This window comes from Pantherophis guttatus, chromosome 1 (genome assembly GCF_059756535.1).
Source record: "Pantherophis guttatus breed Tessera chromosome 1, ASM5975653v1, whole genome shotgun sequence".
Taxonomy (NCBI): Eukaryota; Metazoa; Chordata; class Lepidosauria; order Squamata; family Colubridae; genus Pantherophis; species Pantherophis guttatus.
Genome location: NC_142063.1, coordinates 118,886,816 through 118,947,763, shown reverse-complemented (window position 1 = coordinate 118,947,763; position 60,948 = coordinate 118,886,816). Strand labels below are relative to the sequence as shown.

General features: G+C 42.9%; 1 protein-coding gene across 3 annotated transcripts; it reads right to left on the bottom strand.

Annotated features, from left to right (window-relative positions):
- Positions 1-723: 723 nt before the first annotated feature.
- WNT6 (Wnt family member 6) lies at positions 724-52,050 on the bottom strand. 3 transcript variants are annotated; one of them, XM_034433739.3, is made up of 4 exons: positions 51,296-52,050; positions 12,058-12,278; positions 3,651-3,952; positions 724-1,756 (listed from the first exon to the last, which is right to left on the bottom strand). In XM_034433739.3, exons 1-4 carry the CDS (start codon positions 51,346-51,348, stop codon positions 1,295-1,297), a joined length of 1,038 nt encoding a protein of 345 aa, XP_034289630.1. In that variant the 5' UTR covers positions 51,349-52,050; the 3' UTR covers positions 724-1,294. The 3 variants fall into 3 exon arrangements, with proteins under 3 accessions (XP_034289630.1, XP_034289629.2, XP_034289631.1); XM_034433738.3 differs by lacking the exon at positions 51,296-52,050 and adding an exon at positions 50,722-51,281; XM_034433740.3 differs by lacking the exon at positions 51,296-52,050 and adding an exon at positions 50,722-51,063 and having other exon boundaries at positions 12,058-12,273.
- Between the last annotated feature and the right edge of the window lie 8,898 nt (positions 52,051-60,948).

Here is a 60,948-nt window from a genome sequence, read left to right as displayed (position 1 = left end):
TATTGGTGAGCTACACAGGACCGCATAGATGGCTCTGGATGGCTCATATTGTAATGTGAGGATTGGTAAAACTTGTAAAACTATAGAATAAGGGTACTATAAGCCCTATAGGGTAGACTAAACTGAGAAACCAATGCTATGTAATAAAAAAATACTTTTATTAGAACAACTGTAGTGACCAAATCTTGCAAATCTGAATATGCTTCCTGTATTTTGTCTCTGTGTGAATTAGGCAGGGGGTCTGTCTGAGGTGTTTTCTCAAATCAGTTTCTTAGAATGGGCTTAAGCTGCACTTGTCTGATCATTGACTTGGTAAAAAATCTTTCTACTGTCCAACAGGGCCATCCTCTACTGATATTAATTCAGTCCAGATCTTATCCATGCATCATTAACTATAAATATAATACAATTCAGCTCTAGCATTTCTAATTCTCCAAGAACTATTATTAGAGATCAATCTGCAATAAACTATTTCCCCATTTATTAACACAAGTAAGGATAATTTCTCTATTTTTCAGTCCTGATGATTTCCCATCTCTGCTCAGGATGTATTATTGTATTCTCAAGATAATTCAATGGACATAATTTTGGAGAGGGGGAAAACCCCCACTTTTATGTCATTTAACCATTCTACTTGGACGAACAATAAAACAAAACAAGTAATTACTTACTGATCAATATTAATTGCACTTGTAATCACTTCTTGAATCACACTTGAAAAAATGAGTTAAATAACTTTATTATTGTAAAAAGAAATGGCAGCCCAAAGGGGAGTAAGGGAATTTGGGGGATTGGATAGTCAAGAAATCTCTGCTGTCCTCTTAAAACACAGTAAAGATCCATTAATAAGTGAAGCACAGCACCTCTCTCTAGAGAATCAGTTCATAATCCATAGTGAGAGGCCTAGATAGGACCAAGCAGCTGGAAATGATCATGGGAGTATCAGATAAGACAGGATTCCTCATTTTCAGGAGTACATGTCGAGTGTAGCAAGGAATGGTAGGACCTTCTGAAACCATAGCCTGGTGCTAGATGCCAAGGACCTGCTACAAAGAAGTTGTAGTCAAGTGCTAGGAACAATATTGGCCACCAACAAGAACCTGCTCTGAGAATCCAAAGTGGATTCAGCACATTCTCTAGTACATTATTCTGATTCCAACTAGATTACCTTGATGCCCCCATGCCCTAATCAGCTTGGCGACGCTTGCTCTTTCGGGATTCTGTGGCAGGCGGTGGGTACCTTCCTGTCCTTCTGCTTTGGGTCATCCTTATTCAATGTTCTTCCCATATCCACTCAAATACATAAACTGAGCTCTTTGCGCACTGTGCACTTCCGGCACTGAACTACACAGCACCAATGAAAGCGGCAAAGGCAGTTCTCTTCCAAGAGCAGTGTCTCCTCTCGATGACCCCGTCCACAGCAGAGCAGGTCACAACCACTCATGTCCATGGCAGTGTTATTGCACACTCGCCCACGTGTGCCCAACGAACCCGTCTTGCGGTTAGCAATGCAGAAGTCAGGCGAGTCGGCAGAATAGATGAGGTCCTGCCTGTCAGGGGGTTTCATGTTCCGACCGACAGGGATGAGTGTTTTGCCATCGTTGCCACCCATCACTTTAAAAGCCCCATTAAAACGTTCAAGCAGGCGGTCACCCACTTCTCGGAAAGGTGGCATCTTCTTCCAACAGGTGCGTAAGGCACAGGAACCTGAAAGGCCATGACACTTGCACTCCGTCCGCATATGGTTCTTCACTGCCTGGAAAGCCACAATAAATAGGAAACAAAATGGCAATTGCAAGATTAGTAAGATCAGAGTGAAGCAGTGGTGAAATCTAAAATTTGTTACTACCGGTTCTGTGGGCGTGGCTTGGGGGGGTTAATGTGACTGGGTGGGCGTGGCCTTTTTTTTTTTTTTTACTTTTAAAAGCAATTTTTCTACAACTTCTTCGGCCAAAAAATGCTTTTAAAAGTTTTTTTTTAAAAAGCCTCTGCCAATCAGGCAACTCAGCTAGGATCATCAGAGGCATTTAAAAGAAAAAAAGGTTTTTTTTCTTTTAAAAGCCTTTGATGATCCCAGCTGAGCCGTGTGATCATCAGTAAAAAAAAAATAAATAAACAAAAAAGTAAAAAAAAGCCTCTGATGATTGTGCGGCTCAGCTGGGCATGGGGGGGGGCAAGAATTTTTGCTACCGGTTCTCCGAACCACCCACCTCCATCGCTACCGGATCAGGCGATCCGGTCCGAACCGGGAGCATTTCACCCCTGGAGTGAAGTCTCCTAGCTGATTATTTTAGATAAGAAGTGAGAACAAGCAGGGAAACGGAAAGTTTCTTCTAAGGTTAGATGGGTGCGTTCTTTTCCGGAAACAGATATTGTATCTCTACCTATTGCCACCACAACAGCTTGTAAAAATATGCGACAGCTAACGCTTTAAACGTGGACATCCCACAGACAACTTAGCAGGTCAACGTCAATACCCAAAGCCATTTTATATGGATCCTAGCAAATTTTAATTACACTTTTGAATTTCTTTTATGTTCAGTTTTATTTGCAAAGAAGTATGTTCGATCAGTTGTTATTTCATATAACCATGAGTGTATCACTATCTAAGCTATGTTTTATAGAGGCTGTTTCTTAATATCTTACAAGAAACACAATTGTTTTCCTAACATCTGAGCTGACAAGCTTCATATACTTAAACTCAGTGTTGAAAGTATTACATCAATGATGCCAGTCAGCTAAACTGTGAAAATCAGATTGTAGTCCTCAAGATTGTTTCAAGAATATAATATGCCTGAAAATAATAAATTAGCACTTCCTCTCTTACATTAAAAAAAAAGAAAAGAAAAATAAGAGATAAGATATATTATAGCATCATGCTTCTGAAATCTAGATAATAAAAAATTGTATTTTGGAGGAATCATTCATCATCATCTGATACAGACTAATTTTAGACGGAATACACTATCCAAACATCTCCTAAATATGGGAGCTGAAGCAGATATTTTAACAGTCCAATATTCCTATCATCACATCAGAGTCTGTTGTGATAAGGTTTTGCCAAAATCCATCTAGAGATCTTTTTCAGGATGGGGTTTGATCCAAGTTCTTAAATCACACTTTCGAACCTTAGCTATTATGTTCCAGAAGCATCCTTTAATGCTTTATATTTGTTCCTGTACTTTCTCCTTCCTCTCCATTCATTTAGTCAACTGCAATATCATCCATTTTTGAAACACAAGTGATAGTTCTGTAGCAAACAATAGTGTTTTCTTGTTCTGGCAGGGAATATGTTTTCACTGGTGATCTAAGGCTGCTCTGCTCATTTATAAAATGGAATTTAAAAATGACACACACACACACACACACACACACACACACACACACACACACACACACATAAAATTACTTCTCAAATTATGTAGAGGATCAGAAACCCAGCAGTGTAAAAGAACATTAGGTTAAGAGGTCTAGAACATATAAAATTGTCTACATATAAGACAAGATGGAACAGAAGAGAGAAGGACCTCTGAGAAGGACATGACCCAACAAATAAGTACATCTTGGTTTATGCACAGAGAAGGAAGCAGAGCAGCCCATCAGCAGAGGTTCCTGCATAAAATAGATTGAAGAAGCAATACGGCCCTTACCAGTCTCCCTGCTTCATTGTTGTGCAGGTCAATAAGAGTCCGAATATCACTTTTGCCACGCTTGCGCTTAGCATCCATGAACTGCCGGGATTTCTCATAGCCAAAGTCAACATCATCCCCGCAGCCACCCCATTCCCAAGCAGAGCTCTCCGATCCCATGATGGCAGGTGGCAGGGGAGGTGCCCTGCTCCGAGTTGCCTCGCAGCCACACTGCAACAGATCACCCATGCTGCAGGCCTGGGTGACCGCATGGCTAACACCAGCTGCCGTGATGGCATAGACAAAGGCCGTCTCCCGGATATCTGTTTTGTAAATTGAGAGAGGGAAAAAGGGATGGAAAACACATTAGGCAAAGTCATCTTTCAAAATAACCTTAATGGCCAAGCAAAGCAAGTGGTACTGGAAGGCCATGTCATCATAGGCAACAATTCAAGCCACTGAAGTTTTCTCATACACTATTACCTGTAGTTGCTTTATCTTGGCTGTTACTTATAGAAAACTTACTTATTTAAGGACAGTTTTTGGCAAACATAAAAAGGCATAGCTCTAGTTCAATAATGTATGTTGGCATTTACTCATCCTCTTAGAATAACTTTCTAACAGTAACAGAGTTGGAAGGGACCTTGAAGGTCATCTAGTCCAACCCCCTGCTCGTGCAGACCACCTATATAAGGGATTCGAACCGCCAAACTGCCAAGCTTTCTGATCAATAAGCTCAGCATCTTTGCCACTGAGCCACCTAGCATTCATTCTTTGAATGTACACTAATCGGCATACATTAAAATGAAATTTTGTTGCATACAGCCCTCAAAGGGTCACCACCTCCACAGTACACTACATAAACAATGATGATTTTCCTTCATCCTTTGTAAAATAATAGTTTCCCACTTAAAATGCAACATAGATATGGTTTGTACATTTTATTGCGTTCCCTGCCCTGTTTGGAATGGTGTGGTTATGTGATCAGACGAGTAGGAAGTGTCTGTATCCTGGGGAGATTGGGCAATAAATATCATTGGCTCTTCTTTAGCCAAATGATATCTTTAGGGCAAGCTCTCCAAACTTGGCAGCCTTAAGACTTGTGGACTTCAACTCCCAGAATTCCCCAGTCAGCATGGGAAAATCCATAAATTTTAAAGCTGCCAAGTTTGGGACCCCTGCCTTAGAGTGAGGAAAGGCTCATAGAACAATTCCCAACCATTGATTTAAAGTATTATTCAATGTTGTTGATGTGGACAGAAAGCAATGCTATTGACATTGCCAAGTCCTATCTCCATGGCATCTGTTACATTGGCTGCTGGTTGGTTTCATCGCTGGTTCTCAGTGAGCCCTTTTCAGCACTTCATCAGACGATGAGAAAACCAATCAGCAAGTCTACATTGCTTGGTGAAGCTGCCAATTTAGACAGCATTTTGGCAGCCAGGGGTGATAACAAGCAATGGAGAAGCAAGATAGAGGTTGGTGATGCAAACCCATCAATCTTACAACAGGCAGTTTTCTGGGTCCACCCAAGAAAGGATGGATGGTACTTTAGCTCAATTGTGGGGAAATGGCTAAAGTGACAATAAAAGACGGGCTAGAAATGAGGTGAAACCAGGGGTGAAATCCAAAATTTTTCCCTACCGGTTCTGTGGGTGTGGCTTGGTTAGGATAGTATAAAATCTCCATTCCCACCCCACTCCAAGGGAAGGATACTGCAAAATCTCCATTCCCACCCCACTCTGGGGCCAGCCAGAGGTGATATTTGCCAGTTTTCTGAACTACTCAAAATTTCCGCTACGGGTTCTCCAGAACCTGTTAGAACCTGCTGGATTTCACCACTGGGTGAAACCAACACTGTATAACCAAGGAGGAAAATTGATGTTGTCAGGGCATGATTTTTGTCGTTCTGGGTATGTGTCTGCCAACCAAAAAGATCTACCATTCAACGCTAACTTCCAATCATCAGAAATCTGGGATGTACCCACAAGTACCCTTATTTGTTAATAAGGCCTCCTGAAATCAGTAAAACGGACTTCTTTTCCAAATAAATATACATCGGATTGGACTCTACAAAGATAGTTATGGAAAAGGGCGGGGATAAGGAGACCCGGCGAATGAGTTAACCCTGCTCTTTGTAGAGATCCTAGTTTTAAACCAGCTGGGAATGGCGCTTGGTGCCATTCAAAAGGCATCGCAGAGAAAGGCGCCCCCTTCCCACCCAAAAGGACCCCGTCTGAAAAGCGCAGAACAGCCTTTAACAGAGGTTGCCGTCTCAACAGATCGCTTTCGTTAGCAACGCAGGAACAAATGAGGGGTGGGATTCCAAGATGCAGTAGCCCCCTTCCCATCTCAACAAACTGGATTTTTTTTTTAAATTTAAATTTATGACGGGGGGCGCCAGTCACCCCTCCGCCGCGGGACATGAGTTCCAGGCATCCCTCGCCATGCTGGGACCTGCCACGGCCACGGGGGGGGTGGGGGTGGGGGTGAGGATTTCTCCTTTGCTCTGCTCTATTCCAGCATGAGGCGCCGCACCGCCGAGGGCTCCGTCTCCTCTCTTCCTCTCCCCCACTTCTGTGTCCCAATGAAGGGCTGCTTGCGGGGGATTTTTTCCCCCTGTAAGGCGATGCAGTGGCATCGCTTTCGTATGGGGCTCTTTGTCCACATCTCTGCGGCGGTCCAATGGTTCCGCCTTCCATCCGTCTTGCCAGAACGGGCGCTATTTTCTCCCCGGGTATCTCCCACTGGCTTGCTCGTCTTGTGAGTTCAATTCAAGCACCAATTCAAGCACCAATCGCCTGGAATCGCCCGTGCCAAGCGCCGTGGCTTTCTGGTTCTCATTCCTGCCTTCTCCTGGGCTCTCCCAGGGGTGAAATCCAGCAGGTTCTGACGAACCGGTAGCGGAAATTTTGAGCAGTTCGGAGAACGGCAAATATCACCTCTGGCTGGCTCCAGAGTGGGGTGGGAATGGAGATTTTGCAATATATTTCCCCCAGGAGTGGGGAGGGAATGGGGATTTTGCAGTATCCTTCCCCCAGGAGTAGGGAGGGAATGGGGATTTTGCAGTATCCTTCCCCTGGAGTGGGGTGGGAATGGAGATTTTGCAATATCCTTCCCCCAGGAGTGGGGAGGGAATGGGGATTTTGCAGTATCCTTCCCCTGGAGTGGGGAGGGAATGGAGATTTTGCAATATCCTTCCCCCAGGAGTGGGGAAGGGAATGGGGATTTTGCAGTATCCATCCCCTGGAGTGGGGTGGGAATGGAGATTTTGTAGTATCCTTCCCCTGCCACACCCACCAAGCCACATAGAACCAGTAGTAAAAAAAAATGGATTTCACCACTGCCTCGACCCTGTTGTTATCAGGGAACTGACAAACGAAAAGTGAGCATTTGCCACTCTTCCTGCACCTGTTGCAGAAGGGCAGTATAGAAGATAAGCTTCTGGTATATGCTGCCCTGTTCTGATTGCTGTTAACTTTATTCCATTAGGGAATATATACACCCTTTCAGTTCAACGTCGCATTTGGGTAGACGCTACCTATCACTCTGGTTTCCTCCCGCCTAGCAACTTTGGTTTTGGCCTTTGGAGGAGCGATCACCTGCAGAAGGACAAAGGAAGGGGGGGGTTTCTTTGCCCTTAGAGTGGGGGGAAAGGAGGGGCTTTTACTGTGAAGGTGCCAGAGAGGCTCCCTGGCCATATTTATGGCCCAGCTCTGCTCTCTCAGTTGCTGGGAAGTCTGAGGAAGCTCTACGGACATGTAGGAGCAGAGTCTTTGAGAAGGGGGGAGGGGCAGTAAATCTCTCCCAGACGTGGATACATTCTTGGGCTTTATTAAAAGCTGCTGTGCTGTCTGGGAGCATCCATAATTGCTTCATTACAAGGACAGGGAGACATGTCACAGCAGTAAACCTTCGGCCTGTAGCAATAATCTGCTGCCTCCCTCCCCAAAGCCCCGGAGATGCCTGTACCGCTCACGCTCTCACACGGCGAGAAAGAACAAAGCACAACCCCTTAGAAGCCTGTGTATCGCTTGTCTCCACTCAGAGAAAAGGTGGTTATAAGCAAGCCAGGATTCTTGGCGTTCCTTGGTCATCATCAGTAGCTTATCCTTCTATTCTCAGTCTTCACCTAACAGCAAAGGTTTATCCTGTGCTAAATTCCCCCTCTTCCTCACGATCAAGGGGACCCCACACAGCTTGATCAGATACTCAGTTCTACAGTCCCAGCTGCATTATTTCATTTGTTCCTACCCTTTCCTCCATAGATTTCAAGGTGTTGTATATGGGCCTCTGCTTTCACACACACACACACACACACACACACACACACACAAACTTCATCTTCTCCAATTCCAGGAGAGGTAATAAGAGAAGGAGGTTCGTCCAAGAACACCCTAATAATTTAATATGTGAATGGGGATTGTACCAAAGGAGTTCCAATTCTAATCCAACTCTAACCAAGAATAACTTATCTAGTGGCCTTTGTGTTTTCATAAAACTTTCATATATCTTAGTAACCTGATTAATAATTCAAGGTTATGATAACTGTTCCAAACTTGTCAGGCACTCCTGATTTCCACCAAAAGGGCTGTTATAGTCAACCACTGTTCTAAGATGATTTGAGGTGGACAACGCATATTTTTTTTTTTGCAATGGGCAATGCAGAAGCCAATACTATTTTTAAAACAATACAATGGTGGCCTAATTTCAAAAGTCTTTATCAAATAATTGTATAAACATTAAATGATTTATAGAATTCACCTTGTATCTGCATATTAATAAACTGTACAGGGAAATGTATGCTTGCTTTGTTTTTGCATTATGTATGTATGTATGTATGTATGTATGTATGTATGTATGTATGTATGTATCAGGGGTGAAATGCTCCCGGTTTCGACCGGATCACCCGATCTGGTAGCGATGGAGGCGGGTGGTTCGGAGAACCGGTAGCAAAAATCCCTGCCCCCCCCCCCATGCTTAGCTGAGCCACGCAATCATCAGAGCCTTTTTTTTTTTACTTTTAAAAGCATTTTTTCTACAACCTCTTCGGCCGAAAAAATGCTTTTAAAAGTTAAAAAAAAAAAGCCTCTGATGATCCCGCAGCTCAGCTGGGATCGTCAGAGGTTTTTAAAAGCATTTTTTTCTACAACCTGTTAGGCTGAAGAGGTTGTAGGGAAAAAAATGCTTTTAAAAGCCTCTGACGATCCCAGCTGAGTTGCCTGATCGTCAGAGGCTTTTAAAAGCATTTTTTCCTGCAACCTCTTAAGGTTGTAGAAAAAATGCTTTTAAAAGTAAAAAAAAAAAAAGTTGGCCACGCCCAACCAATCACATTACCACCACCACCACCAAGCCACACCCACAAAACAGTTAGTAACAAATTTTACATTTCACCACTGGTATGTATGTATGTATGTATGTATGTATGTGTGTGTGCGCGCGCGTGTACACACACACACACACACACACACACACACACACACACACATTGCAACAGGCATCATCTTAAAAGAGCCATTCCTTCCTTTATGTGAGCAAAGGGACACAATAACTGCAGGGTTTTTTAAATTTAAAAAAGTCTGAAAAAAACCTTGTAATTAATTAAATGTTGTCAATCAATTAATCACATTGTGCAAGGTTTAGAGAATTGTTTTCAGATTAGGGAAATAAAACATCTAATACTCTAATTGAATACACTAAAACAGGTTAAAGAGATCATATGATACTATGTCCTGGGTATATCTTATATGGATATATATATAAGATCTAGAAGTGTTATCCTACACTGCTTATCAGTAATGCCTAGGTCTCTAGGTGATGCATGGCTGTGTTTTGTTTGGTTGCTTCTGTTTTTATAGGTCTCAAGTACCCACCCCCCCCCCAGCTTTTCCTGACTATCCAATTGATCAGCCTACACCTGAATAAGGGGGACAGATTACTGCTTCCTCTCAGTTAATAATAAAAAAGAGTCGTTTTCTAAAAAGGAAGAAGATAAATCTTCTATCGACACTAGTGACCATGTACAAGGTTAGTGGCTTCTCTCATCTGGAAAAGGATCAACGGCAGGGGAAGAAAAATTAAAGCTTCTGTCCTTCCTATCACTGCAATACCCAATGTGTGTGGGTATTGGAAGAGGCACACAAGGATCAAAATGTTACCTATAAACTTAACATACCAAACAGCTGCCCAAGCCTACATTCTACTTCTCAACTAGGAGTAATGCTTTCTAAATTAATCTAAATGCGTTCACATTTTTTTTTTTAATTTGATTTATATGCCGCCCTTCTCCGGAGACTCAGGGCGGCTTACAATGTGCTAAGCAATAGCCTTCATCCTTTTGCATATTTATACAAAGTCAGCTTATTGCCCCCACAAACTGGGTCCTCAATTTACCTACCTTAGAAAGGATGGAAGGCTGAGTCAACCTTGAGCCTGGCGAGATTCGAACCTGCAGTAATTGCAGGCAGCTGGTCTTAATAACAGGGTGCTTTAAACCACTGTACTACCAAGGCTCCTTAAACTAGACCTCAGTTTAACTCTTGTCTTTAAAGCACTGTAGACACAGTCCCTCAATATTTTAATTGAATAATTTAAATAATATAAGAAAAATTGCTTGTCACTCTGGATGCAGGTCCATACAGAGGCCTAAACATTTTGTATTTCTGCTAATCTTGAAATCCAATACTTAAGATGAAATGGGTTTATAGATAGGTTCAGTTAGAATCACTACATTGCCTCTTTGTCTTTTAGTGGTACTTGAAGAGGAGACCAACATGGAATTTCAGTGCCGTAGAGTAAATTGGGAAAATGAAGAAAAAAAACCATGGAAGAAAGCAATGGCAGAAAAGTAGATGTTCTGCTATAAACACAAAGAGAGATTTTTCACTTTTAACTATGTGTCTTAATAAAATGAGCACTTGTAAGAAGTTCATTGGCTTCATTTCAGACAAATAATTTTTATCATCTGGTAGGATGTGAGATGATATTATGGTCTTAACATTCAAATGGGTTTTTTCCTATGTGCCAAAACCAGGCACAATCTCACACAGACACGAAGAAGCTTTATGCCTAATTAAGACCCTTGATGCAAGTGAAAATATATGAAAGGACAGAAGTGTTAAGCAATGGAGGGGGCACCATTGGCCATAGCTGAAATTGTATATTTATATGGCATGTACTGGAGATACAAGGAACAGGTGAATCTGCAAGTGAAAGCCCAGCAGGATCCAAAGAAAGATCTGCTGAGCAGACTGGCTGGGGGATATTATTGCAGCATGGAGTGGGGTGGGGAGTACAAATTAGAGATTGGAGAGGAGAGCTTGACAAAGGTGCTCAGGAAAGAATATTTTTTCCTGTTTCTGTTCACCTCCCTGAGCTAAAAGAACTGAAAACAGCTGTGTGAGTCAAGGAGAGAAGTAGATAAAATACTGCTTTTTTTATTTAAAAAAAGGCTCCTTTTGGAAGTGTGACTGCACAGTTTGTTAAGCTAAGGCCTCTGTACTGGAAATAGTACACAAAATAATAAACATCACTGTAATTTAGAGAAGAACAGTGCTTGTTATGACTGCAGAGTTCCTGTTTCCCACCCTCCAACAGAAGCACTAAATTAATCCCAAACCCTAGAACAGTGTTTCCCAAAGTGTGGTACGCGTACCCCCAGGGGTACGGGAAGAGTTTGGTGGGGGTACGCGTTGCACCGGAGTTTGGTGGGGATCACGTGGGAATATCCACTGCACCGTGCTTAGCTGCGCTCACAGAACAAGGAAAGAAATAGGCGCGTATCGCAGTTTTTACACGGGAACTGGGGCCATCGTACATCGTATCGCAACTCATTATGGCGGGAACTTCTGTGCATCCTTCGCGCAGCTCAGGTTCAGCCATTTTTAAACTGCGGGAACATTAACAGTTGACGTTGAGTCGCGGAGCTGTTTAAACGCCGGAGAATTGCAGTGTTATCTAAGCGTTTCCCAAAGTGTGGTACGCGTACCCCCAGGGGTACCATATGTTTTTTATGAGGGGTACTCAGCGTTACGAAAATTATAGAAGGGGTACACATATGTCAAAAGTTTGGGAAACACTGCCCTAGAACTATCTGAATAGCCCAGCTCAACGCATGCAGCAAGGATTCAGTGAACAAATGTCTTCATCCCACCTATTGCCCAATTTAATTTCAAAACAAGCAGAGAAGAGTTTCAAATTTATTCTGTGTCCCCCCCCCCCAACTTCTGAATGAATGAATCATCTCCACATAAGAATTTATATCCCACGGGCAATTTCGGTCCTCTTTTTTTCTCTCTCTTTAATTGTGAAGACTATTTGGATGAGGAATTTCTTTAATGAACAAAATAAATGCTTTTTTTCCCCTTCTGCTCTGGAAGAATCCCAAAGGGCAACGGTCTACTTAAGCAACAAAGCCTACCCCACTCACCCTGCTGTAGGATCTTCCCAAAATATTTGCTGTGGCTGGTGCAGTTCCAGCGACGAAAACGGAATTGGTACTGGCACTCACGCACACCCAGTCTGGCTCCTTTGGCGACTTCTTGTACAATCTCAGGTTCCGTCTGGCACAATTCAGCCTGTTTCCCTGCCAGGCGCTTAGTCTTCCGACAGATGCTGTTGGGATCCATGACCAATGGGCTGCCCACTGCCCTGGAAAGATTGGAGGAAAGACAAGGGAACACTCTAGCTGCATCGAAATTAGTAGGTTTAAACCTTTTTAATAGCTCTTTAGGGCTCTCATAGAAGTTAATTATGAAATTAATCACTGAACTTATGCAAGGATATTCCCAAAGGTATTCCCAATTTTCTGCTGTATGTCCCAGGACTTTCCAGTTTAACATTCTCTCTGACCAGAACCAGTTTTAGGTATTTTGGCACTCTACACAAGGTCATATTCTACCTTCTTCCATTGGCTCCTCTTTCAATTTTTTAAGGAATTTCAAAACACACACTCTAGGTTTTTTTCTTTGAGATTTTGAGCATTATACTTATGATTTTCAGGTCTAGGCAATTTTTTTTTCTTTTTCTCAGAATTTTCACCTTATTTACAATGCACTATTGTAATTTTTTTTAATAATTTACCTGTGGGACCATCTTTTTCCAAGAGTTTCTACCTGTCCAATCTCATCCAACGGATTGGGCATGCTGCAGATCCCATCAGCCAAAGAACTGACTGGTGGGAACTAGAAGACAGACTTTTTCTGCTGTAGCCCCTGCTTTATGGACTAGCCTCCCCTCAGAGATCAGAATGGTCCAACTCTGTTGGCTTTTCACAAAGTTTTTTAAAAATTGGCTATATACCTGGGTCTGGGGCTTGGAGTGTATTAAGGGCCCTGTTGCTTGGCTTTACTATTAGCTGATTAATCATCACAGCTGCTGTTTGTACTTATTTATTTTATGAATGTTTTCAATATTTTAATGTTTTTATAATTGTTTTAATTATATTATAATTCTATAGCCACCCAGAGTCACTTGGTGGAGTTAGGTAGCCATAGAAATTGAAGAAATAATATGAAACTAAATGAAATAATAATAAAATAAAAAAATAAAATAAAATAAAATAAAATAAAATAAAATAAAATAAAATAAAATAATAAAATAAAATAAAATAAAATAATAAAATAAAATAAAATAAAATAAAATAAAATAAAATAAAATAAAATAAAATAAAATAATAAAACAAAATAAAATAAATAAAATAAAATAAAATAAAATAATAAAATAAAATAAAATAATAAAATATAACCCTGAAGCAAGTGCACTGTCTCATAAAGTTAGCTGTTATTGCTTTTCACTTTTTATTGTGGATTTTTTTAAAGTCTTGCCAATTTGGGCATACCCCCTAAAATTTGGCACCCAAGGCTGGTGCCTTCTCAGCCTTAGCCCAGAGCCAGATCTGTCTCAAATAGGATGGCCTCTGAAACAAATGGAAGGAACACCCAACACAGTTACATCTTTTTCTAGCTATCACCCTTCTCTACCTAACAGCTAGGTCACATTAAATTTCTGAAATGACACAAAGTGACTTTTAGGTAGACCTTTAATACAAGAAACAAATCAGTTTGGGCTATACTTCATTTTAGATTTGGTAGAGTCGTATTTTTGAATGTTCGTGCATGTTTTAAAAAATTATTCCCTATTACAGTAATTGTAAGAACAAGATTCTCCTCCATATGTCAGATTACATTCACTCCTCATTGCCTACACTTGCTGCAGTTATCAGCATTGAAACCCTGTGACATCTAAAGGGCCAAAGTTTCTTCATCCTGCATTAACCCACCCACCCCCAAGTTAAGGTTAGCTGAGCTCCAACCCTATTGCTTTTCCAAAACACCATAAAGCTATGGCTTTGCCAGCAGGCCTGGGGACCACAAATGGAGACAGAGATGATAAAGTGGCTGTTTGGATTGTGTTTTTGCTGACATGAGGGTGGGATGGGGTTATTTTAGGGCTTTTATTATATATAGTGGATCAGGGGTGAAATTCAGCAGGTTCTAACAGGTTCTGGAGAACCGGTAGCGGAAATTTTGAGTAATTCGGAGAACCGGCAAATACCACCTCTGGCTGGCCCTAGAGTGGGGTGGGAATGGAGATTTTGCAGTATCCTTCCCCTGGAGTGGGGAGGGAATAGAGATTTGCAGTATCCTTCCCCTGCCACGCCCACCAAGCCACACCACACCCACCAAGCCACGCCCACAGAGCCGGTAGTAAAAAAAAATTGGATTTCACCACTGTAGTGGATCCTTTAAATTTTGTAAGCCGCCCAGAGTCACCTATGTGTGAGTTGGGGGACTATAAAATTTATTAAACAAACAAACCCAATCCCTCTCCATGTACATGTCAAGCAAAGCCACAATACTGATTTAGCAGAGGATAATCTACTTGCATTGGTTCCATCTAAAAGCAGATATGGCTAATGAACTGTGTAAATGCTGGACTATGGTTTTATCTGCCCACAAGGAACAAGAGATAGGGGCCATGGTCAATTTTAATTTGTAGTGTCTTGCTTCTTTGGCCTCTTCCAGACAAAGTTAGATGCCCATCCGTGTATATCATGCTCCTTAAAGCAATGACAACACTCAGATGCACTTGCTCATAGGCAAAACCTATGAGGGTTTAGGTGGGCATACTTCCTACTCAGCCAACCAAATAGTATATAATATATCAATTGTCCAATATATATTACCTACTACTGTTGCTGCAGCTGTTGGTATAATGTAAGAGAGCATTAAAAAATGACCCTTGCTACCTGAAATATATAATCCAATTTCATTCATTTCACTATTATTTTCCATGTAGAGTGGTAATAGGGCATAAGCCCTTCCTTAAATTCAATACATTGTAGGGTTATTATAATTCTATTGTATGACCAGAGCAGGTAAACAAGGAAAGCACGAGTTACTTTTTGAAAGAATGTCTAACCTTGAAAAAACGATAAAGGTTTATAAACAAAACTCTAATGTTGTGCCAGCTTTTCTCCCTAGCTGCTAGATTACTCTCAGTACAGGAGTTTCCCTTAACTATTTTCTTTCAAAAAGCTCACCAAAAAAACAGTTGAAGACTGTAAAACATAAAGATCCAGAGTAGAAATTATAAAGCTATTTTATACTACACAATGAACAAACTTCCCTGCCGATGCCATAGAACACAGGACTGCATGCAAAATCCAGAGAAGCTCAGCTCCAAAAAAAAAACCCCCAAAAGCCCCACCTTCCTCCCTCCTTTGCAATCACAGGAGGGAAAAAAAACTTGAAAACATGCCAGGTGTATCTGTTAAATTTCAAACGCAAGGTTTTTTTTTTTAAACTAACGCTTCCTATGCTCAGCAAAAGAGAGGACACTAATATACTCTGCATATTTTCTTATCCATTGCAAGATTTTCATCCGCTTAAATTCTGCTTCCATTGTATTTCTTCCCCATCAGTGGGCCCAGAAACTGTCATTTTATCATTCCAACAGCTATCAATACCCTTCATGTTTTGTAAATTGACATATTTTAATCATGATTGGATTCATTATCCAAAGCCATAACATTTTGTTAATATTTTGGTGTGGAATGTTGTGCGAGCTGAGCCAATCTCTTTTATAAATAATGTTTTTAAGACCTAGCATGTTGTGCAAATCCAGCCAATTATAGTTGATTCAATAAATCATTCTTAGGCTGGCTGTTGCTATCTGTAATGAGAAAACACAAAGAGGGGTATGGATTGTGAACTGATGCAATCAATATCTATGGATAAAAACATATTTTCAAGAGAGGTAAACTCTTTATGCCTATTCGCGGATGAAATAATGTGATATTCAGTATTATGGGTCAATATATTTTTACAAATAACCCTCACAGCTTTTAAAATACCAATGGCCACCTACTCTTCACAAAAGGCTGGAGTCATGATCAGTTTAGATCAGGGGTGAAATCCAGCAGGTTCTGACAGGTTTTGGAGAACCGGTAGCGGAAATTTTGAGCAGTTCGGAGACCCAGCAAATACCACCTCTGGCTAGTGTGGGAATGGAGATTTTGCAATATCCTTCCCCTAGGAGTGGGGAGGGAATGGAGATTTTGCAGTATCCTTCCCCTGCCACGCCCACCAAGCCACACCCACAGAACTGGTAGTAAAAAAAATTGGATTTCACCACTGGTTTAGATGTTCTCACTTTGATCCCCATTACATTGATTGACAGGATACAGAATAGCCCTTACTGCTTGACTATGAAGCCTACAGTCTGCGAGTCCATCACGCCCCAGGAAGTTTTGAAAAAATCCAAACTAATGAAATGGATCACTAGAGAACCAGAGCCAGGAAATTCTAGCAACTCAAAAGATTAAATCTCTCAATGCAGTAATACGGAGAGGGAATGCAAGAGCTTCGAATTAAAAAAATCCATGTGTATCCAGGGATATGTCTGCACCTGTGTGCTTCTATCTGCCCAAACAAATATTTTCTACCTAGGCTATCTGTGGGTCATCTTTTATGATCTAGGTATGAACTCCTTCTTGTCTGCTTCCGCCTGGCAATGGATGTATTTTAAGGCAATCCTTCATGAGTAGATTGTGGCACAAAACATGCCACACTTAAGAGTACAAGACTCCTCTTGAGGAGATCAAAGCTCCCTCTTATCTAATTTCCTGTTTCTTACCAGAGGCCAAAGCGGGGCATGACAGCAGAAGATACTCATAGGCATAGTGAGGGTTGTAAAAGGGCATACAACTAAAACCAAACAAAGTAGGACTACGCTAATCGGTTCTATGACACTTCACACTGACTAGACATGTCTCACTTCAGGCCTCCCTGTCCTCTACCATCTCCTGAAGACCATTTAAACTCACGCCGATTGCTTCAGTGACTCCATCCAGCCACCTCATTCTCTGCCGTCCCCTTCTTCTTTTGCCCTCAATCGTTCCCAGTATTAGGCTCTTCTCCAGTTGAGCCCTTCCTTTATATTAAATTACACTGAATATAAGTCCTATGCTCATGACAGAATATGGAATATAAATACTGCATAGCAAGAGAGAAAAGGGGCCAGGTGGCATTAGGAAGATAAATATAAAAGAGAAGATAAAGAGAAGATAAAGAGAAGATAAAGAGCCTTGATAGTACAGTGGTTTAGTGCACCCTATCATTAACACAGCTGCCTGCAATTTCTGCTGGTTCGAATCTCTCCAAGGCTCAAGGTTGACTCAGCCTTCCATCCTTTCTAAGGTAGGTGAAATGAGGACCCAGTTTGTGGGGGCAATAAGCTGACTTTGTATAAAAAATATACAAAAGAATGAAGGCTATTGCTTAACGCATTGTAAGCCGCCCTGAGTCTTCGGAGAAGGGCGGCATATAAATCAAATTATATATATATATATATATGGTGCTCAAATTTCAAGAAGAATGCTATTGTGTAGTTCATCTGTGGACATGGAGGTGCTCTGCAGTCCCACTCTAGAAGCACAGTGTGTAGCAAAGTGGGGACTCTGAATGTCCACTGTTGTATAACTGTGGGTGTTCCTTTGTGATGCAAGTCTTGGTTTTCTATCAGTATTTGGTGACACGTGTCTTCAAAGCCAATGGAGGCTTCATAGCATAGGGCTGATCTGCAGGTTTTGTCATCAGCTGCAGCTTCTAGTTCCCTTAGCTAGAAGTCAGTTTCATTCACAGCATCTTTGTAGCATTTTCATGGACCTTGAGAACTCTTTCCAGACTCCAGCAATGAGCAAAGCATACATATAGCTGCCCAGAGTAGCTCCACAGTGAGATGGGTGTCAAATAAATTGAACAAATAAAGAATACATCCATCCTGATGACATGCCCCACCCATGTCATCTGGGCTCTGTTAATCAAGGACTCTGTGGTGGTGGACTCTGCATGATCCAAGACCTCCAGGTTTGATACCAAGTCTTGCCAACAAATGCTAAGGATGGATGGATGTGCATATAAAATTTTTCCAGTTGTTTCACTTGCCTTCAGTACAGAGTCCAGGACTCACATCCATATAGGAGAGAAGTGGAAAACACAGCCCTGTAGACTTTCAGGCTTGTGGAGGTATGGATGTTGTATTAACAGAGCGCTCCAATACACAGCCATCCCAGTGCCTGGCTGGCCTTGCTAATCCTTGAATCAATTTCTCTGTTTAAAGACCCAAAACTCAAGATGATGCTTCCCAAGTATTGGAAGCTGTTTATATTTATCAGATGGGGGCCATCAATAGTGACTTTTGGTCCTACAGGTTTGATATTTGGCCCAGGCTGGTAAAGTGCTTCAGTCTAAAATAAGCACCATGGAGAGAGGCATTTACCCTGTTCAGGGCAATAAATCTTCACTTCTCCAGCAATGGTTACACTATCCAATTTTCTTTTACCATCCTCTCCCAAACTTCATTACAGCTGTGTTGGCTATGGGTGATAGAGGCTATAGCCCAAACATCTGGAGGACATTGGATTGTGATAAGGCTGGACCATATGTTAAAATATCAAGGACAAAGATTCTGTAGAAAGTAAAAAGCAGATATTGTTATTTTTTAAAGTGCTTATTGGTCAACAGATGCCCATACATGTTAGATTAGCAATAGGAACTACTTATCTTGGACTCAATTCTATGCACGGCCATGAGGCAAGGAACTTTATTTCTCTGGGAACCTAGTAGATTGTTGTGAGCTATCAGAACTTGCTGAGAATCAAGTGACATACAAGTTTAATAAATGATATTACTTCTATTATAGTGAAAAGGCTATTCATGTAAATCTACTCTACCCATAATAGCAATAGCAATAGTACTTAGACTTATATACCGCTTCATAGTGCTTTACAGCATTATGCGATTTACAGAGTCAGCATATATTGCCCCCAACAATCTGGGTCCTCATTTTACCGACCTAAGAAGGATGGAAGGCTGAGTCAACCTTGAGCCTGGTGAGATTCGATCTCCCATACTGCTGGCAGCCGGTGATCGGCAGAATAGCCTGCAGTACTGCACTCTAACCACTGCACCACCGCGGCTCCTATAATAATTCTGCTTCTGATGAACAGTCATTTTTTGGCCATGTCAGTGGGTAATTGACTTGTAAAAGCCTGCTAAACATCCCTGTAACAAATTTATAGCAGCCTCATTGGGACATATTTATTGCTCCACATGAGATATCTTCAATAAATATTAACAAGAATACAGAGAACATGGAGTACTTCTTAAACAATTTAATTTTCTTTTAAAAACTGAATAGGGGTATAAATTAATCCAGTTTTCATCTTTTGCCTTAGTCATTACTTTTGTTTTGTCTGTAACTTCTATAATATATGTAAAGGACTTACAATATATATTCCTTAAAGTTTACCTTCCATGGAAATGATTTCTGATCTTCAAGACAATATTAGTATTTATTCAAAACTATGTCAAGAAGCATCTCCCCCCCCACACACACACACACAAAGCACAGATGATAAAAAATAAATGAATGCCCTCTAAATATTTGGGATGAGAGCGGGAAAAGATTACTCATTGTTTTAAAGACAGAAACCGCACTTATGTTGGGGAAGGGTGTTTCATAACCAAGACTCAATTTGGTACAGATTTTTTCCCCTATAACCCAGCTTTCCTTAGCCAAGCACCCTTTAAACATTTTGGGACTCACAATGGCATCTTGTCTGAGTTATTTGGGAATTACAGAACTGCTGTTCCAATCCACCAAGGAGATACCAGGCTAGGGAAGGCATTTGTCTCCCCTTTGCAAGCCAGGGCATCTCAGAAACAGCATCCATTCCATGTCCTCAACTTGTCATCTGGCAGAAGATGGTCCTTTATGGGAAATATACAAGGTTGACCGATCTATGCTCATTTTTAATTGCTATGGGCAATGAGACAAAAGTGACTCAAAATCAAGTCACTTTCTACATGCAGAATCATTATAAACTGCTTATCTAAAGGGGAATGTGGAGAGCTGCCCCAGTGGTGAAATCCAATTTTTTTTACTACCGGTTCTGTGGGCGTGTCTTGGTGGGCATGGTGTGGCTTGGTAGGTGTGGCTTGGTGGGCGTGGCAGGGGAAGGATACTGCAAAATCTCCATTCTCACCCCACTCCAGGGAAAGGATACTGCAAAATCTCCATTACCACCCCACTCCAGGGGGAAGGATACTGCAAAATCTCCATTACCACCCCACTCCAGGGCGAAGGATATTGCAAAATCTCCATTCCCACCCTTCTCTGGGGCCAGCCAGAGGTGGTATTTGCCGGTTCTCCAAACTACTCAAAAGTTCCGCTACCGGTTCTCCGAACTGCTTAAAATTTCCGCTACCAGTTCTCCAGAACCTGTCAGAACCTGCTGGATTTCACCCCTGAGCTGCCCCCAATGTTGCCAGCTGAATGTTATGGCTGAGTGAGGATTGCAGAGGATTCTTATCCTACTTCTTACAGATAGTTTCAGTGGCACTGACAACTTTTGCATCATTGGTTGTTTCTCTAATTGTCACCATTTCCAGACAAGGAGAGTCTACAGCACGGGTGTCAAACTCACAGCATCACATTGCCATCACATGATGTTTCATGATGGTTTTCCCATTTGCAGAACTGAGGTGGGAGTGGCCTGCGCGTGATGCATCTGCCCCACAGCCCGCCAATTTGACACCCCTGGTCTACAGGGTAGTTGGACACCTACCTTTTGCCAAAAAAATATCCAGAAACAGGGAAGGGTCAAGGTAATAATTAAAGATAATTGTGTTATATATCTAAGATTTATTCTGAATAAGTTCTACCTACATACAGAACTGGCCAAGACAAAACCTAATCCTTCAAGACTATAAAAGCATTTCAAATAAGTGGAGTCACAGCTGAAAAGGCCCTATTTCTAGAAGAAATCAATCTCTCCTAAAAGGCTGATGAGGTAGCATGGAAGTGATCTTATCTGAGTGAAGACTATTCTTTAGCTAACCTGAGTAAAGCTACTACATTTTCAGACCAGCACTTTGAATTAGAAAATAAGCATACTGACAAATGCAACTATCTTAAGCTTGGGAGTTATTTAGTAAACATGTGCAAAGCTTCAAAGAATCTTCATGCAAAGTCTTCTTCAAAGCTGCTTTGAAAAGCAACCAGCAGCCTCCCATCTGTAGGTGAGGCAAAGGGGTTTATCCATGAGTTCCGGAGGCCTGATGCTACCATTCCAGTGGTTCTATTAATGGAACAGCCAAGTGAGGCACCAAGGCAACAGAAGGATGCAAATGTTGCCACCTCCCTAGCACAAAGTGTGTTGTCCTGACAACGCATGGTTGCTTCACATATTCCTAATACAGGGAGTCCTCGACTTACAACAGTTCATATAGTGACTCTTCAAAAGTTACAAAATGTGAGTTATTATGACCGGTTTTCACAGTTATGAACTTTGCAAGCATCCCCATGAACAGGTGATCAAAATTCAGGTGGTGAGCAACTGGTTCATATTTATGACCGTTGCTGTGTCCCAGGGTCCTGTGATCAACTTTTGACAAGCAAGGTCAATGGGGAAACCAGATTCACTTAACAACCGGGTTACTAACTTACCAACTGCAGTGATTCACTTAACAACTGTAGCAAGAAAGGTTGTAAAATGGGGCAAACTCGTTTAACAAATTTCTCACTTAACAACAGAAATTTTGGGCTCATTTGTGGTCACAAGTCGAGGACTACCTGCGTTCCAGTTTTCAACACCCACCGATATTTTGCACTATCTGCTACTAGAAAGATATCTTCAAGGTAGCCACAGGTAAAGTAATGTACTGTCATCCAGTCTAAAATTAGCCAATGTGTAACAGATATGCAAGCTGCAGCCATTCCTAAATGGAGATGACTATAATCTACATCTTGGTGTCTACCGATTGAGTATTGGGTTAAATATGAGACTGCCCCTGAACACAATACTGTATGGAAACTCCAACTAGTGCACAATATGGCTGTCAAAATTTTAATTTATACTGTCAAAACTCTCAAAGTGCCTGTCGAATGAATGCTTGTTGGAGCAGGCCCAAATATTTGAAAGGAAGGAGCCCAAACCAGCCTCGCACAGAGGCTCTGCTCCAGCTACCTTTCCCATATGTAATTATGATTATAATTACTTTCTTGGTAACGGTTCACCAGCTCTGGAATGCTCTCTTTCAAATAGTAAGCCAAACTCTAAACTTGATTCTCTCTCACTCTGGGACCAGTTTAAGATATCTCTATTTAGCTAGATAGTTACTGGTGTCTTTGATACAAATTCCCAGTTTGCCTGTGTTACTGATGTTTATTTATTTGTCTGCCTGGGGCCGGTGGCAATTAACTTCCTGTTAGCTGAATCATAATCTCACTTAAATGAAGGGCAGGGTAGAAATGCTTTAAACCCATAAATACCCCTCATGCATTTCCCAGGATCCCGGTTGTCCTGGAGAGCAAGTTCCAGGAAGGGCATCTATCTTCAACTCAGATTAAGCCCGGGAGGGACAGAGCTTCAGCGTGCAGGAAGAGGCGCCTGACCGTAGTTTTGGCCTGGGCAAGGCTATCATTAAGCAGGGACAATTTGTCCCTCCTTTTAAACGAAGCGATCGAGCCCTGGGGCAGAGGATCAAACGCTGAACTGCGGTTCACCCCGGCGAAGATCCGACGAGGAAGCAAGCCCTCAGCCAGCAGTCCCTCCTCTCCTCCCACCCACGGTGGTCCAGGGAGCGCTGAAGTCCTCCCCCGTTCGCGCTGAATGCTGACAGGACGGAATGAAAGCGAGGGGGAGCAAGAGACGAGGCGCGCGGGGCAGAGAAAAGAGGAATTCTGAACCCAGGTCTCCTCCCTTTCACCCCGGACCCCGAGATGGGAGAGAAAGAGAGAATGTGTGTGTGTGTGTGTGTGTGGCCAGAAGCTGTCAATTCCACTACGTCTCTCCCCTCCTCCTTTCTCCCCCCGCCCCCTTTTCCAGGGGACGGGGTGGAAAAATGCTGCCAAACTGCTACTTGCTCTGCTTAGGGGAAAGTGAGCTCCCGCGAGCACTGCCCGAGCATGTCCCCGACGCAAAGCTCGCTCGGGTTTGCAATTACCGCGCGCTCCGCCCCGCCTGCAAACCTGCGAAAAGATCGCGCCCTGAGACTCCGGGCGTGGCTTTCCCGCTAGATAGGGAGACCCGTCAGACCATTAATCCATGCAAATAGCCACGCCCCTCTCGCGTAAATTGGCTGGCTTTCCCTGGCACGCGGCGCGCCTCTGCAAAGGCACTAGCGCGCGCGCAAGCGAGGGCCCGCGCGTGGACGGTGGCGAGCTTAATTTCGCCCCTGAGAGAATCGAACAACGAAGGAAAAAAAAAAACGGATCCAGTAATAAAACGGGTCTTTATGAGTCTTAATTAAACAAGGGCTTAATTTGAGCCACGATTTATTAGCAGTTTAGCCTTAGTCTGGAGAAAATTAAATTTCCATTCACTGGTTGGAGTGGTTTGAACCAGTGGTGGGATTCAAATTTTTTTACTACCGGTTCTGTGGGCGAGGTGTGGCTTTGTCGGCGTGGCAGGGGAAGGATACTGCAAAATCTTCATTCCCTCCCCACTCCAGGGGAAGGATATTGCAAAATCTCCACACCCACTCCACTCTGGGGCCAGCCAGAGATGGCATTTGCCAATTCTCCGAACTGCTCAAAATTTCCGCTACCAGTTCTCCAGAACCTGTCAGAACCTGCTGGATATCACCCCTGCTTTGAATCCTTCTCTCAACGAGCAATCTTGTTGGACTCTGCCACCCGTTGTCCACAATTAGTACAACTGTGGCAATGTGTAAGGCTAAAATGGGAGCAAGGCAGAGAACAAGGCAGTCTGTGCCTTCCTGCGCACCTCAGAGTAAACGTGGGATTTAAAAGATAACTAATAATACAGTATCCAGCTCTGGAATGTGAAAGTCCCCAAGTCTTGTGTTGATACAAAACTGGCACTCGACTAATAATGACAAAATTCTTCTTTTCCTGAAGACAGATCCAAGTCTTTTAAGTTTGGGTGAAAACCAGCATTTTAGAATAAATGAAGTAAAAAGTTAGTTTATTTAGAACTAAAGGACACTGGGACATCTGGAAGCATAGTAGGTGCTTCCCAATGACATGGGTTTTTATGAAGGCCTAAACAATGATAATTTTCATTCTCAGCACTCCTTTTTCTTCATTCATTCAATCGGATGTCGCAGGGTCTTAGGTACCTTAAAGATTAATCTATTTTACTATCATTTCTTAAATCTCACACACATTAAAATATTTTGAGGGTTCATAAATACAATAGCAATGTGAAGGCCTTTGACTGTAAGTCATGCAGCTTGAAAAAAACCTATGTTTCATTATCCCATCTAAGAATTACAATGTTTTGAGTATAAATGTTCAGAAAAGGAGACACTGCTTGTAAACATTGCAATTAAGAAAAAGAATTCTGGCTATCAAAATCTAATTCTGGGAACATCTCTAGGTAGAAGAGCTACTTTGCAACCCTGGTGCAGAACACAGAGAATTTTACATTTCCTGCTATGGGAGAAAGAAGATAAGCACAACTTCTTTTGATTTCACTCACTGTTTCAGGCTGGACTTCTCACATGTGCATATACAGTACATGTGCACATACAACAGAAGGATGTTCACACATTAAAACTTGGTTGGAATTAGAAATCACAATGATTAAGCCAAAACCAGATCAACTTCATTATATATTAGCATATTGCATGAATTGGGCTATCCTGTTAAACCTCAATGTTTTGTTTATTTTTGCTTTGGCATATTGTATGGCACAATCATTTCATAAATCTGTCCATAAATACCTTCAGCAAAGGATAATGTTTTATAGCCCTGATAAAGTAGATTCTACTTCCCAAAATAATCATCATGTTAATCTTTAAGGTGCCATAGATCCTGCAGTATCCCATTGCATCAAGATAAAAGGAGGCAATGGCAAACAACCTCTAGTATTGGAAAGAGGTCCAGCTTGTTTGAGGCCAGTCTCTGATTTATTATATCAGGAAATATAAGGACTCATGAGTAAGTAGCAATAGTACTTCTAGAGTGCAAACCTACTCTTTTACTTGTCTAGAAAAGAAATGCTTCTCATTTGACATCACAGCCCTTTTCACATCGACCCAGAACTAACCAAAGAATCCATGACAACATTGGTCTACAGAATACCCAACCTAACCAAATACACCAAGACTGAAACATCTAGAATCATGGATCTCATCAACCTCTGCCTAACTGCATTCTTTCAATTTGATGGGCATACTTGTCAACAAATCAAAGATACACCCATGTGATTATTATTTTCAGGTCTCATAGCAGAGGTCATAATGCAACACTGGGAGTCGATAGCATTCCAATGCATACAACCCAAAATATGGATCAGGTATGTGAAAAGCACCTTTACCGTAATAAAAAAGGGCTAGCTAGGGAATACCCAATAAACCATCAACATCATCTTCGAAGGAATTACAAGGGAAGAAAAAAACATCATGCTACCCTTCCTAGATATCCTTATCAGCAGACAGACTGCATGGCAAACTAGAAACATAAGTCCATGGAAAAACCACCCACACCAACCAAGTGTTCCACGATCTAAATAATCACCCAACCTCCCATCAGAGAAGCTGTAAATAGTAAAGAACACTAGACAAGTACAAACATACTGCAGAAACCCTGAACATCGGAAAAAAGAAAACTGATCATCTTTACAACGTCTTCCAACAAAATGGATATTCATGCATCTTCATGCACTCAACCCAATATAGTACAATCAACTTAAGGTATAAAAAGGACAACACTATCAGGCATCAAAAACCTCTCCGAAACCACTAACAGACTATTACAACCACATGGCACCAACTAAAGCTGTCTAAAACATCCTAAGTAAACTAAATGACCCAGCATCCCCAGGAAAAAAAAAACATGAATCATCTACAACATATAGTGTAATGACAGCAACAACCACTATATAGGACAAACAGGCAGAAGACTAGCAGAATGCAACCATGAACACTAACAGTTCAGAAGACATTATGAAAACTCTTTAATTTCATAATATATTAACAGACTTAACCATAATTTCAGCTGGGAAACAGACCAAACCAAGTCCAGATGCTAGACCAATTCTAGAAAATTCCTGGAAGCCTAGTACTCTGACCAATTGGCCATCAACAGACACATACATATAAAGGACATTTATATACCATTGAAAAGAGACAATCAACAACCCAAAAAGGGAAGAAAAAGCTAAAATACCTCCACACCAGCAATCAATACCTAATGAGCATAGATTAACACCAAAATTAACATCAGACCAACAACCAAAGAGTAAACAATACTCTATCAAGGAATTGCCAAAGAAGCTAACAATAAACAGCCCAACCAAAGAGCCATCAAGATTATTCCCACCAATGCTGCCAGGACAATATAACAGGACCACTGGAATATAAATTGAGCACACACACACACACGCACACACACTAGCACTGATATTGTTACCTAGTTTGGGTAATGAAACATCTGCAAGGAAACAGCCAAGTTCAAAGAGCATCAAAGACCCCTCATGATTTTGTGCATGATCTTCATGCACTTTGGATATACCATAAATTTAATAAATAAAACAAAACAAAACAGCTCCCCCATTGTTGAAAAAAGGTTGGTGCTAGTGAAGGCAATCCTTTGATCTAACTTAGGAGTGATTATCTTAAAACATTTTTGAGGGAGATTTCTGCAAATCGGATGTATGTTAAAATATAGTTTCTTCCCAGATTCCTGCTAAATAAGGTTAATGTCAAAGAGAGCAAAAATATTTTCACATTTTTAGCTTTTTAGGCCTGCGATCCTGTGCTTATTACCCTAAAAGTGAACTACAATTAACACCTTGATTTCTAAGTAAATATATTTAAAATTAAACTAAGCATCTTAAATATGACCCTCTTTATAATATAATCCATTAATCAGAAAAGTTTATTTGATTTTAGTGTATCTTGCTCTCACATTTAAAAGTTCGCCATTTGTTTTCTTTCCCCTAATCTCCCTGGATCACTAGTACATCCGCTTTGGAACTTTTCTTAAGCATTACTTTCTAGAGGATTGTTTCTTATATTGGATCTCTTCATCTGAATCAAGATGAAACTCCCGGACTTCTAAGTCATTATGGACAATGCCCAAACTACCTGAAAATATTGTGACTTATGATATCCCAACATTTCTGGAGACACCAGGCTGGGGAAGCCGGTTCTAAAGAATGATCCATTGTATTACAGCTGACTTGTTTGCACCTTCTTGGAAATAAATTCTATCGAATAAATAGTGGAATAAACTCTTAAACAAACTTATCCCCTCTCAGACATTTCAAAAGCTGTTTTTGTTTTGGCCTGTCCTTCTATAGATCCAAAAATCTCCTTAAAGCTTAATATGATTCTGATAATCCACAGTGGGAATTATTGGTGAGTTGTATCTTGAGGTATGAAGTTAATAGTTGGTTCTTATTGAATAGGATACCTGCTTCTAGAAAAAAAAATATAGTTTTGCAAAAAGGAGTGTAGTGGAGGGGTCTGGCCAGCTGTCAGCATGTAGTATCTTAGAAGTTAAAGTCTTGCCTTTGTCACTCAGTTAATGAAACATTCTTCTAAAGAGTAAGAGATCCAGAATTCAAACTTGGAGTGTTGTGTATAAAATACAAGTACAGGAGGCTGAAAATGGGGAGGGGGTGGCAGCAGGAGGGAAAAGAAAGAAATACATTCTGGCAGAGGAAGACTCGTGCGGCTTCTTGAACTTTGCTTTTTCACGGTGTATAGTTGTTATTTTTATAAACACTGTGCCCAATGATCTCTGCTTGGCATTAGGAAGAAATAATCACCCCACCCAACCAAGTTTGAAATACTCCTGGGCATTGAGAAATGACCAGGGGGCTCCAAGTTTGTATGTTCTAGTCATGACTGAGAGTGTGATATATTTTCATTGGAGGGGATTATGTAATTATGAGCTGGGAATGACATCAAAAATGCAGAGCTAAGGTTACATGTTGCAAACTTGACTCTGGTATTTGCTCCCCCAGAGGGCTACCTTAATAAAGCATGCACATATATGCTGCATACACAATTGAAGCTATGTGTGTGTGTGTGTGTAATCCAAACGTAATGTAAAGTTGGGCAGAGTGAAAACAAACAGAACTTTTCAGATTTCATATATATCATTTAAAAGTTCTTGATGAACGACAGATTTAAAACCAACAAATGAACCCTCAGACTCTCGCTCACACCCCTCTACTTCATGCAGTATGTATCTAATTTGTGGAGCTTGGAGCTTGTAGGCACAGTGCTATGACCAAGAGAATAACAAATAGAAGATTAGACGAATCACTGAAAGACAGAAATATCAATAACTGTTAACTAAGGGCCTCTGCAGATGTTATGACTTAGTGCTCACTTCCAGCTGCAAAGAATTCCACTGATGAGAACTGTACAATCCAAACATGCATATGCCTACATTATGGCAAGCCAGGCAAGAGAAGAATATATCTTGCTGAATTAAAACCACAGCCCATATACAGGTAGTCCTCAATTTACAACAGTTCATTTAGTGACTTTTCAAAGTTGCAACAGCACTGAAAAAAGTGACTTATGACCATTTTTCACACTTATGACTGTTGCAGCATTCCCCTGGTCAAAATTCACATGCTTGGCCACTGGTTTATATTTATGACGGTTGCAGTGTCCTGGGGTCATGTGATCAGCTTTTGCGACCTTCTGACAAGCAAAGTCAATGGGGAAGCAGATTAATTTAACAACCGTGTTACTAACTTAACTGCAATAGTGGCAAGAAAAGTCGTAAAATGGGGCAAAACTCACTTTAACAAATGTTTCACTTAGCAACAGAAATCTTGGGCTCAATTGTGGTCATACGTCAAGGACTACCTGTAACCTATAAGCAAGATTCAAATAACACCCTCCAATCTGGGTTCCTCAAACCCATATTGGGTGATATAGACATTTTCTTATTAATCTGCTATTATTAATGACCCAAGCATTCTAAACAAACGTGGGAAAGATACCAAATGGATAGCCGTTCTGATTTAATTTAGTTAGGATTATATCCTTACCTGTGAATAATTCTAACTTGGAAGAGACTGCTCCAGGGGTGAAATCCAGCAGGTTCTGACAGGTTCTGGAGAACCCGTAGTGGAAATTTTAGTAGTTCTGGCAAATACCACCTCTGGCTGGCCCCAGTGGAGTGAGAATGGAGATTTTGCAATATCCTTCCCCCAGGAATGGGGAGGGAATGGGGATTTTGCAGTATCCTTCCCCTGCCACGCCCACCAAACCATGCCCACCAAGCCACACCACGCCCACCAAACCACGCCCACAGAACCGGTAGTAAAAAAAATTTGGATTTCACTACTGGACTGCTCCATATGCAATTCTACAACGTGATGAAAAACCCTTTAATGAATGAGAAACAGAATGTGTGTTGGAGAGAAGCAAAAAATAATAATGTGTCTATGCCTATTAGCATATTCATATTATTTTGAAATATTGGCAGATACCTGAATTTTCCCATGCCTTCTCTATGAAATGGCCAAGCCATAGCTTGTTTAACTTTAACTTTAAGTTTAACTTGTTAAACTAGGCAAGCTGTAATGGGTTTCTCTAGAAATGGAAACAGCAGAGATTCGCTATGGCAGCAGACCCACAACTGATCTGTACGCTAATCTGTTCTAGTAAATCCGTGAGGTTAAATAGCAAGGGAAGAGTTTGCTGGAGGCTTTCATTCTTTGAATTTCCCTATAAGCAGCAGCTGGCTGTGCAGCAGAAATGAAGATAAATGTATCCCAGGTGGTAAGATGAAAAGGTTCAGGACAGAATGTGATCTACCCATATTTCTAGATGCAATAAGTACAGGTAGTCCTCAATTTACAATTGGGACTAGAATTTCCATTACTAAGCAAGGCAGTCGTTAAGTGAAATGTGCCTGCTTTTACTGTCTTTTTTTTTGGTCATAGTTGTTAAGAGAATCACTCAGTAAATTGCACAGTCATTAAGCCAATTCAGCTTCTCTCAAGTTGACTTTGTTTGCAGGATGTCAGCTGGGAATGGTGCAAATAGTGATCACATGACCCCCCCCAGGATGCTGCAAACTTTGTAAATACATGCCAGATGCCAATCATCCAAATTTTAATCACATGGGGATACTGCAATGGTTGTAAGTGCAAGGACCGGTCATAGATCAATTTTTTCAGTGCTGTTTTAACTTCAGTCGTTATTAAATGAATGGTTGCAAGTCTAAGAGTGCTGTTAGTGGAGTGATTTTATTTTACATATGCTGAAGACAAAAGTCTTTTTCCTCTGAAGCCTATAACTTATTTAATTATTTTTCTTAAGTCGTAACACTCACCTATATTTTCTTGTTATGTGAGGTTCAAGTAGACTCTAAATCAGGGGTGTCAAACTCGCGTTGTCACGGCGTCGTCATGTGATGTATCAGGATTTTTTCCCCCTTCGCTAAACTGGGCGGGATCGAGGCCAGCACGTGACGCATTCAGCCCGCAGGCCGCAAGTTTGACACCCCTGCTCTAAATACTACTTGCTTACATGCCACTTTGTATTGGGAGTAGGTTTTACATTCAAGGTTGGTAAGCAAAGTCCAAACATTTGATGTTTTAGTAGATTCGAGAACAGGGAACTCTTCACTTGCAGAAGGGGCTACTTTAAAGTGGAGATGGGGAACAAAATCCCTGCCAGAAAAACAGTTTGTCCACTCAGCGGGCTGTTTTTCTGCAGCAATTTACTTGTGGTCAACTTAATCCCCTTTTCTGGATTTGCATGACTCATTGAACCACCAATTCTCCAACTTGGCTGGATTATTACAATGCACTCAGCTAAAGTGTGGACATTTTGTGGTTCTGTGTATCCTGTAAATATTGCCAAGAAAACAAGAATGGAATCCCTTCAACTATTGTTACATTAAACTAAAATGAAGAGGCCCTTCCAAAATATTGAGTCTGATTAAGAAACAGGTTTTTCCCAGCTTTTCTTGTTACCATCATCGTGCCCTGGGTGGTATGGTTTGGCTTTGTTTTGAAGCCTAAGGTGGCCATGAAAGCAAGAGCATGGAGAATAAGTGACCAAATCAGGTGGTGATTCAGCGTTGGAACAATCTAACATTTGTCTTCATCCAACCTGGAAACCAAGTGGACTGCAAAAGAATGGGACTGTCCTCCTACCGGCCTTGTTGTTGTTGTTGTTGTTGTTATTGTTAGTTGCGAAGTCATGTCCGACCCATTGTGACCCCATGGACAACGTTCCTCCAGGTCTTCCTGTCCTCTACCATCCTCTGGAGTCCATTTAAGCTCACACTTACTGCTTCAGTGACTCCATCCAGCCACCTCACTCTCTGTTGTCCCCTTCTTCTTTTGCCCTCAATCTTTCCCAGCATTAGGCTATTCCTGAAAAAAATGTAATGTTCCCCATCTCACCTTTGCCTCCCTTCAGAAACTGGTCTTTTTTTTTTTTCAGGCTAGTAACTTTTGTGGGCTTGTTTACAAGGCTGCTTTAAATTGCCAGGACAAAGCTGTCAGGTTAATTCAATATCCATTACTCTCTCCAAAGACCAACTGGAGCCAAACTTCACTGTAAACTAAATAGACCAGGCTTTGTACAGAATGTTTTTCCCTGAGATGTTGACAGAAGACAGAAAGTTTCTACTTTTCTAAGTCAGCTCTACAAGGATCAAGACAACCATTTCAGCCCTCCCCAAACTGCCCCCAAGGCTTCGCCTAGTGTCCAATGGCATTGGGGTAACATTTCTTATTGTCTGTAGTTCTAATCAAAGGTCACAGCTGAGATATAGGTAAACCAGGAGTTGTAGGGAAGATCCCTCAACTTTATGAAGCTATTATATGGCCAGCTGCCTTTCAGCCCCTAAAATAAGGATTCCCAATCTTGGCACTTTTAAGACCTGTAGACTTCAACTCCAAGAATTTCCCAGCATGGCAATTCTGGGAATTGAAGTCCACATGACTTAAAAGTTGCCAAGATTGGGAACTCCTGCCCTAAAATATCAGATCTGATCTTGCTCTGATCCATTATCTACAGTATTATGTGGCTTAGAACAATATAGGAATCCACCCAGTGTGGTTTCTAAACTATAATTTATAGCAGGAAGGTCAAACTCAAGGCCTAGGTGCCAGCTGCGGCTCGCGGGGTATGTAGATCTGGCCTGCGGGCCGCCCTGGAAACGGTGAAGGACTGACCCGTGGTGATTCTATCAGTGAAAACGGGCTCCCGAGCTCCGTTTTCAGCTGCCACAGCCTCCTGAAATCCTCTGCCAGTGAAAACAGAGCTTGAGAGGGCCACAATTGGCCCTCCCGAACTCCGTTTTCACTGGCAGAGGGTTGCAGGAGGCCGTGGCAGCCGAAAACAGAACTCGGGAGTCTATTTTTGTTGGCAGAGTGCTTGGGTCACCTCAGGCACCCCTGACACAAATGACATCGAACTGGCCATGCCACCCTGGCCACGCCCACTTCACCCACCCCACTGAGGTCAAACACAATCCTGATGCGGCTCTCAATGAAATAGAGCTTAACACCCCTGGTTTATAGACTAATGTATAAACCTAGCCAATGGTGGATTATTAACTCATGGATTAGTGTGATATGAACTAAGTCAATTTGGTTCATAACCCAATACATTCTGTAATTAGTGGTGTAACTAAGTAACATCTGGGCATTTGTACTAATGCCATAAATGTGCTTGCAGGAAAAACCTGGTTGCTTGAGGAGATTCTGAATTAGTACATATACAAGCTATACTTGCCTACATATATATAATCCCTAAACATAAATACTGATAATGCTCACTATGATGTATAAAAATGAAAGCAGTGCCTCTTATGCAACAAGGGCTTCGGTACTTTCGGGATCTCTGTGTACAGTAAACAGAAAGATAAACAAGCATTTGTGATGAGAACTAGAGAGCAACTACTGGAGGCAAACAGGAAGTGTATTTCTCAAGATCCCCCAGAGAGTCTCTGGCAAACCAGAGAACCAAACCCAGATCTCCCGCCAGCATCCTGGTCTTACCCACAGGTTTTCCACCTCCCCCCACTTTGAAACGGAGAAATGACAAATAAATTCAGGAATCACAAAAGCATCTGTGATCCCCTTAAAACTGGGTGAAACACAACATCTCTGTGATACTTGTAGATGGCAAAGGCATTAAGGTCAGAAAGGATTGTTATAATCACATACCCAAAGAGCATCCCCACAATACATAATCTTGTCTCCAGGGCTTGGGGTAAAGAGTTTCCTGGACATCACTCATGTGCTTGACTCATCCCTGCCTTCGTAACTGAGTAACTAATCACCCCAACTGTTCTACTGATAAAACCTCAATCCCACGGTCGAGTATGCACAACTGTTGAACACTTCATACATACAATAAAGATGGTCTATAAATGGTCTATACCAATAAAGATGGTATATAAATTTAATAAAACAATAAAACAAACAAACATGGTCCAAACTGGGCTCAGAGCTTTCTGAATGAGTTTTGAGCTCTTTGCTGCTCTTCTTGAGAAACTCAGATGCCCCTTGATCCATGTGAAGAGATTACTGCGTTTTTGCAAGCAATCTTTGAAAAACAGCAATCAGTGTCTGGGAATGTTTGACGTCTGAGAAATAATGTATTTTTGCATGGCAAAATGCCAGGTAGCAAGTACCATTATGCCTTTGCTTAACCTGGGATTTTGAATCTCAGCTGCAAAAATCTAGATGACCACTAGATTACAGTGTAGGTTCTCTACCGCTATCCAGTGGTCACCCGGATTTTTGTAATCCTGATAGTCGGGTGAAATGCTACCAGTTCGAACCGGTTCGCCTGAACTGGTAGTAATAAAAGCTACCGGTTTGGGCGAACCGGTAGTAAAAAAAAATTGTACCAGTTCAGGCAAACTGGTATTTCTGACAATCAGCTGTGCCGCATGATTAATATTCGCTAGCAAGCAGGAAATCCTGCTTTCTAGTGAATCTAAATCACGTGGCACAGCTGTTCCCCTGCCCTCGCTATTCTACTTACCTTAGAAAAGGCTTCTTAATCCTCCTTTTCCAGCACTGTAGTAGTACCTGCGGTGCGGATGCACGTGAACTGTGTTTGGCACACACTGTGCATGTATGCACGAAATGCACATTTGGTGCACACCATGCATGCACATGCTAAGCAAACCGGTAGCAAAGTAAACCGGTAGCAGACTTCAGAGCATTTCACCCCTGCTGATAGGATAGACCTAACTTCTTAAAATTGAGGAATTTTAAGAGTTGGAGTCCCCACAGTTTAAAATTGCCAAGTTTGAGAAACACTGGATTAGATTGACTTTGGGCACCAGAATTATTGTGATTAGTCACACTATCAGTCCAGATGTTTAGACTGGATTTAGCATTTTTAGCTACCTGTCAAATTCTTCCCAAGAACCTGAGATAAGCAGATATTGTTTGATGGTGTTAAGGTATTGTTGCAGGATGTAAGGTGTTCCAAGTAAAGCTGCCTTTTGCAATTGACTGATGGTGAATTTGCCAATGACAAAGTCACAACACCAATAAAGAGAATATTTGTAGTTCAGGATTGAAATAAGGAGTCCTTGGTGCTCTCTATGCTTGGTTGTATTCTTGCAGACATTTCATTACCCAAACTAGGTTACACCATCAGTGCTAGTTGACTGGTAGTGTTACTTAGTTTGGATAATGAAACGTCTGCATGAAAACAACCAAGCTCAGAGAGCACCAAGGACCCATCAAAGTTGCAACAATGGTGCATTGGAATATTTGCAAGGAATGCTATTTGCCTGCAAGCAAGAACTGGTGAAATCACAAAAAAGACAAAGGAATAGAAATTGAAAATGAGCCAAAGTGCTCTGGGACTTTAGAATTCAAACAAATAAACATCCGTCACACAACACCCCAAACTTAACAATTGTTAACAAAAAGTAACACCAAAAAAAGTCTGGCTAGTGGATGTTGCAGTACCTGGAGACAGCAGAATAAAAAACAAGGAACTAGAGAAAATCACAAAATACAAATGAAAACAAAAGTACAACAACTGTGGCAAAAGAAAGCAAAGGTAGTATCATTAGTAATAGATGTAATCCTAAAGTATCTGAAGCACCTTCTGAACACCATTGGCATTAATAAAATCAAAATCAGCCTATTGCAAAAAGGCAGTCAAGTAAAGCTTACATCCTGCTATGATACCCTCAACATCAACAAGCAACATTTGTCTATCCTGGGTCCTTGGGAGGAACTCGATAGGTGGATAAAAATGCCAGATCCAGTCTAAACATCTGAGTGACTGTGTGAATCAACTGTAATAATATAAAAACAAATAAAATAAAGCAAGACGGGGTGAGGATGAATCAAATGGTCTTGATTGTCCCTCACCAAAGTCCTGGGCAAAGAGCCAGGTCTTCAAGGCTCTTCTAAACAATAGGAGGGGGAGGCATCCAGGGTGAACTTCATACCAGAGAGCAATCGCAACTATAGAGAAGCGCTTCCAAGGTCCCAATATTTAATCAAAGGGACCAGAGTGTGCCAATCTTGCAGAATATTATTGGCTAGTGTGCACAGCAATTCATTTTCTGAGCCTATCAGGTCTCATGGGGTGGGATCAGAACATTGCTTACAATTTTTCTGACAACTTACCTACAAAGGCCACATATAGTTGTATTTCACTGCTTTGGATGGTTGTTGCTCAGCGCCAGGATGATCAAATTCTGCATTTTCAAGCAGCGCAGGTAGTCCTTCACTTATAACAGTTCATTTAGTGACCATTCAAAGTAACAACGGTACTCCCAAAAAAGTGACTTATCACCATCTTTCACACTTACGACTGTTAAAGCATCTCCATGGTCACATGATCAAAATTTGGATGCTTGGCAACTGGCATGTACTTATGATGGTTGCAGTGTCTGGGGTCATTTGAAAGCTTTTGTGACCTCCTGACAAGCAAAGTCAACGGAGAAGCCAGATTCATTTAACAACCGTGTTATCGTGTTTCCCCAAAAATAAGACCCTGTCTTATATTTTTCTGAACCCTGAAATAAGCGCTTGGCCTTATGCCATGTGCTTAAAAGCCCGATTGGGCTTATTATCAGGGGATGTCTTATTTTGGGGGAAAACAGGGTACTAACTGAACAACTGCAATGATTCACTTAACAACTGTGGCAAGAAAGGTCATAAAATGGGGGCAAAACTCACTTAACAAATGTCTCACTTAGCAATATAAACATTGGGCTCAATTGTGATCATAAGTCAAGGACTACCTGTATTCTACTTTCTGGATGCTAATCTGAAGGCCAGAAACTCACACTTTCTCTCTCTCCCCCACCTCCCTCCCTCTCTTACACACACACACAAACACACACACACACACACACACAGAGAGAGAGAGAGAGAGAGAGAGAGAACACTGACCTCTTCCTGGTAGTCAGGCCCTATAATTAACACCACAACACTCTTAGTAATAAGATCCTCACAATTATGGAGCCTATATTGAGAAGTACCACATCTCTGAGATTTAACATGAAAGTCTAGCTTCAGAAGCTGTTGCTATCTCATACTAGGTTTTAATAGTTTTCTTGGCTTCATGTGGAAACCGTGGGCAAAAATGTTTCCCAGTCCTTGATTAAAATCTGGTACAGCTGCCAGGAACCAGCTAATTTGCTTCTTGAGTTCCTTCTTAAGTTGCTCATGAATCAGCAATTGGCCAGCTAAACCAAAAAGCTCAGTGCATTTAAATTATAAATGGCCAAAAGCAGAAACAAGAAGAGATTCATTGATTAAACCAATGCAACCCAATTCAAACCAATACCAAGGTTTATTTTATGGAGGTGGGGGGTTGATTCAAAACTGGAGGATTTACAGGGTCCGCTAGAAAAGAGAAAAGAAAATGAGGTTTGGAGCTGATACACATGACCATTTGTCCCAATGCAAGTCTAGGCAACTGACCATTTCTCACAGGCCAGAATAGACAATATCATCTACCTGCCCCAGGCCCACCACCAGGGATGCAGTCTCTACCCATCTTTTCTATGCATCAAAAGTCTTCTCTGGCCTCTTCTAGCTCACGCTCACCTGTTGTTTCATTTCACTGTAGGCAAATACTTCCATTCGAACTGCTTCCTGTATGGTGTAGCTAGAACATCCCCTTCCCAATTTTTGCCCTTTTTTTTCTTTACAAATTCAGTGATTGCACAATGAAATGGTGGAACTTGGGATTTTTCTTTCTTTCTGGAAGTATATGGAAGAAACCATTAAAACTTCCTTCCTTCCTTCCTTCCTTCCTTCCTTCCTTCCTTCCTTCCTTCCTTCCTTCCTTCCTTCCTTCCTTCCTTCCTTCCTTCCTTCCTTCCTTCCTTCCTTCCTTCCTGGAACAGTAAAATCATTGATATGGTTATTGTTACCACTCAAACCAGCCCAACCATTTAGCAGGTTTGAGTGTCATGAAATTGTAGCAACTGTGTTTTCTAATTTAGAGGCTCCCACTCTGGCTTTTTTTTTTTTTTTTAAATGCTAGGTTGGTCTTTAAATAAGGCCAGTGGTGGGTTGCTCCCGGTTCTGTCCGGTTCTTTAGAACAGGTTGTAAAAGCGGCGGGAGGCTCCGCTCACCCACCCGGACGTCATAATAATTTGGGTGGTTTAGGGGTGGAGAATTGTGGCGGGTGGGAGTGTGTTTGGGGATTGTTATGTGTGTTGGGCCTGGTCTTTGGGTGTTAAAACTGAATTTTGTTGTATGGGTATACTGTGTATACACATACAATGACAATAAAGTTATTTATTTATTTTATTTATTGACAATTTGTGCATGCGCAGAAGTGTGTGTGCGCACACGTGAGCAAACCGGTAGTAAAGGTAAATAGAACCTACCTCTGAATAAGGCCTCCCTAATCTGTGATTTGATTGTGGATGAGAGGTCTGGCCCAGCATGTGTTATCAAGAGTTAGCTGGGCCCAGAAGGGGGTGTGTAATGTGTATGACTCTTTCTATGCCCAGCTGGCCTTCAATTGTAGCATCAGACAAGAAGCAAGAGCAGAGGTGGGGATGTGGTGATTGTTATCCAACAATTTCTTAGCTTTCGGGGGCATTGCCCACAGATCACCAGATGTGAGATCTTGTTCATTAAACTGGACAACAGAGACCTGATCTAATCAAATGGGCAAGTTATAGGTTCCATCATCTAGGGATCTACATTTGATGGGCCCTAGGTGGTGGGCCTTTTCTGCTGTGACCACCACATTGTGAAATATCCTCCCACTTGATGGCCTCATTGCTTCTAAGCTTCCAAAGGTCCTTCAAGGCCTGGTTATGCCAATAGGCCTGGGGACCTCAGGAGATGGGTGAACAAGTGAGATGCCTCCATTACAGGGGTGGGTTCTAAAAATTTTTACTACTGGTTCTGTGGGCATGGCTTATTTTGTGGGTGTGGCTTGATGGTCATGTGACAATTATTTAGGATTTAGCATGGGTATTGGTCTACCAGGCTTTTAACTGCTTGCAGAGCTGTACCGATCTACCCACTTATTTTTTGCAGGCACTGGTTTACCCATTTATTTTTGCAGGCACTGATCTACTCATGTATTTTTGGAGGCACTGGTCTACTCATTTGTTTTCTTTTAACACTGATCAGCTGTAGGGCGGCCCTTTGAAGTCCCCTGGCAAGAGTTTAAACAGGTTTTTTCCCTCTAGCCATCAGCTGGAACTCAGGAGGCAGCAATAGATTGGGGGGGGCAAATAAAAGGTAAGAATAACGCAGGGGAGTGGGGGGGCGGAGGGGCAGGAGGCAGAACCGGTTCGGTGACATCATATTGTCACTGCTACCGGCTCAGGAGAACCGGGCCGAACCGGGAGGAACCCACCACTGCTCCATTACTATTGACATCTATCTATTATTCTTGTTTCAGTTGTTTTTATAGTTGTTTTTTTAATGTTTTTAATATTTGTTAATGAAAATAGTTTTACATTTTGTTTTAGTTCTTTTGTACACCACACAGAACTATTTCTTTATGAGATGGATGGCTATATAAATTAAATACATACTGTACATATATACACATACACGCAAACATACATGCATAAAAATTCCTACTGAATTTTTACTAACAGGAATACAAAGTGACTTGTAACATTATCTGCCACCGGTGCCAAAATTAACTAGTTGCCCTGGGGTACAGGTAGTCCTTGACTTATGACCAGTCATTTAGTGACCATTCAGAGTTAATGACTGATCTCCAAAAAGTTACTTAAAACCCAATTTTAAAGTTCCAACCTCTACCCCTCCCATCCCCACAGTCACATGACCACATTTCAGGCACTCAGCAACTGAACTGCACTTACAGTATAGCTTTTTCAGCATCCCACAATTTCATAACCATAATTTATGAAATTCTTGCCAGAAAATGGCATTATATTTCTGGTTTCCAGCAAAAGACAGTTCATAGTGAACAGTGTATCCCTTTAACAACAGCAGTGTTCGCTTAACAACTGCTGCAAAGAAAGGTAATAAAACTGGGTCTGGTCAGTGATTACATGCTTTATGACCATCACAACTTAAGACCCTAATTACAATTGTGATTCAAGGACTACCTGTAGTATTTAAGATAAAATCCCTTTCAAGTCAGATTCATTTCCTGGTGATCACATACAGTAGATACATCTGTATAGTTTTCTTAGGAACAGTAAAGGGGTGATTTCCCATTGATCTTCTTCCAGGATATACAGTATTTTTTTCAGCTTGCCTACAGTCCTGGTAGTCCATAGCAGTCTCCCTCCCAAGAAGTAGGGAGACCCAACCCTGCTTAGTTTCTAAGTCCAAATATGGTCCACCAAGACTTGCTGAAGTTTTCAAAACTACATGTTATCACCCAAAATGGTAGGTTTGCCAGCCTAAATGCTGGCTTTGGATTCCAATCTTCTTTTCATGACAAAATGATATAATCGGTTATATGAACAGTACGTATTTCATATTGGTATGTTTATGAAGCAGCCATTATAGATTGCAAGGAATAATCTATGAATCGGTGCTAAGTGTGAACTCTCCATTAGGTTTGATTCAGCCAAATTGTAGGATGTACAATTTCAATCACACTCACAACTTTCTGCTCTGCAACATCATGATTAGCAACAAAAACCTTGCAGTCAAAAGTCTGGCTGTGATTTGTTTTTCATACTTTCTTGAAAACACTCGCTTTCCTACTCTGGGTCTGTTCAAAAATCCCTCTGCTCACTCTACTCACTCTCTCCAACTTTCCTTTCAACGCTCCCTGCTGACTTTCCCCTCAAGTCTATGTGTTCCAATCCTTCAGCTCTATTCTAGGTGCCCAGCCTTTTTTTTTTTTAACTATTATTAGACAGCTACTCTCTAGCTAACTCTTGTTTCCTGCGCTTGTTTTGCTCAAGGGTCTCAAGAGTTACCAGCGATAGGCAAGGGTTCTTCAGATGAAAACAACTCTGCCAAGCGAATCAGAGGCCCTTCTAAAGACTGAGCTGTTGTGTAGGATGGCGATACGGTCAAAGTAAAAGGGTGTGTACCTTGATTCGGTGATGGCGGGATTTTAAAAACCTTCAGGGCCACAGCAGTATCAAGTTCTCAAGCAGCTTTTTCAAACCTTCTCTGAAAGCTTCACATGGACCACAATCAAGGCAGAAGCAGCCAAGATAGTGGTTATCAAAACCCAAGCCATTTTACTGTAGTCAAAGTAGCAGCATTAAAAGTTCATTTACAGAAATGGCAAGGGAAACCATAGTGACACATTTACACATCGCACAAAGCCAGACTCAAATCCCATGGTGCTTCATCAGAATGTACAATTCCTGCCTACATATGTAAATGCTGCTCTTTCGGTTTCAAAGAATGGTTTTAGTGCTGTAAGAGTGGGGGGAAAAGGAGTTTGTCAGATCTCAAAGAACAGCCTCCCAGGAACATGCAACCATTGTATCTCAGAATACATTTCCCAGAGGCCCCCGTGCTGAGTGTTTAAGACATTAATCTGTGTTGATATAAATCTGCTATTACTCACATTAAGAGGCTGGTCTCATTTGCCAACGTGTTTGTGGTGGGAAAAAGTACATTTGAGATGACGCAATTAAGGTTTTCTTGTCCCCTAAGGAACAAGATGGCGATAATGTCAAAACCGCTGGATGAGATCAATCATATCCTGTGCCCAGAGAGCTTGGTAACTGCTGCTAAGCCTTACAATTGTGTGTGTGTGTGTGTCTATACTGTGGAGAGACTGGGCAACAGCATGAAAACTCACACTTGTTTCTCATAAGACCTGGTTGAATTAAATATATTCCTCAATACTTTGTCATGCTCAATGGGGTTTGTGGTAACTATGATCCAACGTATCTGGAAAGTATTGTTTGGCCTATCTCTGGCTCCTTTGCATGTCATTTCCTGCAACGCAAAAGACAATAACTTATAGAGAATCAGCTTTGGGACACATGCTCCTTTTCAAAATCAATTGATATAGTACAGCTTAATTAGTTGTTGCCATTCCTCAAATTCTTCTTCCTGGCTGCCATCAAGTATGTTATAGGTAACATGGCTACAGGACTCCATGCTTCCAGTGCAAGGTGAATTCTACATTTATCATTGGATAGAAAGAGTTGACGTAGAGTTGGGATAATTAATCACTGCAGACCCAAAGGTGCTTTTTCAAAAGGCAACTAGGCTTTCTTTGTTTTTGCTTGAGGACGTTTCGCTGCTTCTGAAGTAGTGAAGAAGCTTCTTGGATGAGAAGTGAAACTTTTTCAAGCAAAAACAAAGCCCAGTTGCCTTTTGAAAAAGCACCTTTGGGACAGCCATGACCTGGATGACTGAGAATCTCCATAGATTATCAGTGCAGAATTAACATGCACTGTTTAGAATGTGAGGTATGGGTTCTTGACCCTATTAAAGGTTAAAAAAAAAACGTAGACAGAAATGTCCAAATCAGATGATATACTCTGTGCTGCCTACCTCTCTAAATAGTTTCTCTCCTAGTTACACGCAATATCCATTGCCCTATCAGGTGGAACATCATTGGATTGTCCATGTTACACACATGACTTTCCAACAAACAATGACAAATTCAACCTTTTCCTACCTAGGTTCAGGCAATACGGCACCCCAACACCCATTCTGCATTTCCCAAAATCCTGCCAAATGGAACTGTCAAAATTTAGCACCAAACACACCATTTTAAATACGATTCTTTGCCTTTTTTTGGCCCTAATTTTGCATTTACTTTGCACTTGAGCCCTAGACTCCACAAAAAGCAAGTCAAGATTGTCTGCCTCTCCAGGAATTGCATCAGACATGCCCCTCTGTCATTTTTTGGTTCCTCAATCATCAATCAATCAATATTCCTCCCTAGCTGCACAAGTTGTCCGTTCTTGTGCTGAGGGAGAGTTTGCTTTGATTGTGATTCGCTGAATAGGCCACTGAATCCTGACTCACAGCTAGCCATAATATAAAATGGCTGAAGTTCACGCTTTGCGCTAAATCAAAATTAAACAAGCGGTATCGTGGCTTGGCATGTAAGCATGCTATAGTTCAGCTAATAGAAACAGTCTTAAACTAGACAATGGGCTAAGAGCTTGATTCTCTATAAGGCCCAGGCATTTGGCGCAAGCCACAATGATGTCATGCACTTTAAGAAGTCGTTGCACAAACAATGCATTACACAATTAACATCCTTCGTCCAATGATGTCATGACATGTGCAACAAGTCTTGTTCTCTTGCCCTCTCTACAGATGCTCTTAATAAAAGCTAGCTGCGTATGTTGAGCTCCCCGCATTAAAACGTCCAAAGCTGAGAATATGGGGTAAATGCCACCCCTCCCTGAAATGAGGCTGGCTGGACTAAGAGTCAAGAGGAAGGTTTTTTGGTATAGAACACTTTTCTTCTGCAATCTGGCAGAGTCTTGCACTAAAGGTCAGGAATCCAGTGTGGGCCATTTTGTTTCAGCCAGTACATAATGTGTGATAGAAAATATCCAGATCTCATTGCATTTTTCCAGAGGAGCTCCACAGGCAGTTTGTTTAAGGAAAAATGCTATCGACTTCTTCTTGTAAACAACTGATTTCCTTGAGGATTCTTTTAAGAACCAGAAACTGGGTATTTGCTTCAGGAACACAGTCCTTGAGTATGTCGGGGTGCTGATTTCTCCAGCAGTGTTGCTTTACCCGCTCTTTATTCCCACCCTTTATAGATGCTGCCAGTTGGGCAGAGCAGATCGGGGTGAAATCCAGCAGGTTTTGACAGGTTCTGGAGAACCGGTAGCTGAAATTTTGAGCAGTTCAGAGAACCGGCAAATACCACCTCTGGCTGGCCCCAGAGTGGGAAGGGAATGGAGATTTTGTAATATCTTTCCCCCAGGAGTGGGGAGGGAATGGAGATTTTGCAATATCCTTCCCGTGCCATGCCCAAGCCACACCCACTAAGCCACACCACACCCACCAAGCCACGTCCACAGAATCGGTAGTAAAAAAAATTCAGATTTCACCACTGGAGCAGATGTCTGATTGCAGAGCAAAGGAAGGCTGAGTACTAAAGCATCAAGGTGCCAAGCTGTAAATAAAGAGAAGGTGTAAGAGAAAAGTGCAAGAGAGTGTAGGAGAAATCATCTGAATTGGTTTAGTATTCCTATCCTCCGAAGGAACTCGAGAGAGAGTTTAAAGAGAGTTTTTTTGTGCAAAGTTTTTTTTTTTCTTGCATGATTTTGCAGCTGGGCTATTCTCTTTTTATTAGTTTTAAATGAAAATCAAAGGGCAGCCAATGCACACTGAACATCTGCCCTCTTCTGCATTACTCACTTAAGCATCAAAGTCCCAAGTCTGCCAATGCATACAGGATGATCACAGATTTGCTATGAGATGAACTAAGGGAGTCCCCTTACGTGACACCAAGTGGGATGGGGTTGGGGGGTGGGATGGGATGGGATGAGGGCCTGGGGGACTCAATAGATCCCGGGGGTCTACCAAATTATTTTGCTGAAACATGGATTTTCTCTCCTCTCAATATACAGAATTTGCTCTGCTGAAGGAAAAGAGGCATAAGAGACTCGGCAAGAAAGCAAAAGGGGGTTCGCATAAATTATGGCATATGTGGAGAAAGGGGGAAAGGTGAGGCTTTTCTGTATCTCTCTAGGACCCAGAGGAGCCCGGATTAATTAACAGCAGTTCACAGGAAGTGTCCAATCACTTTCCTAAATCTATTTGAGAAGAAAAGTTGGTCAACGTCTTAGAGGCAGAAGAGGGGGAAATATTAGAAGGATCCCAAGTAGCCCTTACATGCTAACATCACTCCAGTCTTGTTACAGGGAGTCCTCGACTTACGACCACAGTTGAGCCCAAAATTTATGTTGCTAAGTGAAACATTTGTTAAGGGAGTTGTGCCCCATTTTACGACGTTTCTTGCCACTGGTGTTAAACGAATCGCTGCAGTTGTTAAGTTAGTTGCACACAATTATTAAGTGAATCTGGCTTCCCCATTGACTTTGCTGATCAGAAAGTCACCAAAACGGTGATCACATGACCCCAGGACACTGCAACCGTCATAAATATGGGTCAGTTCCCAAGCATCTGAATTTTGATCATGTGACCATGGGGATGCTGCAGCTGTGTGAAAAACAGTCATATGTCATTTTTTCCAGGACTGTTGTAACTTTGAACTGTCACTAAATGAACTGTTGTAAGTCAAGGACTACATGTATTAGCTTACTTATTGGTCCCCTTCAACTGAATATTGAGATCCACTTGATTAACTGGCCCAGAACAGAAATCATGAGTGAAAGAAGATAATATGGAGCAGAAGGAGAAAGAAAGCAGTAGCTTTTTTTAATCTCAGCAGGAGGAGATCTCCTCCTATGATACATGAAACACAAATCTTCACCATGAACTCCTGGCTGTCATGGAGATGTAGGTTGTGACAAGGTGCCTGATCTTTCAGGTAATTAGCATGCAGGCAGTATCCATATTTCCATCTGCAAGGGATCTAGCCATACACATTCCTGAAGAAAAGTGTAGATCAGAGGAGAGAGTGGTTGAGATGAAAGAAACAACTGCTATTCAGTTCTGCTTTTAAGTCTACATGATCCAGGAGTGTGGACTCACTTCAGCAGCAACCTGGGGGACTTCCATGTACTTCACAGAAAGTGAAAAACATCATGTTTCCAAAAGTGGTGAAAAGGAACATTTCCATCCAAAACACTTCTGGCATGAAATCTTACTGGTGACACAGCAGAGAGGCCATAGGTTGTGTACTCAAAAACCCAGGATTCTGCAAACTCTTCTTAGACTAATTTTCCAGACAGAGTGGGTCCTACTGAACAGAAGGCTGAAAAGATCTGGCTAGAAATCTGGTAGACCATGAAGAAGCAGCAAATCCCTCAACACTGTCAAACTATTTACTAAGTCTGCACTACTATTAATCTTCTCATCGTTCCCACCACCCATCTCCTTCCATTTATGACTGTAATTTTGTTGCTTGTATCCTTACGATTTATATTGATATTGTTTCCTGATTGCTTATTTGTACCCTATGACTATCGTTAAGTGTTGTACCTTATGATTCTTGACAAATGTATCTTTTCTTTTTATGTACACTGAGAGCATATGGACCAAGACAAATTCCTTGTGTGTCCAATCATACTTGGCAAATTAAAAAATTCTATTCTATTCTATTCTATTCTATTCTATTCTATTCTATTCTATTCTATCCTATCCTATCCTATCCTAACCTATCCTACCCTACCCTACCCTACCCTACCCTACCCTACCCTACCCTACTCTACTCTACTCTATTCTATCACCAGGAAACATTCTCTATGTGGCCTGAAAGGCCTGAAATGAGACTAAGGATGAAGGTCCTCAGAGATCAACCCAATCTTTATTGACAAAATGTTCCCAAAAACATGTGGTTGGGTAGCAAAGATGTTTAACAGTGACACCTCTCCCAGTATGGCATTTCCAATCTTCTGCATGCATTAAACTATGGAAACTTTTTTAAAACTGTGAAACAGATGGCTGCGTTTGATGCTGCACTCGGGCGCAGTGAAAACACACCACTAATCTTGGAAAAGAAATTCAAAATGAGATCACAGAGTTACTGGCAAGAAAAGTAAAAAAAAAAAAATTATGGCAGATCGAAAGTAGCCGAGATTATTATTATTCTCTGTTATTCTGGATGACACATCGGACATTAATGATACAGAACAAAGGAGTTCAATGGTATGTTTTGTAACAGAACCTCATGGAAATGTCCCTGAAATAACTGTCCAAGAGATTTTCTGGAATGTATTGAAATTGAGGATTCTACAAGAAGGGTAGGCCAAATGTGCTTCTTTAAAGCTGAAAGATGGGAATTGTGACAGCTGACATGAAAGGTCAGAACTACAATAATAGGAGAAAAAAAGAGGAGTGGAACACACAGATCCAAGAGTCAAACCATCAAGCTTTATTCATCCAATCAGTTCTCATACACTGAGCATCAGTGATGCTAAATCAGTTTCTAGGGAGGCAGCTGGATTTTTAAATATAATTCAAAGCATCTGTCCATTTTTCTCTGCTTTGATTCTTCAAAGGAACATTTTGAATAGAGCTTGGAAGAGTCACTTTGACACTGGAACCACTCTTGCAAAGGGATAGGCAAGTGGGGGCAATAAAATCTAAAATTTTCAATACCAAACTAGGAACTATGTGGGAGAATAGGGACAGAAGGACATGCAATCACATTTCTGGGGGGCTGAGTGATGTGGCACAACACCCTGGATGAAATAAAAGTTTTAAGCAAGAGATGTCAATGAGTTGGCCTTGATATACTTGTAGAATGGAACAATTGGACAAGCAAAAGTCAGACCAACCATCTTACTGGTTAGATGAGGGTTTTCTTGGCATACAAAAGCCCATATAGCTCACTTCCTCATTTTTTTTTCAAGAATGCAAGAATTATCATAGAAAAGAAGAGTTGACTATAATGCATTGGACAATTCTGTAAAGGACACCAAACTATAATTCCAAATTCCAACATCTTACTCTATAATCACTTTCTTAAGATGCAGGGATCAGAAATATCACCTCTATCCAAGTGATCTCACCACTGACTGATATAGGATGATATTGGCAATTCTATTTCTTTATTCATCAAATTCTTCCAAGCACAGAATTTGCCTAAGTGTGTATTCACTTCTTGGTGAGCAAATGTCAGGTCAGATCTCAATAAAGTAATATTTGGATATTTTATGCAGGTGTGCATCATATTATTTATATTGACTATGTTTGCCATTGTCAAACTCTTTCACTTAACTGGAAAGCTATCTTTTTGAAGCATTCACAGTCCCTTCTTTGATGTTTCGAACCTCAACAGTTTGGCATCAGCAAATATAGTGAATTTATTACTTAGACTTATTTTTTATTCATATATCAGCTTAAGTACACCATTCCTAGCACTGATCCCTGTGGGATCCCACTGAATAAATTCAGGTGAAAATAACCTATTACTCTTACTTTTTAACCAGTTATCAATCCATGAGAGCTGCTGGCCCCTCAATTCCCAGCCAAGTATTTGGAAGAGAAATGGGAAAGCAGCATGGATACAGAACCTACAATGGGAACCATCCTTTGTCACAGACATAGTTTGAGACATGGGGAAATGAAGCTGGTTTGAAATGCTCTTGAGAGGAGTGAAAGTAAGAGGAAAGCATCTCTGGCAAAAGGCTTTTTGAAGGATGGGAGAGTTGAATAACATACAATCTTGGCAGATGCCCTTAGTAGAGCTTCTTCCTTCTTCCTTCTGTCCATTTTTCAATCCTTTTTCCTTGACTCCAACCTGTTCACATCCTGGGAGGGGAAGGGGGGGCTATGTGCATACAGTAGATGCTGCTGGCTCCTTCTTCCCCCTCTTGCATTGTTAACACTCTTGGAGAAGGAAAGTAGACAAGCAGGCTGAAGTAGCACATCACTCCTGAATCTGTAACTGGCAGATGCTCCCATTACTAACATTGTTAGTTTCATATTGCATGAAGACCAGTTCCTTAAAGATTCATAAGATTACTTCCCCAAATATGTTACTGCATATACCCCAACTATCCTCTAGAAAGTCAGTGGTCCAATCCTTCTTCCCCCATTCAGCAGTCTAAGAAGGTTCTTGGCCTACTAAATTCAAACAAAACCTGTGCAAAAACAGAACTGGCAGGACCAGTGCTCAGATTCATCCAGGAGGACCTTGGCTCAGATCCTGGGGGTGACAGTGCCCTTGGCATTTCTGTGGTGAATGTCAGCATATCAAAGTCAAAGATTACACATTGAAACAATTTGGTTATTTTGCACATCTGAGTTTCCCTGGCAGTGTATTGTTACACAAAACTCAGATTTTACCGGTACATCTACGTATATACATATAAGCAAAATTGTTTCTCCTCATTTCTCAAAAAAAAAAAAGTTTGTGGATGTTTTTCATTGGAGTCACATATTTTGCTAAGCTATCATTTGCTTCATCATGATGCTCACCAAACATGTTATGCTCAAATCGTAGTTTATACCCAGTACAGGCTGGGTTTACACCACAAACCAAATCACAGTGTAGAAAAACTGTGACATGGCACAGCATAAAGTGTGAATCAGGTTGATTTATTGACTTTCATTATGCACAGCAAAGAAAATGCAGTTCTGGCTAGACACCACTACATGTGTAGTCAGCCCTTGATGTCAAGATCACCCTCAGAGATTAGCCATTAGCAAGCAGAGTTTCGCATGCTATGGCTTTAGTAAATGGAGTTGGTTCATTCTTCAGCTATCAGTCACTGAATGTGGGTTAATTGTGGACATGCATGTCTGAATCAGCCCTGTCTGGGGCAAAGCCATGGATAAATCAGCTCAATATATTTTGGATCAATATAGTTATTAATTGATCCATGTGTTCCAAACTGAATTGGTTGGAACTGGCAGCATCCAAGCTGAAATAAATAAAATATATTGACAAGATACCAAAATACTGCAGGATGTTTGTTTTTTTTCCCATTTCAGGAAAAACTGTCTCTATCCATAAAAGCTACTGTAAAATCTGCCCCCCAAATTCCAGATCAGCCTGACAGTGATTTTGTACGGGATGATCCATTGATCAAATTGTATAGTTCAGTTCCTACTTTGAACATTTTCAAGGGAGTTAAAGTTCCCCTTGTCCTTCTGCAAAATCGGAATCTAGTCTTAAGGGTATGGCCTTTTTTTCCCCCCACTTCCTAAAGCTGGCTGGAACAATCAACAGGTGGTTGAGATGACCTCCTCTGCTGGTCAGGACTAGCTGGGAAGAAGGCCATGAAAGGATTACTCCACACTTGATTCTGGGGGTCTGGCAAGCGTGTGACAACGTTGAGACGAATCACCTTAACTAATGAATTATGTTCTGGATCGCCTGGAAGGAAGTTAGGCTGGAAAGCACTTAAAAGGGGATCAGGACAGGTTTGGTGAAATTCTTAATAGATTTAAATAGGTCATGTTTCGACAGATATCTAGGCTTCCAAAGGCTGGGTCTCTCTCAGCTACAGCTCCTTCTTGTCATGAACCCGCCCCCCTCTCTCTGCTCTCTTGGGTTTGTTTCCCCCCCCCCATTCTTTGATGAAGGCCCGATCATAAATGGGGCACAGACAGGGTGCTATTGGAATCCTTCTGGCGTTTCCCTTAGACCCTGACTTTTTAAAACTAAAAAAGTTTTTAACTTTTTAGCAAAGAGGCCAAGTAAAGACAGCCTGCTTCTCCAGAGCTTTGGAGCTTTTCGACAAGGGTTCGGTCGAGTTCCCCCCCCCCCCCTCCTTCTCTTGCCTTCTGTAGGAATGTAGCCCGAGGACAGCTCAAAGCTCGCCCGGCGTCGGCTCCCATCTGAACAGGAGCGTCTGTGGCGTTTACCTTAAGATCCTCGAGGACCTGGGACGAGACGGAGAAAGGGGAGCCAAGCTGCGGGAGATGGAGAAGGGTTTAAAAAAAAACAAAAAAAAACTTGGAGGGCTTTTTCCCGGAAGATAAGCGACAGAAGGGAGAGATGCGTCCCGGGGTGATGAAAGATCACCTCGGAGGTCCTTTCAGGAGCCACTCGCGGGGTTTTTTTTTAGGGCACGTGGGGAGGGTTTAGCTTGCGACAGGGGCGCGCGCGCGCTCTTAGACTCTTAGAGGGTCTCTGTCCTCCCAACCGTCCAGCTGTCCTAACGCTTAGAGAGAGCCCTGCAGTGCAAGGGAGGCTGACGTTGAAGCATGAGCCCTCCGGAGTGTGCAAGCGTCCCTCTTTGAAGCTGCCCCCGTCGGCTTTTCATTCCAGGCCAGCCAGGCGCGCTTTAAGCTGGAGAGGAGAGTGGCTAAGTTGGAAACAGACTTCTGACACCCCTTCTCGCCCCACCGCACCTCGAAAATCTTCCAGCTCTCTAGCAGCTTTCCTTGACCCCCGCACCCCGCACAAACACACGCGCGCGCACCCTCCCTTTAAGGGGCTCTCGGGGGTCTTCCAAACGTCCTTAAATCCGGTCGTTTCCTCCCCACAAGCTCCGCACGCCTGGACCTTCCAGAGAGAGAGAGAGATTGGGACCTCCGTTCGGTCGTTCCCGGCAACTCTCTCCGGCTTCCCAGCTACTCACCACCAGAGTCCGATGATGTTGGCTGGGCAGAGCAAGATGAAGAAAAGCCCCAGCTGGGACAACATCCTGGCGGTGAAGAAACCACGAGAAGCGCCCGGATGATCCCGGCCGTTGGGGCGCCGACCCCTTCTCCAGCGCGGCGCACCGGGCGCCCCGAAAGGCGCAGAGAGAGCGCACTGCAGGGCAAAGCCGGCTTCACTCGGCTGGGCGAGCGCTTCCTCGCAAGCCCCGTCCCAAGCGGAGGAAGAGAGCCAGAGAGGGAGGGAGGGAGGGACGGCCGGCGAGGCTGCTTCCCCTTGACAGGCAAAGCGGAGCGCGGGGAGGGGACGGCGAAAGGCAGAGAGAGTGGGAGGGGAGGGGGCTGAGCGAGGGCCAAGCGGCGCATTCCGATCCGAGCGCACCGTGATCGCCATCTCCCGCCGGCCCGGGCAGGGGGACCAGCGCGGATTCTCTCGAAGGAGGGGCCCGCCTGGAGAAAAAGGCAGAAGTTGAGTTCCCACCCGCCCCAGACCAGATCACCAAAAACCTGACTTCGCCGGCATTAAACGGCTCTCCCGTACGTCGCCAGCCCTACCTCGATTCCCAACCGGGTTTGTTGGATTGTTCCTGCTCGCTGGTGGTTTCCATCAACTGGGCAGCTTCTGGAGCCGCTTCCTTTCAGCACCGGGGCGTGGGACTCTTCCTAGTCGGATCCCCAAGGTCTCCAACATCATTCTTCGTGCACAGGCTGGAATAGTTTGCCCCCCCCACCCACCCACGATCTTTTAACCGGTTTTCATCTCTGTTCACAAAGGCCTCCTACTTTCTTTCCTTTCTGGAAGCAAAGGCTCCATTTTGAGTCTTCGTTGCCCCTTATCTTTAGCCTCGATTCCCTTCGCTCTATTGAAGCTTTGGATTCCGCCGAGGCGCTCTTACTAGCTATTTGTTTTTAAGAGTGGCAGATGGGGATGCGCGCGCCCTTCAAAAAAATAATCTGGGTGATCCCAAAAAAGTCATAGGCGTTTTCATCAGAACAAATTGAGAGTTTCCAGCATAAACCCTTGGGACAATTTTAACATCCTCACCCAGTTCAAAAACTATTTAAAATGCAGTGATTAATAGCAGATGCAATTTGGTGCCTCCAGAATGTTGCAGGACTACAATTCCCCTCCTGCCTTCAACTGGCCATTCTGGCTGGGACTGCTAGGAACTAAAGTTCAGCATGTTGAATTCTAATATCCCCTATTCTATTCCCCCCCTCCCCTTTCATCTAATGCACAGCTAACCTCTAATGGTCAAGGGAGTGTCAAGACAATACAAGTGCGCCTGTGGAATATTCAGCCTATTTCTGTCTGGGTGCCAAACTGACTTGGAAGACTGGTTCGTGCCAGCAGTGGGTGGGGCCGCATGCACACCCAGAGCCACTCTCATGCACACACTCCATTCAGACACACACAATTTGTCATTCGAGCACGCACACCTAAACAGCACACATTCCATTCACAATCCCTCCTACATAGAGATGAGTCACACATGCTGTATAGGCAGCATTCACACGACACATTGTCAGGTCCGTTAAAGGTTTAGTCATTCCATTGGCCTGATACATACAGAAAGCCTGGCAAGTATTAATACTGTTTTTATGTTGTGTTTGTTTTTTTTTATTATTATTTTGTTGGCATATTATCTAAATCAAGTTCAGGGCGTTAATATATTGCTCCCGGTATTGTGTGATCCCAGGAAAAACGGGCTAATTCAGAACCTCCTAGGCAGATGCTGTGTGAATCATAGTCCAGATCTTCACAGAACCTCAGGGTGCCTTGCATTATAAAGCAAACAGTGAGCCAATACAGAAAGTTAGCTATGAGCCAAGTGGCTGTTCACCTGCAAATCACTTGCTCACGGGCCTGGTGGCTCAGCAGAGTAAAAGCATTGTGATTAACACCAGCTGTCTGCAATTACTGTAAGTTCAAATCTCTTCAGGCTCAAGGTTGACTCAGCCTTCCATCCTTTCTAAGGTAGGTTAAATGACCCAGTTTGTGGGGGCAATAAGCTGACTTTGTATAAATATACAAAAGTATGAAGGCTATTGCTGAGCACATTGTAAGCCGCTCTGAGTCTCCGGAGAAGGGCGGCATATAAATCAATTTTTTTAAAAAAGTGCCAGCTTCTGCCTTGTATGAAAGATCAAATAGTATTTGTCTACATTAGTTGCTGCTGTATATAAATACTAGAGGAGGTGATGTAACAATAGTATCCCCAAGGCTCCCCCCCCCATGTTATCACTAGCCACATTTTAGAAGGAAAAGAAATGCATTTCTGTATGTTCTGTCCTAATATAGTACTGTTAGCACAGCTGGCATTAATTCAGATTCAGGAAAGTTCACCCAAAATGCTGCATATATATATATATATATTGGTAGTTTGTCAGCTACTTGTTTAAAACTGGCCATTTGCCCACTTAAGGCTACAGTCCTGTCTATCCTTGCCTTGCTGACCAGTAGGTAGAACTTTCTCCATGGATAGCTGGACAGGCTTCCTTGCAGGACTAACACACACACTTCTTAGTTAAGCCTTATTGGATGGGAGCTCAGGCTAAATGCTTTGCGCCCCGAATATCACTTTTGCAGCCCTGGAGGTTCCTGAATTCACGTGTGGCCCATAATTGATGGCGTGGCTTCCCACCATTGGGAGAGGAGGTGGATCCACCAACATTGTTGCCATGTTCCCTGAGTTCTAACCTGCTTTTAAAAAGAGAATCCCTCCCCCCAGTTCCAAGAAAAGAAAATCCCTACCCTGTTTGATACAGCCACACTCTATCAGTGATCACCCACAGCAGCCCTTGCCCACTCAAAAAATGTTAAGTGTGGCTCTCCTCACTGTTCCAGCTATAGAAGAAATATGGGCATAGAAAGTCCTTCCCCAGGTAGAAGAGGGCATCAGGTACCCATTTCACGGAACCAGGAGGCAGCAAAGGGCCCGATTTAAAGTCACTCATTTACCTAAATCTGTTTTGCTAGACAAGCTGGCAGGAAACCGAAGTGCGGCAAATCCAAATCCAGCGTAATCCCAGTTGGTAGCCTGCATATGCTTGTCAATCAACCCAACTGCATTTGTCTCCTTTGAAGCTGCCCCGCCTTGGCTGGCATAAAAAGCAATGAAAAACTATGTATATCCACAAGAGTCACGTGTAAGAAATCGTGCATGGTGATAAAACAAAAAAAAAATCGCATCTAGAGAAAGGCTGGCTATATTGTGGTGTTTTCTCTCTTCTGTTTTTACCTACTCCAACAGTTTCTTCTATGAACAAGGGCATTTAAAAATACTTTCATATGGAAACCACTCAACTTGCCCAAGTCCACTCAACTCTTTTTTCTTTTCTGGGCTTCCCCAATATGAATCACAGGCCCAACATAATCTTCCCTCCAACAAATAGAGAAAGGTCTTCACACACACCCCAGGGTGAAGTCCTAAGGAATTCCCGCCCCGCGCGGAGGAGAGCAGCTCCTTGCTCTTGATTGATAGGTGCCATCAAGTCCTCTTCGATTCCTAGCGGTACATAGATTTTCTCTGTGACGATCTATCCCTAACCTGATCTCTGACCTTGCTCTTAGGAGCAAGAGGGCTCGCGGCTATAAGCGCAGCCCTTTAAACGCCCCCGCAGGGAGTCTGTCTCAGCCTCGCTCTCCCTCCCGCGCAGACAGACAGAAAGAAAGACACACACACAGAGAGAGAGAGACAGAGAGAAACAGGAGAGGGGAGAGAGAGGGAGAGACAGAGATTCACCAGAGCGATCGCCAGTTTCCACTCCCGCACAGCTTACCACGCCCCTTCTGCTTTGAGCAGAGAGGCCACGGGGCAGGTGAAACCCCTTTATCTGATTTTCTAACCGCCCAAAAATCCCTTTGATTTCCCTCGTCCCGGGGAGTTCAAAGCGGGAAGAAAACGAAACTCTGTTTGCCGCGGCAGCAGGTGCGTCCGATGGCAAATCCCCATTCATCATCGCTGCTGGCTGTGTTGGGCTGCTGGAGGGGGGGATGCGGCCGGCCAGCTGAGCGACCGCCGCGGAGCAAAAGTCTTCGTATGCTGCCGGTCAGGCACGCCGCATTCGCGAGCCCTGGGAGCTGAGGCCCGCTGAACCCCCCACCCCACCCCCCGCCTCGTCTGCCAAAGGCCCGGGAACCTCCTCTGCCTAAATTTGAAAAGCCCAGTCCTTTGTCCTGCCTCTGTGTGTGTGTGTGTGTGTGTCCGCGCATGCTGCTTTTATTGGGCCCGTTGGGTTGGGCAGAATTCATCCGCGGTCCCTACATCACACTGGGTAGATCGTTCTTGTCCAGGGGTGAAATCCAGCAGGTTCTGACAGGTTGTGGAGAACCGGTAGCGGAAATTTTGAGTAGTTCGGAGAACCGGCAAACCTGGCTGGCCCCAGAGTAGGGTGGGAATGGAGATTTTGCAATATCCTTCCCCCAGGAGTGGGGAAGGCATGGGGATTTTGCAGTATCCTTCCCCTGGAGTGGGGTGGGAATGGAGATTTTGCAGTATCCTTCTGCCACGCCCACCAAGCCACACCACGCCCACCAAGCCACACCACGCCCACTAAGCCATGCCCACAGAACCGGTAGTAAAATTTTTTGGATTTCATCACTGTTCTTGTCCCCTTGATTAGACAGAAGCGAGAACATACTGAACCGGAGAACTCGTATAGGGGGAGGCTTGCTCAAGGACACCGGAGCAGTGGTGCTTGCCGCTAGCTGTCCAGGCAAAGAGGCAACGATGCTTTGGCAACAAGCCGACATATAGAACCAACATCCCAGAGACTGGCCAGCAAACCCCGAGGACTAGAGGGTGGCGCTTTAAAACAGAAGGGCGTGGCTTCCCAACAACTCTTCGGGAACTATGTGGCGTCTGGATTCGTTTCAGAGAACAACCCTACAGATACATACGTAGAGGGCGAGAGCAGTGCTCCAGCTAATGGAAAACCTTAGGTGGTGCTTGTGTAGTCTTAAATTAGGAGGCATAGGTTGCAAGCCATGCACACAATTCCTTGGTGGAAATCCATCTTTGCCCTGGAATTCCTTGCTCTTTGCTGTTAAGGGAATCTTCTCTACGGGAAGGACACTGCTGACACCAACAATCCCTGGGCACTGGGTGGGTTGTTGCTCTTTCATCTGCAAAACTGGCAAGAGATTTGCCAGGTTGGATTAAAGGCAGCCACTTTAGTCCAGCATCCTTCCCCTCCCCCACCCCCCAATAGAGCCCTTCCAGGTTCCTGAAAGGCTTACAGACTTATAGTCATACATACCAGTCAGTAAAAGCCCCTCTCTTGTTTCTCTCAACAAGTTAATGATACACTGCCTCTGTACATGGAAGTCCCATTATGCGCTGATGGAAAAAGTTTCATAAAATTGGGTGCTTGGGTAGACTCCAGGTTCACAGGCTTTTTTTTTTTTTTTGCTTCAAAGCCGAACCCAAGATCCATCAACAGGAACTATGTGCAAAACAAAGACTCTGGAATAAGGCAGTTACTTTTTCCAAGTAGTATTACAGTCCAGGTTTCATAGCAAAGATGACTTTAAATATGATGTAAGATGTTCAGAGTCACTGAATATGAGATGGATGGCAAATAAGATTTCATTTTTTTAAAAATGAGATTTGTTCAGTAACAGGGCGAGCTACTTTTTTGGGGGGGGGGAGAAAAGAGAGAAGCATAGTTTTGTTTTGACTTACAATTACAGGATAAACATTTTGACTGTTCCATTGCACATCGTCCAAAAATGTACCAGTGGGATTCAATCTGTCTTCTGCCCAACCCTGATTTAATCCCTTTTTAAAGCCATCTAAGCCCAAAGCCATCCCTGTATTTTGTAATAAACAGGCTAAGCTAACCATAATGTACTTTGCTTGATTTTTGGCTTGATATACCATACATACCAAGTAGTTGGGGCTTATCACTTGTCACAGTATGGCAACCAAGCTAATTGTGGCTCATTCAACAAACCATATTTAGGCAAACCATGGCTTGGAAGGATGGGTGATCTCAGTGAATTTCTGTCCTGAATTAACTGCCCATTTTCACTGGGAAATTCAGAGCTCAGACATTTTGAAAGATTGTTCCAAGCAATGACTAGCTTCTTAAAATAGGCCATAAACTATTACTCATTATACCATGCTTGTCAACCATTATAAAAATTAAACTGAAGTTGGTGTGCTCAATTAACCTGCCTACCCTATATTTTCAAAGAATTTTACCTCCTTTTCCTAGGAACCCTCATGTTAACTTTGCTTCTCCCAAGGCTTCTGCCCCAACTTTTGTGGCATGGGTACAGTAGTGAAATCTGAATTTTTTTTACTACTGGTTCTGTGGGCGTGGCTTGGTGGGCGTGGCTTGGTGGGCATGGCAGGGGAAGGATACTGCAAAATCTCCATTCCCACCCCACTCCAGGGGAAGGATACTGCAATATCCCCATTCCCTCCCCATTCTGGAGCCAGCCAGAGGTGGTATTTGCCGGTTCTCTGAACTACTCAAAATTTCTGCTACCGGTTCTCCAGAACCTGTCAGAACCTGCTGGATTTCACCCCTGCATAGGGAGCACAATCAGGATGCTCTCGGAACTAATGCAGGGGGGTGCAGGTGATGCTATGGTTTCCACGCAACCCTCGGGTTAGTGTAGGACACGTATTCTAAACAATTTCACCTGTTTCTCTTTCTTCTCCCTAAACCAAGGGTTTTATCACTTAAAAGAGATGGCTATACTCTTTTAGGATTACGGGAATCGTAGTTCAACATATCTCCCAAGCACCAGGTTGGGAAATCTTGCTGTTGAATCCATGATCTCTGCACTAGACTAGACAAGCTTTTAAGAATATTAATCACTATAGTAGGCAGTTCCTGGGTTGTTGTTTTTTTTTTTTTTTTAATGCAAGCAAACACTCTGACCTGCCCAAGGGAGCAGTTAAAAATGACTTCTTCGGACAGTAGACAGCAAAGAAAAGCAGAAGGGGTGAAGAAGCCAAACTTATTTTAGCCACTTCCAAGATTTGGGTGGGTGGAGGAGTGGCCATAAAGAAACATGTATCCCGACAGGCAACTCCTTTCTCTTTGTCCTCATAACTGCTCCGCAATTTAACAGATCGCCTCCGCATCAGAAGGCATGGCCAAGGCTGCCAGACCAGATGATGGTTAAACTGATTTCCAGTTACGCTTCTTCGTCCCATCCCCTTTTCTTTAGGCAGAAGCGCAAGGGGTGATGGACAACCCAGGAGGCCCCTCAAGGCTTCCACTTTGCGTGCAGCAGGAGGGCAGCAGGGCTCCCGGTGGTGAGTCGCTCTCCACTCCACTCCCGTCCCGCAAACCCTTGCTCGATCCTGGGAAAGCTCCCGGCGTCCGCCAAGGAGGGCCGATGCGGTTCCATCGTTGCGCTAAAAGCCCAGGCCCGAGCGGCGAGGCTTCTCTCCGTGGCTTTCCGGGCTCTGCTTGCTGGCGCACAGCGACCCCTGGCAGAAGGCCGTCGAGGAGCGAGCACTTCGGGACGGCAGGGACTACTTAGAAGAGGCCGGAGCCACCTGTCGCCAAACGCGCGTTTCCCGGACGCGATCCCTCCCCGGCGACTTCCCGCATTCCCTCCGCCATTCGGGCGTCTCAGCTCCGCCTCGACCCCCGCCGCTCCGTCGACCAAGGGAGGGAAGGGAAATGGACGATCCCGCTGCGGGGAAAAACCTCGGCTGTCTCCAACTCAAACAGCCGCCCGCTCGGCAGCCGCATATTTTCCCAGCGCTCCGCGTGGTCTTTCTTATATTTATCCCCGTCCCGTCGGTGATTGAAGGCCGTGGAGACGGGGAGGGGGGGGAGGGGGTGCTCACCTCCTGCAGTGAGGTCATCGAGCCATGTTTGTGACATCTCGATCGTCTCCAATAGCAGCGGGCTGTGATGTCATCAAGACGGGGTTGCGACCTCATGGCGGGGGAGAGGGGATGATCTGGTTGCAACAACAAGAGCTGCGCCCCAGAAGGTAGCAGGGAGCCATTAATCCTGAGAGGGTTTTTGCTGTTGTTGTTGCTGCTGCTGCTGCTGTTGAACAGGCTGTCCAGTACTGTAGTCTGGTGAAAACGGCAGAATTTGCCAGGACCTTCCCTTTCCGTCCACTCACGCCCAGCCTTAGTGAAGAATGCAGGAATTGGGTCTGGAGGACTTCCATCAGCACACCTAGTCCCTGGGGTTGTGCAGCGCAGGCTCACCAGCCTGCCTTTCGTTAGCGGGTATAACTTCCCCCACGAAAACATAATTAAAGATAAATTGGTAGTGTCTAGTCTGCACTCCAGTCAAGGTGTTGGGGCAACATGGTTACTAGACTTCCAGGTGACCCTGCATTGGTACTACACTGTTGTTCTAAGGGTGGGGAGCAGGGGTGAAATCCAGCAGGTTCTGACAGGTTCTGGAGAACCGGTAGCGGAAATTTTGAGCAGTTCGGAGAACCGGCAAATACCACCTTCTGGCTGGCCCCAGAGTAGGGAGGGAATGGGGTTTTTGCAGTATCCTTCCCCTGCCACGCCCACCAAGCCACGCCCACAAAACCGATAATAAAAAAATTTGGATTTCACCACTGGTAGGGAGAACCAGTTGTGGAGACAATATCACTATTCTGGCCTCAGGCAGTATAGATCCAGACCAGACAATTGCAACTCTTTTCCAAGCCTTTTGTGGGAGATGATATCAGGAAGAGCGTGGAAGGACTCCAGTTAGAATAAGATTCTGCACAGATCCAGGGCTCTGATACAGGAGTCAACCTATTTCCAAAGTACCTGAAGGCCAGACAAGGAATAGTGGATAGAAACTGATCAAGGATGGAGTCAACCTAGAAATAAGGAGAAATTTTCTGACGGTGAGAACAATCAATCAGTGGAACAGCTTGCCTTTGGAAGTTGTGGGAGTTTCATCACTGGGAGCTTCCAAGAAGAGACTGGACTGTCATCTGTCAGAAATGGTGTAGTAGGGTCTCCTGCCTGAGCAGGGGGTTGGACTAGACGGCCTATAAGGTCCCTTCCAACTCTGTTATTCTATGCATCTATGCATCTTCTTTGTCTGCTTTGGGTTTGGCTCATGATTCCCACCAACCCTAGCCAGCATGGCCAATGGGGATTATGAGATCTGCTGTCCTTGGAATTGGGAAAAGCTTGATGATTCCCACCTGAAATCATGAAAGGCACAGGAATCTCTCTGCCTAAAAGGCAAAGATGTCAGCCAGGTTGATCCGAGGAAGGCTATTACCCATCTCAGTTGTCAGCTTTCTTGGAGGGAATTGTAACTTGTCTATGTGTCTATCCATTACTCTGATTCCTGTAACCTTTAACTGGGCAAAATGGCGCATCGTAGGGCAACACTTTTTGAAGCAATGTACCTCACATAAGCTAATTTACAGAATGTGTCCAGAATTGGAGACTCCTGTGAAATTGACATTTGGCTAATTTTATTATGACATAAACAGTTTATGACATAATACGAAATGTCATAAAACGTTTCCTGTGCTGGTGTTTGACTATGCTTGTATAGTTCAACATGAAGTATTTTCAAGGCAGGTTACATCTCTGGATGTGTCCCAAATTTTCCAGTGAAAGCGGTACATTAGAAGCTCTGTCATTCAGAGGCACTGAGAAATCTGAATAGGAAATATCTCTGAAAGGATGACCCAGCAGGGCACGGGTCTAGTATATATTAAAAAAAACTGACCTCAGAGGGCACCTACATTTTCATAGTTGCCATAGCTTGCATTCTTATCTTTCTCTCCCAGCTATCATGCAAATTCTAAAAGAAAAGATATCTAGCTCAGGGTTGAACTGTGGACTCCTTGGGACTCTCTAAGCTTAAATTAAGTGCTTCCAAAACACTTTGATCAGAAGTACAGGTAGTCCTTGATTTATGACCACAACTGAGCCCGAAATTTCCATTGCTAAACAAGTTTGTTAAGTAAGTTTTGCCCCGATTTATGACTTTTCTTGCCACAGCTGTTAAGTGAATCACTGCAGTTGGTAAATTAGTAACACCGTTGTTAAGTGAATCTGGCTTCCCCCTTGACTGTGCTTGTCTGAAGGTCGCAAAGGTGACCACATGACCACATGGGACACTGCAGCTGTCATAAATACATGCCAGTTGCCAAGCATCCGGATTTTGATTACGTGACCCTGGGGATGCTGCAACGGTCGTTAAGTGTGAAAAATGCCGTGGTAACTTTGGTCCCTAAACAAATGGTTGTA

What these genes read in the sequence shown, in the direction of transcription:
- WNT6 (XM_034433738.3), bottom strand. Translation starts at nt 51,134, where the DNA reads ATGGCGATCACGGTGCGCTCGGATCGGAATGCGCCGCTTGGCCCTCGC. An exon ending in TGGGAAGATCCTACAGCAGG is followed by an intron (nt 3,953 to 12,057) that starts GTGAGTGGGGTA and finishes TTTACAAAACAG; the next exon opens with ATATCCGGGAGACGGCCTTT. An exon ending in ACAATGAAGCAGGGAGACTG is followed by an intron (nt 1,757 to 3,650) that starts GTAAGGGCCGTA and finishes GTGGCTTTCCAG; the next exon opens with GCAGTGAAGAACCATATGCG.